Source organism: Vicia villosa, unplaced genomic scaffold (assembly GCF_029867415.1).
Source record: "Vicia villosa cultivar HV-30 ecotype Madison, WI unplaced genomic scaffold, Vvil1.0 ctg.001098F_1_1, whole genome shotgun sequence".
Lineage (NCBI taxonomy): Eukaryota > Viridiplantae > Streptophyta > Magnoliopsida > Fabales > Fabaceae > Vicia > Vicia villosa.
In genome coordinates this window covers 591940-653532 of record NW_026705478.1, presented here as the reverse complement: position 1 = coordinate 653532, position 61593 = coordinate 591940, and the positions used below count along the sequence as shown (strand labels likewise).

Genomic DNA, 61593 nt, shown 5'->3' with positions numbered 1-61593 from the left:
TTTGTTGCTGAAGTATGCTACTCCTTTTATAGCCCAAAGGCTGCTTGGAAGTGAAGCAAGAAGCTATAGTTGCCTTTGTTGAAAGTTTGGTTCTTTAATATTAAAAAACTTTGAATTTTTGACCAAGCCTTGACTCCATTCAATGCTCTTGCCTTGGGCATCAATCTTCTGCAGAAAATTGAAGATTTTGGAGGTGAGTCATACTTGGAGACCAAGTCACCAATTATCCATGCAATTTTCCTTTGATTTTAATCTTAAAATAAGATAAAATCATGTCAAAAATGGATAATATAGATGTGGGCTTTGTCTTGGTCGTGGGAGGCCCATAGTATCATGGCAAAGATGTTTGGACCATAAAAACTTGGCATCTTTTGGAAAAAAAACATTTTTGAGCAATGTTGATTTCATGCATTTTCCCAAAATTTAGCCAACTTCAACAAGGTGTAAATCCTTCAATTTTTGTCATATGAAGGAGATCTTGCACTTTTTGGAAACCTCAAAGAGTCCTCTAACCAATGTCTTTGGTCTCATATCAAAATGATTTTTGGTTCTCCTTGTGTGTCCATTTGAAAAAAGTGTCTTTTTGTTGACTTTGAAAATGACCTGTAATGTCTTTGGCCATATTTTTCAAATGGTGAATGCTATGACCATGGGATCAATTGCATTTGAAAGATAATTGAATTTCCTTCAAAATGAGCTTTGGTTGACATTTTTTGGATGAAGGATGAGAGAGTTATGATCAGTCAAAGTTGAGTTGACTTTTCAGGCAAAAACCCTAATTTTGAATCTTAGGGTTTTGTTGATTTTTGATCTTTCCTTGATGAATTGTGATCATCCAATGATCAAATGTTGAATCCTTTGACAAAATATGGACTTTGACAAAAAATTTCATTTTTGACTGTCAGTTGACTTTTTTGGTCAAACGGGTCGTCTGTTGACTGTTTGAGCTGCTGACGGTGCGTCTGAGTGAATTGAAGTTTGAAAATTTGTATGATGGTACTTTGAGATGTATGGATGTATATGAAATCCATTTGAGCTCTCAAAACTTGCTGCTCCTGTTAAAACAAGAAAAACCCTGATTAGGGACTGTCTGTATAGGAGGCAGTTAAGCGTACCTGATTTTTGTGCAGTGTTGAGTTTCTGCTAATCATGTGATATTCAGAAGACTTCTAACACAAAAATCTTGGAAATTTGAATTGTGAATGATTGATTTGATTGATTGTACAAATCACTGTGAATTGTACTGTCTGCAGTTTGTCTGTCAACCGACTGTTCGTGTACTGAAGCAGCAGTTAAAGTGAAAAAGTCAATTGTCAAAGTTAATTTTCTTTTCTTTTTTTTGTTGTTATTTTTGTCTTTGTTTTGTGTGAAGCATGAAAATTTATTTACATGACTTGTTAGAAAACAGAAACATAATAAATAACTGATATTTACGGTATGCGGGCAAAATTACCGATAATAACCTGAAAATTGTTAAATGCACAGAAATAGAAATATTTGACTGGGCAGAAACACACAAAATATTATCTTAGTAATTAAGCAATATTATGACAAATAGCACAACATTTAATACTGACAGTACAAATATCACATACTATATTGAACAGTACGACGAATAAACGGTACATTTAAGAAATAAGAAATACGGCAAATTTTAAGAATGACGATTAATGACCCATGCTATGAACAATAACATGTAGATGATTGGGAGCATAACCATTGCAGGTCCACACTCCTCAGGACTGTGCAGGCAGAAGAAAGTTGCGATCACCGTAGCAATGGTGATGACTGTAAGAAACAGTGTCTCTATCCATTTTGCCATTCTTGCTAGGAAAGAAGAAAGAAAATGGATGATGAAGTAGAAATTTGAAAGATGATTTAGAATTTGATGTGAGATTTGTGAAAAGGATGAGAGGTATTTATAGAAGGGAAAGATGATAGAGACGTTGGGGAATGATGTGATTCCGTACAAATGGAAATTTGAGTGGAAGTGAGATTTGAAAGAAAGTGTAAGGTATTGTTGGAAAAAGAGAGATGGAGAATAAAGTTGAGATTTGAATTTGAAAGGAGAGATTTGAAAAGATTTTGAAAATAATGGAATATAGTACAAAAGTTAGTGGGAAACCAAAAACAATTGTTACCAGTACAGTGTGAGTTTCCTGCTTTTGCGCCTGCAAAAAAGATTTAACCCTGCATGAACTGTGTTAGTACTATTTATCTGTAAAATAAATAAATAGTATTTGTGGTGTAATGAACAGCATTTGGCGTTTGCGTAAGAATAAATTCCACTGTTAGCCAAGTTACTGTGTAAGAGAAATTCTGAAATTTAAGCACTTCATATGTTTAGGATATTTGAAATAAAAATCCATGTTTATATGAAACTCTTAATTTTCAGATTGAAGTTTTCTTAAAAAAGATGTGGGCAAATTTTGGGGTATAACAGTAGTCATTGACTAGCATAATGTCTTCGTCTGGGAAGTCAAAGTTCAATGCCTGATAATCATCTACTGCTTGATGAGCTAAATGATCAGCTACCACACTTCCTTTGATTGCTTTTTGCGAAGTGTATTGAATGTCATATTCTGTTAGGATCATTTGCCATCTTGCAATCCTTCCAGAGAGAGCAGGTTTTTCGAACACGTATTTGATTGGATCCATCTTGGAGATCAGGAAAGTGGTGTGATTTAGCATATACTGTCTTAGTCGGCGAGCCGCCCATGCTAAGGCACAGCAAGTTTTTTCGAGTAGTGAGTATCTTGTTTCACAATCGGTAAACTTTTTGCTAAGATAGTAGATTGCGTGCTCCTTTCGACCGGAATCGTCATGTTGTCCGAGTACACACCCTATTGAATCTTCTAACACAGTTAGGTACATTATCAGAGGTCTGCCTTCCACAGGAGGTAACAAGATTGGCGGTTTTTGAAGGTATTCTTTGATTTTATCAAAGGCTAACTGGCATTTGTCATTCCATCTTTCCACTTGATCTTTCTTCAGTAATTTGAAGATTGGCACACAAGTAGGAGTCATATGGGCAATGAATCTGGCTATGTAGTTTAGACGTCCCAAGAATCCTCTGACTTGTTTCTCGGTACGGGGTATAGGCATTTCTCGAATGGCTTTGACCTTGGCAGGATCAACCTCAATACCTTTACTGCTGACGATGAAACCTAAGAGTTTACCGGATCTTACTCCAAAGGTACACTTGTTCGGGTTCAGTCGCAATCTGTATTTCTTGAGTCTGTCAAACAGCTTGTGTAAATGACTCAAATGTTCTTCTTCGGTGTTGGATTTTGCGATCATGTCATCGACATACACCTCTATTTCCTGATGAATCATATCATGAAATAGTGTTACCATTGCTCGTTGGTAGGTAGCTCCAGCATTTTTTAGACCAAAGGGCATTACTTTGTAACAAAAGGTTCCCCAGGGAGTTGTGAAGGTTGTTTTTTCCATGTCTTCGGGTGCCATCTTGATTTGATTGTACCCTGAGAATCCGTCCATAAAGGAGAATACCTTGCATTGTGCGGTATTGTCAACTAGTACATCGATGTGCGGTAAAGGGAAATCATCTTTAGGGCTTGCCCGGTTCAGATCTCTGTAGTCTACACACATTCTGACTTTCCCGTCTTTTTTGGGTACAGGCACGATGTTAGCTATCCAAGGAGGATAACTTACAACTTTTAGGAATCCGGCATTGAATTGTTTTTCAACCTCGTCTTTGATCTTTTTTGACATATCAGGCTTACTCCTTCGCAGTCTCTGTTTGACCGGAGTGCTTCCTTCTTTGATTGGCAGGCGATGAACTACAATGTCCGTGTCAAGGCCAGGCATATCTTGATAAGACCAGGCGAATATCTCGGCGTAGTCTTGCAACAATTGAATCAGTCTTTGCTTGACACTGTTTTCTAAGTCAGCCCCAATTCTGACCTCTTTCTTTTCTTCGTCACTGCCCAAGTTGATGACCTCAATCGGCTCCTCATGAGGCTGTATGGCTTTTTCTTCTTGTTCTAGAAGTCTTGCAATTTCTCTTGGCACTTCACAATCTTCCTCACTTTCGTCCTCAGTTTGGTAGATCGGATTTTCAAAGTCATGACGGGCAATAGCAGAGTCGTTATTGACTGGATCCAGCGTGTATGTGAATCTGCATGGTAGATATGTGAGTGTGTATGAAGAGAAAAACATAGCTATTTGAAAGCGAATAAAGAAAGAAAAAGGATCACAAAATTTTGAACATGCAAGCATCCCATGATTTCATTGAATGCACATAATCATGATATGACAAACCCTTTTTATAGAAGGACCGTTGTGCTAAGGCACACGGCTTTCAAGCTCATGGTTCGATTGTTCAGGAACCACTTTTATCTTTGCACAATATACACAAAGAAAACAGGAAATGGCATTTACTCCTGATCAAAGGAGATCACATCCTCTGCTTTCCAGTTGTTCAATCCACCGTTGTTAGCAGGGAGCACCCAGCTGTTCCAGTTGCAGTTGTTCTTTTCGTCTTCCGTAGCATTGATTCCGCTAGTGGGAAAATGCGTAGGTAATTCCTCAGGATAAGTTGGATGATTTGTTGGATATGAGAATCCAGGTGGAGGTCCCTTTATTGGCTGAGCGAGATGCTCGATAAGGCCGTCCCATGCAGTAGGAATGATGTTTTGAATAGAGACTTGTGCATCCTGATAAGGAGTGTACTGTGACAGAAAATAACCTTCGTTGTTTGGCATCTTCCTGGCTTCTTCAAGAGCGAAGTTGTCGTCGTACTGTTCGTCCCATCCAGTCGGGACAATGTCTTTGATGGGAGTTGAAAAGCTCGGAGGAGCGGAATATTTCACCATATAGTCGTATTTGCCGCTGGGTTCTCCTAGCGTGTCCCATACTTCTTTGGGTGGATTTTGATATTGCTGAGTGACGGGACTTGTGATACTTCCGTCATTTTGATTACCCTCTTCTGTTGGAGTAAGATCTTCCAGAGCAATGTAAGAATTCTGAGGTGTGATATACTGGTAGTTGTAACCGTCATTTGGTCCTCCCACAGCATCCCACATTCCCATGGTAATGGGTGGAATTTCGTCTGGATATGGCTGAATGATGTGGTTCAAGTATGTCCCTTCATCATCAATGGCGTTTACTTCTTGGCTGGCGAAGTGTGATATTAACCCTTCAGAGCGAGGATTTTGATCATTCTTTTGATTTTCACCATTATAGCCCAGACCTAGCTTGTCGGACTTGTAGGGTATATCAGGGAGTTGTCCCCATACTGTGCGATCACCCTGTTCAATCATGGCTTTGGCATCTTTGAGAGAAGCCATAGTTGTAGCTGGAGTAGCAGGAATATGCTTGGTGGTAGAGATATCTGGAGATACAACCTCAAAAGCTTGATACGGAGTTTCGATGGATTCGCCCTCCATCTCAACATACTTGTCGTTGCTCAAGTGACTGACCATATATTCTTCTTCGCCATAGACTGTGACAACCTTTCCTTTTACTGGGTATTTTAACTTCTGATGCAGGGTAGAAGTTACAGCGTTTGCCCCATGTATCCAAGGGCGTCCTAGTAAACAGGAGTATGTTGGAAGAACGTCTATTACGGAAAAGATAACATCGAAAGTTTGAGAGCCCACTCTGATTGGGAGCTTAACTTCTCCGTACACCGTTCTTGTTGACCCATCGAAGGCTCTTACAACCACATCACTTGGTTGTAGCACAACTCCTTTGAAGTCAAGTTTTTCCAGTATTACCTTTGGTAACACGTTTAGAGAGGAACCATTGTCTATTAGCACATGAGACAGAGTGGTGCCGTTGCATTCGATAGAGATGTGCAGGGCCTTGTTGTGATTTCTTCCAGCAGGAGTTAGATCCACATCAGAGAAACCAAGACCATTGGGCACTGTAAGACTGGCGACACAATTCTCAAATTGGTCGATTGGGATTTCTTGAGGCACATGCGCAGCTTGAAGGAACTTCATCAGAGCTTTAGCATGAGCTTCTGAATACTTTAGCAGAGATAGCATTGAGATTTTTGAAGCAGTATGCCCCAGTTGTTCGACGATATTGTAATCACTTTTGCAGATGATTTTCAATATTTCGTCCATTTCTTGCTTTGATGGATCCTCAGCAGTGATCTCTACCGGATTTTGAACTGGTTCGATCAGTGGCTCTTTGCCTCGAGTGTTGATATCTGGAATAGGAATTGGAACCTGGATTGGACTAGCAGCAATATTTGGAGAAATTTCTGGTGAAAAGATTCTTCCACTTCTCGTGATCTTGCTAGTGCCTGCAATGTTACTTACAGCTGAAGTAGTTAGTGTTGCGTCCTCTTTAGTCGAGGGATCCTGCTTAACTCCATGAATGTAAACATTAGTGTCATATCCCCATGGGACAGCTTTGTCTGAGGAGTATGGAAATGGAGTTGGTCTAGCAATGACTACTGATGCCACTTTGAGTGTAGCAGAAAGTTTGAATGGAGCCTTGGTAGAGATTCTGAATGGTAAGCTGGAGATCACTGAGACGTCTTCCATTCTTATCCCGTTGGCAAAGACTTTGCCCAACATGTCCATAGAAGGGAGCCTCTCAAACATAATGATACGGCGATCCATGTATTTTTGAATTCCCATTGGGTTGGCGTGAGCAATAAAAGCAGTCAGGATCACAACCTGGAAAGTAACCAGCTTGGATGAACTTCCTTTTGACTTCGAGGAGCGGAATTGATACTTCGTTCACATCATAAATGTAAACTGTGTCTATGATAGCATTAACGGTTTTGTCATGCTTTGGCATAGGTGCTGTGATGACATTTGGAGTTTCTGGAGGATCGAACTCAATTTCTCCAGCATCTATCATGTCTTGGATTTTATTTTTCAGGGCCCAGCAGTGATCTGCGTCATGTCCTGGACAGTTTGAATGATAGGCACATGTTGCATCAGGGCGATAATTCAGAGAAGAAGTATTGACATTCTTCGGAGGACCCCTTAATGTGATCAGATCCGCTTTAAGCAAGTGCTGCAATGCCTGAGAGATTGGCATGTTGATTTTGGTGAAAGTTCTTCTTGGTGCATCTGGTCGATGCGTATATTTTGGCTGTTGATCTTTTTGAGGTGCAGATGCGGAGATCATAACTGCCCCTACAGATTGATGCTGATCACTTTTGTGACTTGTTTGAATTTGCGTTGTATTGACCTCATTTCTGATGGGCCTTTTTGTAGTACCAGAGGAGGATCCTACTTGAATTTTTCCATTTCGAATGCCACTTTCGACACGTTCTCCGGTCAGTATTAGGTCAGTGAAACCTGATGATGAACTTCCCAGCAAATGGCTATAGAATGGGCCAGTTAAAGTGCCCATGAACATGTCGACTAGTTCGCGATCAGATAAGGGTGGTTGAACCCTTCCAGCCATATCTCTCCACTTTTGTGCATACTCTTTGAAACTTTCTTTTGGTCCCATAGACATGCCTCGCAATTGAGTACGAGTGGGTGTAAGATCAGCATTGTATTGGTACTGTTTGTAAAAAGCAGCAGCTAATTCTTCCCAAGTATGAACCTTGGTATTTTCTAGCTGGTAGTACCATTCGAGTTGTGTACCTGACAGACTTTCTTGGAAAAAGTGAATCCACAATTTGTTATCTGTTGTATGAGGTTGTATCTTCCTCACATAAGATCTCAAATGTAGTTTTGGACAAGAAACTCCATCATACTTTGCAAAGGTTGGAACTTTGAATTTTGGAGGGATGACAACATCCGACACGAGTCCCAGATCATTGAAATCTAAGCCAGGTATTTTTTGTATTTCCATAGCTTTCATACGATCCTCCAACTGTTGGTATTTGTCATCATCCTGTTCGTCTCCAGAATGACCTTCTTCTTCATTTGAAGAGAGAGAGGGTTTAGCAGAACCCTGGTTGCTTTGATTATCTTCTTGTTCACCATCACCGACTATTTCAGGGATTGGTGGCTTTTTGATCTTTTTGACAGGGATCTTGATCTTCCTTCTCAGGTAACTCAAGCCTGCAGATTCTTTGGGCTTCTTCTTCTTGAGTATCAGGGCTTTCAGCTCTTGTTGCCCCTTTGCCAGTTCCAGAATTGCCACTTGAACTTGGGCATTCTGTACTTCGAGATTCTTGATGCTTGCCTCAGATTCCATCTCTTCTGACTGAAATAAACAGCGAAGAGATGAGAAACCCGTCATGAGAACCTGTTATGAAATGTGTATGACTGGATGCCATGTATGCAATGTGTATGCAATGTATATGAATGCAATGTATGAAATGCAATGTATGAAATGCAATGTGTATGCAATGCATGTGAATGCATGTGTGCAATGTTTTCAAGGATCATAGAGTCTAGATTTGTTAAAGAAGCAACAAACGTTAGTTAATCAATTTATTCTTTTTTCTTTGCCTCATTTGGGCTTACAAGACAGAAAATAAAATAAATGATCTTTCAGGTCTCCCGTGGGCGCTTTTTCTTTGTCCCCAGGAATGCGTTGATTCTTTGTTCTTCTTGAAGCTGTCTGGTGAGCTCGAATAGCCTTCTCTCATAGTCCTGACAGTGTTCTTTGAAGGTGTCTCTTTCCTCTTTGAGTTGAACCCAGGATTTTTGCAACTCTTCCAAGTCAGTTGGCATATCCGGGTGTAGAATAATTTGAGGTTCGTAACCTTCGACTTCTGATTCGATAGTCATAGGTAGAACAGCGGGATAGGGCATCATGAGTTTTTGAGCATGAGTACGCACCCATCTGAGGTAAAGTTCCATAGGAATAGAATTCCATTGCCCCCGAGTTTTGCTTTCTATTCTATAGACACTGTCCCAAGCCTGTATGAATCTTCGTCGGTGTCTGTGAGAATCATTCTCGTAATCAAACACAATGCCACGGATAATCATGTCATGAGGACCGTTGCTTCTTGCATATCCGAATTGGCGTAGAGCTAGAGAGGGATTGTAAGTGATACCTCCTTTAATGCCAAGGAGTGGCACGTTAGGGTATTCTCCACAATGATCAATGATAGTAATGTCTCTTTGAAAGAAGTTGTTCCATCGGATATCTGAATGAGATAAAGACATGATTCTGTAAGACCATTGTGCTCTTTGTTCATTTCTCAGTACTGATCGGGGAAGATGACATGTAAACCACCTAGCCAGCAGTGGTATACAGCACATGAGAGTTCCTCGCTTCTTCGTGGTACGAGTGTGTAGAGAGTGTAGGATGTCTCCCAGCAATGTTGGTACCGGGTTGCGAATTAGGAAAAGGTTGATGATGTGTACACTTATGAACTGGTCGGAATTAGGGAACAAAACCAACCCATAGATCAAAAGAGCCATAACTTCTTCAAAAGCTGGATAACTTTTGTTTTCTAGCAGTAGTCGAGCCTTTTCCAGTAAGAATTTGGCAAGCAAACCCTCAACTCCACTCTTTGTTTCCCAATTGGATTTGATTTCTGACTTTTGCAAATGTAAAGCAGCAGCAATGACTTCAGGTTTTGGTTTTCTTTCTAAACCAGTGAAAGGTAATTGATCTCGGATTGGTAATCCAATTAATTCAGAGAATTCTTCCAAAGTGGGTACCAACTGGTAATCAGGAAATGTGAAGCAATGATGTTCAGGGTCGAAGAACTGGAACAGGACCCATATCATGTCTTCTTCAAACTTTGAGGTAACCAAATGGAGTAGGTGACCATGCTTTTCAGTGAATTGAGCATTCCTGGGGAATTCTGCTACCAAGACTTTGAGTTCAGATGGCACCGTTGAGATATTGATTCGGATGTAATCTCTGGTGGCGGGAGCCATTACCTGCAAAAACAAAAGTAAACTCTTTGATCCTTGAAATGTGTAGTGAAAAATGATGTGTTTATGATGCAAACATGTGGCACACAAAAACAAATCAAACAATAGCCTTAGGTTTAAAGGCTTGCATGAGGTTGATAGGTGATACCCTCCCCTCTGAAGTTGAGTTGGTTGAAAACCTGTCCTAGAATAGTATTCGGGTTCTATGATCCTTGGAGACAACATCTCAATACGGCGCTCGGACGGCCGATCAAGAATATTCCTCGAGGATAACTAGCTTCGATCAATTTCAAAGCTAGCCACTTAATAGGCCACAAGTCAAGTTCAACTAAAAGGTTCTAAGACAAATTAGTGTTAATGACACTTCGGAAGCCTAATATACTCCTTGATCGCTTTCAAGGGACATCAGTATAAACCAAAGTATCACACTAACGATGACTACCAGATCAACCGTATCGGTACATGCCGTACAGTTTCCTTGGTCTATTGTCATATACTTAAGGTATCTCGAGATTCGGGTTAGAATCTTTCACACAAGCAAAGTACCCAAGCAAACCTGCGAAAAGTAAAGCAATCAGATCAAACAATTGAAAACATCGAAATGATCTATACTCTAAAGGTAACCCCTTTTGAAAACATTTTGAATTTGTATTCCCCAGCAGAGTCGCCAGTTCTGTGGACCGTCCTTTCGGGCCATACCCCTCCGTGGGTGGGATACGTGAACCGACTCTTTTTTTTTTTGTCGATCGGACGCTTTCGCGTCACTTTTGAAAAAGTTTACAGAGTCGCCACCGACCTTTTATTTTATCCAATGAAGGAAAGGTTTATAAAAGAAACAGAAAAAAGACCTTTGAGAGATTCTGGGTAAGGGGGTAGGTTATACAAAGGGAAGGTGTTAGCACCCTTTGTATCCATGGTTATCCATGGGCTCTTTAGTTTGCTTAGCTCATTTGCTTTACTTTTCAATTGATTCGGAATGCTTTACCTGTGTTTTTGAAATACCTTTGCAAATAGAATTTGTAATGATCCTTGTGCGGATATATACAAATGTTTGTTTATCTTTCGAAAGATGTTTTGAAAAGATCGTTAATTTTGTAATGATCCGTGTTTGGATGTATACAAAATATTGTCTTTTGGAAAATTCGTTTTAAAAAAACAACAGTGTATGAGAATTTTGTTTGTTTTGATTTTGAGCAAGCAAACTAGGAGGTCTACCCTGAGTTAGGAGGTCTTTATCCTTGTTCCCTTTAAAAATCTATCCATTCGTCGGATATAAACAAAAGGTTCGATTTTGTACTCGAAACAGTAGAAATGTAACTTTGATTTTGAAAAGAGTGAAAAGGGGTTACCCTAGGAGGTGCAAATGTGATTGTGATTGAATTCAGATATTTATCTTTGAAGTTAGTGATCTGACGGTTCAGTTTTATCTTTGACATACACGCAGTTTATATGGGTGCTGGAAATTAAAATGCGGAAATGTAAAGTGCAGAAAGTAAATCTACGCTATTACATCGATTGTGCGGGAAATGTAAACTAGCCTATTTACATGAATTTGACATCCTATACATTTATCTAGGAATTTTAAATTGCAAGAAATAAAAGGCATATTTTTGTATTTTTGTGATTTATTTTAAATATAATTAATGCATTATTAATTAATTTAAAATAAAGAAAAGATGGAAATATGATTAAACCTAGCAAATAAGTTTAAAAATATGTACAAAATGTTTTTTAATTGATTTTAGAACAAAACTAATTTTTTTTGGAATTTTTGAAATTTGTTTTTGGATATTTTAAGTTAATCAAAACATAATTATGCAAATAATTACACAAATAATTAAAACTTAAAGAGAAAATTATCCTAAATATGTACAAAATTAGTTTATGATATATAAACAATATTTAACACAAAGAACAATTTTTTTTTTTATGATTTTTTGACTAATTAAAATAATTAATAAGCAAATATACAAATACATACTAATTAATTATGAAAAATATTGAAATTTTGAAGAAAAATAAAATATTTTTGTTTCATAAAATAATATATTATTTTAGAAGTTTAAAATATTTTTTGTGGAATTTTTGGAAGTTTTTAACTATTTTTAATTAATTTATCAAAGAAACTAAAATAAAAATAGAAAATAAAATTAAAAATGTAAGGATACTGATCTGGTGTGGCAATTAATGAAGGAGCATGGTGAGCTTGCATGTGTGAGGCGTTGGATTGGCTTTGAGATTGATCCAAGGGCACAGATTTGTAGGTGCATGGTATGATGGTGTACACTGAATCCAAGGGGATTCAAAGTCTTTGCAGGGGCCCACGCTGGATTTGACCAGCGAATAAGATTTGAGGGAAGGGCCACCTTGGCGCGCTGAAAAGTCAGACGAACCACGCTTGGACGCGTGGTCGTCTTCAACCTCCAGAAGTGAGGTTTTCAGCTTCAAATAGCGGGGGTTTTTAACCTCCCCTATTTGGACGTTAAAATTCCAGTTTTTTAACAACCTATGAACCTGCAAAAAATACGAGTTAGAAATAGAAACAAGTGACCCAGATCCACTAATTAGAGTGTCCTGAATCCAAATATGTCATTTGTTTTAAGGTTTGAAGCTCCTAGCTATGGATACGAAGAAGATGAAGCTTAAACACTCATGGACTCGTTTTAATGGTGGAGCCTGATCCTCACGTTGGAACACTCATGCTAAGGCCCAGATCACACATATAGGTCCCCATAATGATGTTAGGGTGGTTAGTTTGCAGTGAAATTAGTTGCATATACAAAAACGAAAATAAAACTCATATGTACATGAAGAGCTTTAAGTGCTTTATACGACTCTCATATGTCTATATTTAGAGCTCAATCTTACTCTATAATGTTTGAGGAGATGATTAGAAGTGTTTATTGGTATTGATATTGATTGGAAATTTGAATTTGAAAATTACAAAGTATATGCAAATTTTGAGAATTTTTGTGATATTTCTTGCTATACTCTTGCCCTATTTCGTGTGTCCCTCTTTTGCTGAAGTATGATGCTTCTTTTATAGCCCAAAGTTGCTTGGAACTCAAGCTAAGAAGCTTTGTTGTCTTTGTTGAAAGTTTGATTTTTTAAAATATTAAAAATCTTTGAATTGTTGACCAAGCTTGACTCCATTCAATGCTCTTGTCTTGCTCTTCAATTCTTGCAGAAAAAATGAAGATTCCTTGAAGTGAGTCATACTTGGAGGCCAAGCAACCATTATCCATGCATTTTCCTTTTAATTTTAATCTTAAAGTAAGATAAAATTATGCAAAAAATGGCCAATAAAGATGTGGGCTTTGTCTTGGTCGTGGGAGGCCCATAGTAACATGGCAAAGATGTTTGGACCATAAAAACTTGGACTCATTTGGAAAAAAAACATTTTTGAGCAATGTTGATTTCATGCATTTTCCCAAAATTTAGCCAACTTCAACAAGGTGTAAATCCTTCAATTTTTGTCATATGAAGGAGATCTTGCACTTTTTGGAAACCTCAAAGAGTCCTCTAACCAATGTCTTTGGTCTCATATCAAAATGATTTTTGGTTCTCCTTGTGTGTCCATTTGAAAAAAGTGTCTTTTTGTTGACTTTGAAAATGACCTGTAATGTCTTTGGCCATATTTTTCAAATGGTGAATGCTATGACCATGGGATCAATTGCATTTGAAAGATAATTGAATTTCCTTCAAAATGAGCTTTGGTTGACATTTTTTGGATGAAGGATGAGAGAGTTATGATCAGTCAAAGTTGAGTTGACTTTTCAGGCAAAAACCCTAATTTTGAATCTTAGGGTTTTGTTGATTTTTGATCTTTCCTTGATGAATTGTGATCATCCAATGATCAAATGTTGAATCCTTTGACAAAATATGGACTTTGACAAAAAATTTCATTTTTGACTGTCAGTTGACTTTTTTGGTCAAACGGGTCGTCTGTTGACTGTTTGAGCTGCTGACGGTGCGTCTGAGTGAATTGAAGTTTGAAAATTTGTATGATGGTACTTTGAGATGTATGGATGTATATGAAATCCATTTGAGCTCTCAAAACTTGTTGCTCCTGTTAAAACAAGAAAAACCCTGATTAGGGACTGTCTGTATAGGAGGCAGTTAAGCGTACCTGATTTTTGTGCAGTGTTGAGTCTCTGCTAATCGCGTGATATTCAGAAGACTTCTAACACAAAAATCTTGGAAATTTGAATTGTGAAAGATTGATTTGATTGATGGTACAAAACACTGAGAATTGTACTGCCAGCAGTTTGGCTGTCAACTGACTGTCCAGGTATTGATGCAGCAGTTAGAGTGAAAAATCAACAGTCAAAGTTAATTTTCTTTTTTTTGTTGTTTTTTTGTTTTTGTTTTATGTGAAAAATGAAAGTTTATTTACATGACTTGTTAGAAAAACACAGACATAATAAATAACTAATATTTACGGTATGCGGGCAAAATTACCGATAATAACCCTGAAAATCATTTAATGCACAGAAATAGGAATATTTGACTGGCAGAAAACACACAAAATATTATCTTAGTAACTAAGCAATATTATGACAAATAGTACAACATTTAATACTGACAGTACAAATATCACATACTATATTGAACAGTACGACGAATAAACGGTACATTTAAGAAATAAGAAATACGGCAAATTTTAAGAATGACGATTAATGACCCATGCTATGAACAATAACATGTAGATGATTGGGAGCATAACCATTGCAGGTCCACACTCCTCAGGACTGTGCAGGCAGAAGAAAGTTGTGATCACCGTAGCAATGGTGACGACTGTAAGAAGCAGTGTTTCTATCCATTTTGCCATTTTTGCTAGGGAAGAAGAAATGATGGATTATGAGGTAGGAATTTGAAAGATGATTTAGAATTTGATGTGAGATTTGTGGGAAGAATGAGAGGTATTTATAGAATGGAAAGATGATAGAGACGTTGGGGAATGATGTGATTCCGTACAAAAGGAAATTTGAGTGGTAGTGAGATTTGAAAGAAAGTGTAAGGTATTGTTGGGAAAAGAGAGATGGATAGAATAAAGTTGAGATTTGAATTTGAAAGGATAGATTTGAAAAGATTTTGAAAATAATGGAATATAGCACAAAAGTTAGTGGGAAAACAAAAACAATTGTTACCAGTACAGTGTGAGTTTCCTGCTTTTGCGCCTGCAAAAAGATTTAACCCTGCATGAACTGTGTTAGTACTATTTATCTGTAAAATAAATAAATAGTATTTGTGAAGTAAAGAACAGTATTTGGCGTTTGCGTAAGAATAAATTCCACTGTAAGCCAAGTTACTGTGTAAGAAAAATTCTGAAAACCAAGTTCTTCATATGTCAGGATATTTTGAAAAAATCCATGTTTATATGAGACTCTTAATTTTCATATTGAAACTTTCCTGAAAAAAGAAGTGGGCAAATTTTGGGGTATAACAAGAATACCAGAACGGGTCATACATTAAACCATATCTGATGAATAATGCCAGAACGAGTCATACATTAGACCATATCTGACTGAAGATACCGGAATGGATCATACATTAGACCATATCTGATTGAGAAATACCGGAACGGGTCATATATTAGACCATATCTGATAGAGAATGCTTGTTCGTTAGAGTCGATGAATTATTTGACGAAGTTTTGGAATGTAAAGGCTTGTCAGAATGAATCTCTAGCTCGATTATGTCTGAGAGGAATGATTGCCGAGGCGGAACCTGAAAACAAAGTTAGAAATATGCAATGTCATGAATGCAAATGAAATGTTTTCAAGGATCTCTGGAAATTTAGTTAGCAACGTCAAAAAATGATTTGGTCGCTTCTTTGTTTGGAGAGCTCTGATTTTTGGATGGGAATCAAGCTCACCATATCCAGTGGGTCATAGCCTCCGATTCGGGATACTTCTTAGTTTGAAGGTACATGGCTAGAGGAAAATAAATCCTCTTACCCCTTGATAGGCACTTGTGTCTTTGAATTGGAATGTATGTGGCTAGAGGAAAATAAATCCTCTTGCCCCTTGATAGGAATTTAGTCCTTGATAAGAGTACCTGAAATCGTGCGCCCTAAATTCCTAGGATCCTTGAAAGGGTTAGTTAAATCATGTTATGCTTATGATGTCATGATGTCATGCACATGTGATGCATTAAGTAAGGCATAAGGTAATAAGGACTAAAAGTCCTACAAGCAAATCCTGCAAGGAAATAGAAGGGTTAGTAGCACACACAAGTAAGTCACACAAGTCACACATTTTTGCCTTAAGGTTAGGCTTGCACGTGGTCCAGAGGTATGTACCCTCCCCCTGAAGTTTAGTTGGTTCAAACCTGTCCTATATAAAGATCGGGTTCTAGGGAGCTCATATCATTGACCTTTCTCGAAGGCGCTTATCTCAGTTCGGCAATCGAATTGCCAACCGAAAAGGTCCTGAAAGTCCAGTCCATATGAGTGTAGCTTCGAGTATCAACCAACTTCAGTCGGAACCAAAGCCAGCTATCTCGCTACTTTCTATAGGCCAAGGCCGAGTTCAACTATGGTTCTAAGGGCGAATTAGTGCTTAATGACACCACGCGGCAGCCAAGCATTTCCTCAGGTCGGATCCCAAGGAACACCAGGACAAACCAATGTGTCACACTAACGATGGCCATCAGATCAACCACATCAGTATACGCTGTGCAGTCTCCTTGATCTCATGCCATATACCTAGGGTACTCAGATCCGAGTTAGGATCTTTCACACAGCAAAATACCCAAAACAGCCCTGCAAAATTAAAGCAAACAAAGCAAACAATAGAAAACATTTAAGGTGAATCCTAAACTTTTAAGGTAACCCCTCTTTTATCGAAATTTATCCCCAGCAGAGTCGCCAGTTCTGTAATACGGTGAACTGACTTTTATAATCGAAAAATGTACGGTTAAGCATGAGTCGCCACCGACTTTTATTTTATCCAAATATCAGAAAGGCTAAAAGAACAGAAAAAAACCTTTTTAAGAAATTTTGAGTTCGGGGGGTAATTATGTAAAGGGAAGGTGTAAGGCACCCTTTGCATCCATGGTTTTCCATGGGCTCTTAATTGCTTTGCTCGTTTTCGAAACCAAAAGTTTAGAAATGTATAGAAGAAGAAGAAACAAGGACTTTAGCTCGTAAATGAGCGTAGCCTTGAAAGTGTTTAGAAAAGAAAAATTTGATAAAAGACATTTTAGCCAGAGCAAGGCAATTAGGGGCAATTACCTTATAATTTGAAAAAAGAGTTCTTTTAGCCTTTCAGGGTGAAAGGGTCTATCCATGCCATAGAGGGCATGAAGCCTTTCATTTGGAGGTTGAAGGGTCATCGAGTTATCATTCGCCTTAAGACTGACCCATGCCATAGAGAAGGCAGGTAGTCTAAAGGGAAGGATCAGAATAGCCTTTTTCGTAGGCAACTAGAGAATACCTCAGCCTTTTCGTAGGCAACTTCCGAGGGTCAAGATCATGCTTATCGAAGGCAGCATCATTAGGGACCACGAAGGTAGCATCATTAGGGACCATGATCTTTAATCGAGGCAACATGGCTGAGGTATCCTCATATTCGAGGGACTGGCTATTCTGCAAAAAACACAAGGCAACAGACAACAAGGCAACAGGCAACAGAGAGGGTTACCCAAAAGTGTGCGTGGGTGCACCAATCACGTGATTATGTTCAGTTATATTATCTTGTAATTAGTGATGCTAGATTCAATTCAAAGTTGTCACTCCCTAGAATTACTAACCACAGCAATATAAACAAATAATTAAAACAATACGGGGAAGGGAAATTGTAACCAGCGGAGGAAGGGGGAATTGAAACCAGCGGGATATAATTAAAAAATAAAACAGAAAATATTAAAGTTAGGGTTTAGGGTTACCAATACTGTAGCTTCGACAATTGACAAACCCTGAAGATTTGGAAAAAAAAAAGAATAAACAAAGAAGGGTGAGTGCATTATCGGTTCAAATGATAATTAGGGTTAACTCTAATTAAATAAAAAAAGGCAAAAGGAAATAATAAATAAAATAAACATGAAAAGGACTTAACTTTTTGATTTGATCTGATATGGTTCGTAGTCAATAATAGGTTAACCCTGAAAAGGTGGGAAAAATAGAAAACAAAAATAAAGGGGTGTTAGATCTGGCTTGCTGGAGTGAGTGAGGATGAATTTGCGAATATCCACGAGAATGGTTAAACAGCTCGAATGTACCTCGCAATAAACAAGAAAATGTTAGAAAAAAAATGGAATAATGAAGTAAAAATGTGAACTTAAAATTGATTAAAATAGAAATTATAAAAAGAAATCATTTTTTTAGTATATATAAAATAAAATAAAATCTAATTCTAACTTCTTTTTGAATTTTTGATAAGAAACATCTAATTCTAAAAATCTACTTCTACGAGCTAATTCTAACGTTTTTTATTCTTATTGTTCTTCTTAATAACTAAATTATTTTAAAAGCCTAACTAAAAAACTAATCAACCAACTAATTAAATAAAAATCTAACACACTTAAAATAACTTTGTAAAAAGCTTATTTAAATTAAAGGAATGAGTTTTATTTTATTTTATTTTTCTTCTGAGTAGAAACAGAAACGTGAACCACCCATTACTCCCATCTTTTCTTAGACACAAACAAAACACAAAAAGACTTTACAGAAAGTGAAATCAACAGTAATCCCTCGTCTCAAATTCTCCATGAATGATACAAACAAAACGCAACATCAAAGCAACACCACTCAATACTCCAATAACCCGCATCAATTTGAAAACAAATGAAAACAAAAGGAAATAGAATGAAACCTAACCTCCATGGCCAAGACGTTGGCCGGAATTTACGATGATTTGTAGAGGAGCTAATGATGACGGCGGGTGCGATTCACATGAGAGCGGGATCCGGTGTTAGCGTGAAGGACGAATGCTTCAGCGGTTAGATCGGAGGTCAGTGGTATTGGAGCGCCGCTTCGTGTCGGAGCTTTGTTCTCCGCCTATGATGATGGTTGGTAGAGAATCGCATCTGATGCGTAGCTTCGATGGACATTCGTTGTGTCGGTGTTGCGTGATGAGGTGATTCGATGAGGATTGTGAGTTTGAGTATTTGGTTGCCGCGTCTGTTTGTGCGCTGAGATGTAGATGTTGTTGCAGTGAACGGCCATGAAGTTGTTGCAATTCAGAATCGTGGCTGAGTTCATTGAATCGTTGGCGGATTGTTGTGATGCCGTATTGAAGCGAGGTATTAATTTATGAGGTTTCTGCGATTGTGTTTTGACCGATCCATTCATGAATTATTCCTCTGGTTTCTTCCTCTTGATTTTTCAATGACTCTCAATTATCGTTGTACCTGACTCGAAACCGATGAGCGTCTTGCAGTGTAGGTGATGGCGTTGATGAGTTATTGGAGTTGTTGTCGGTGCGCGTCGCGAGAAGGTTGCTGCGGCGTGACAAGGATTTATACTGAGTTCTCTTTACCTTCCTATGAACCACTTGTTTTTTGCTTCTGCAAAACAACACACACAAAAATTGCACAAGAAACTGATATTGTATGGTTGCATTTGAGCGTATGGTTATGGATTGAATTTGATGACATTGATGCTTATGTTAAAAATTCATAGAACAATACAATCAATCATCATGCTAAAATTTATAAACAAGAGACAACACATAAAAAGCTAATGAAATTGAAAGAGTTTTTATGCATGAGTGTTAATCGATAGGAATTATAGTTTCTCCTATTTTCCTTCCTGCAAAAACAAAAACTGAGAAAAGGTTGTGTAAGGGTTTTCTGTTTGTGAATGAGGAGGATTAGGATGTGTGAATTGTGTAGTTACAAGGTTTCTATTGTACGTGACGAAAAAAAAAAAAGGTTCCTTTTTTAAGTGTTAGAATGAGGACCTATTTATACACACAAAAATTAGGTCAAGTAAATAAAGTAATTAATCAAATATAATCAAAAATTAAATCAAATATAATTTGATTTTGATTTCTTACCATATTTGATTAATCACAATAAAATTGCTTGATTGTCTAAAAAGATGCTTGGAATAACAAATCAAATTTTAAAATTTTCTTTTTTTAGGACTTTTGGACTAAAAAGGCATAAAATGAAGAAAAGTAAAAAATAAATATTTTTAAAAAATACCTAAATATTAAATACGAAAATTAATAATAAAATGATAAAAATATTATTTTTGTGATTTTAATTTTTAATAAAAGATTAATAAAATAAAGTTAGAAATAAGTAAAAAAAGTTAGGACTAAGTAAAAGGGAAAAATGTTAGAACTGGGCTTCAGACCCGGGACCCCGTATTTGCAAACCTTACTTCCTTACTGACCGGGCTATGTCAACCATTCAAAATGAAATGACATACACAAATATATGCGGGCAAATTTTAGGGTATGACACCCTTGTATAAAAAATTTATGAAGGAGGTGTTGGCGAAAAAGAGATCACTGGGAGGAGAATCAAAAATTGAAACTGAGAAGTGTGGAATAGTCTCGTCAGCAAGAAAGATCCCAATAAAGAGGAAAGATCCTGGAGCGGTGGCGATACCATGCACTATCAAGAATATAACATTTAAAAAGGTACTCCTCGATTCTGGTTCTAGTGTGAGTTTAATGCCGTTGTCCATTTTCAAAAAGCTTGAATTGGAAAAGATTAGTGAAAGTAAGACACAATTAAGGTTCGCCGATCACACCGTTAAGAAATCATATGGGGTAGCTGAAGATGTACTAGTGGAAGTTGATAAGTTTGTATTCCCTGTTGACTTCCACATCATGGACATTCCGGAAGACGAAGAAACTCCTATCCTTCTTGGGAGACCATTTTTGTCGACAGGCCGCTGCAACCTCGACATTGAAAAAGGGACACTAACACTGAGATCTTTTGATGAAGAAGTAACCTTGAAGATGTTAGGAGTTAAGAAACATAAGGCGGTTGTAAATGATCAAACTTCTGGTGGTATGACAGAAAGTGAGGAAAAATACAAAAAGCCTAAACAGCTCCAAGAAAACGTTTCAAGCATAGCCTCTCGGGTGGAACCAACTTATGTAGCTGTCAAAAGTCCTAAGAAAGCTAAGGAAGTCAAGAAGAATTCGGGAAGTAAATTGAAGAGAAAATTTATCCATGCTTTTCATCTTCATGAGTTCGTGGTTGCGGAAGTGAAAAGCAACAAGGTTTGGAAAAGGAAATACCCTCCATAATAAAGGGTAATGGACCGTCGAGCCATGCGACGTTAAATGAAGCGCTTCGTGGGAGGCAACCCACGGTTTTAATAAATAATTTGTTTGTTTGTTTTATTTTCAGGAAATAAAAGAGAGCATCTCTAGTGGAAGCTAGGAAGTGATCATTGGAATGCAATACCTCTATAAGCAACCTCTCCAAGGCTGGTTCTAAAACATTGAGGACAATGTTTAGTTCAAGTGTGGGAGGGGTTCTTTTCATTTTCTTTTAGTTCTTTTCCATTTTTTGTTTTTGTTTGTGTGTTATGTTGACATTGTGTTATAGATTGACTTATGGATGCCGAATGAATGATGAATGGTATTTAGTGGATGAAAGGTGCAACCTGAACCTATTCCCCCGAGGCACCCTGGAAGTTGATGCAGCCGAAAGAAAAGTAATTGTTGGACGCGACTTGCTGATACTGGACTAAGAGGATTGTATGGTATACCTGCGCCAGAAAAGAGCCACATGACACGAGGAGTGCTATGGAACCTGTAAGCTTACCCAACATTGTGAGGTTATAAAAAGCCAAACACAACAGTTTATCGTCATGAGAGTTCATTCAGGTATGACTTTATCATTCTGATTTTGCGTATGTTCTACTGACACAGCATAATATGAGGACACACTCTGAGGCATTTGTTTGTTTTACCACATGAGCCTTTCTAGCCATCCTAAATTATATGTTTATCCGTTGTTACCCTAGTTGAGCCATATCCTTTTGTTTGTTATAACCATATCTGTAACCCGCAGCCAAACACTTCCAACCCTTGCTCGGCATAAATGTTGTGGTTTTCAGAGTTGTGCTAAAATCTAAGTTTGGGGTAGTAATCATCAAAGAAGAGAGCAAGTAAAAAAAATGAAAATAAATTTTTTGGACATATGAATGTATGTCCCACAAAAAAAAAGAGAAAAACTTGCCCGAATGAAAAACTCAGTTCCATTAAGCACTCACAGAAGAATTGAATGAAGCAAAAGAGTCTAAGTTGAATAAATTCCCAGTGTAACAAGTTGAGCACAATTACGAGAAACACAACATAAATGTCGAACCCAAAACCATTTGTTTATCCATTTCCTTGTGTATCCCACCGTACCTAAACCCCATTACAACCCAGAAGACCTCGAAAAGTGTGTGAACTTTGTTAGTGTAGTGAAGGTAGAATTTATTCAAAATTAAGAGTTGATATTGCATACCTTTATTTTGTGAGTGCAAAACACTTTAACCCTGAGAGATTTGGTGAGAAGTGTGAAAAAGCTTGCAGGTAAAAAGGTACTCTGATGTGGAAGTGTGGTAGAAAGTTTGGTTCGGCAAGCCAGAGATTCTATTAGAAAGGTAGACGCAAGTTGCGAATAACATCGGCAGTGTTGTGGAAAGAAAAATCAAGGGTGACCTCTGTTTGGTCTCTTGCATCACTTGAGGACAAGCAATGAGATAAGTTTGGGGTTGTGATCGGTCACCATTTCTACCTAATTCCTGTCATGTATTTGGTCTAAATTTGACGATTCGGTAACACTTTGATCAATGTTTTATTGCTTTTGTTTAAGTATTTCATGTTTCATCGTTTTTATGTTTACTTTGAATTATGTTTTAATTTAAGTTATTTAGATGCTTTTGATGCCGTTTGGTTAGTTGTGTACAAGTTTCAGCTTTGAACAAGTCATCTTAAATGTCGAAGCAACCATGAAGGAAGGAGAAGCAAGAGAAAGCTGAAAATTCAAGGTTCTGGGGTCAAACACGGCCGCCCGTGCTTCCACGCACGGCCCGTGTCAGATGATCAACTCTCCTCCATACAAAATCCAGGGGCGACACACGGCCGCCCGTGCTTCCACGCACGGCCCGTGTCAGGATGGCTGGGAGCAAAAATAAAAATAAAGAGCAGCACGGCCGCCCGTGCGTCCAAGCACGGCCAGTGCTGCTGAGAGCGTGAAAACTTCCAATTTTAGGGCTTTTCATTAAATCTCCACCTTGAGGGCACTTTAGACATTTCATTTGGCTGAGATTTGTACCTAGACTATTTATTTGAGTTTGAGAGAATTATTTTGGGACTTTTGCATCATACGATAGAAAATCACAGAGGAGAGAAGATAGCTTCATCAAGAGTTTTGGAGACGGAGAGATTCAAGGGTTTCCACCATTGAAGATCAAAGTCACCATTACTTTTTAGTAATGTCTACATTCTTTATTATGTCTTTCTTGAATATTATGAGAGGCTAAACCCCCCAATGCTAGGGGGGTGGTCCTGATTTGGTTTTTGTAATAACGATGAATTTGTGATTTCGTCAATACATTGGTTTATATTATTCAGTTAAGTTATGCAATGTTCTTCTTGTTTTCTTTATCGGTCAAATAAGGATTAATCTATGGCTAACAAATACAGGACTGTAGTTGTTAGGGTTTGTGCATAATTTGATTATAGTAGATATCACCTAGGACTAGGGATATCCTATAATTACCACATAATCTTGATTATATAAAAGCTTGGTTTCAATTTAGGTTCCTAAGGACTTAGGATTTAGGTTGGAAGATCAAAGGTTTTCTCACTAAGGACTTAGGAGGAAACACCCTAAGGATGTGGTAACTGAATGTTATGAACTTGTTGAAGAGATCTTAATTCTGAAGTGTTACATGCCAAATCAACCACTCACCCTAGCATCTCATATATTTAATAACAAAAATCAATTTATTTTCTCATCATTTTTTCTTTGCAAGGATTTCATCCACCAAAACCAAAACATTAATCTTTTGTTCAATTGAATCATATTTTACGAATCTGTATTTCCTACGCAGTCCTTGAGATCGACATTCGGGGAATTTCCCCTATTATTACTACAGAGGCAAAAATAGTACACTTGCTATTTTTCCGATCAGTGTGCGTGGGTATATTTGTTATGGTGCGCTCTCAAGCTCTCACTCGTTGGATCTTGCGCATTGATATGTAAAGGCCTACATGTGTTTGGTATGAGGGTGCACACTAAGGGATCTGCATTGGATCAAGTCCATTATGCAAACCATGTGGCTATCGTGAAGCCACATGGCGGAGATCCAGCGCTCCGGGGAGGATTATCCCCTCATTCTCTCCACTCTCCCCTTCATTTTGTTTTCTTCTTTCTCTCTCTAAACTCTCTCTATCTCTTAACCTCTTTCTTCTCTATTCTGTTCTTGACACAAACCCAGAAACCACCACCGAACACCCTAACCCACCCTCAAGACCACCGTGAATCACCCCAAACCCAGAACCCCGATGAAGATTCCGATGAATCTTCATCGTCCCCACCCCAAACCTTCATATGCGAACCCAGTACCCTTCATATCCTACCTAGAAATCTTCAACCTCAACCCAGAAACCCAACAACATATGAGCCCTAATTCTAAATTACGAACCCTAATCCCAAATTAAAAAACCAGATTCATACAATAACCCACAAATTCAACATGCAATCGATGCAATCAAGAAAAACAACACACAAGCATGCAAATCACGAGGAATCTTAATCTAAGTGACGAATTCGGTTACCTTTTGTCTTGTATTCTGGAACGTGTATGCTCCCGCTCCTGATCTCTCTTTCCTTATGTTTGATTGCAGGTACGAAAACGCAAGCGGCGGCGCAAGAGTTCTTCCTCGCAACAATTTTTTTTCCCGACCCTTTTTCTGTCTTCTTCTATTTCTTTTATAGACTTAGGGTTTTTAATTTTTAGGAAGATTAGATTTTAGGATTCAATTAGTTTTTAGGACTTGATTCGATTCCGATTTGTAATTGATATTTGATTCAATAAAATCTTTTATTAAGTTATGATTTTGTTTTTTTGTTAATATTAGATTCATTTGCGTTTTGATTTCAGATTTGATTTTGTTGTGATTGATTGTCATTCTTTGATTGAGCTTGGGCCTGGGAGAATTCAGATCTAGGGTTTGAGTATGGTGTTGCAGTGGTTGCGCAAAGGTGGGTGAGGGGGATGATGAATAGTGGCCGGGTCGGTTTGACCCGGTCCACTTCCTGGTCCAAACATAATCCAGCAAGATAGGCCCATTGACTTTTTTTCTGCTATTGCTTTGTGGCCCAAAAGACAACAAAAACGACAACATCAAAAATCACAATTAACTTCCATTGATTTGCTTAATTTAATTAATTAATTAATCAGTAAAAATAAACTAATTAACTAATAATACTCTTCTAATAATAACCCAATAAAATGCTAACTAATGATATAATTGACACCCATTAACAACACTAATAATATTAAAATCAACAAAAACCCTAATAAAAATGATTAATCTTAATAGTGATATTAAATATAATTTAACTCCTGTTTATTTAGAAACAACATTATATAATAATCCTACCAGTAATAATCAAAGTAGCAATTAATAATAATAATGTTATTTAGTAAAAATGAAAAATGATAATAAAAGTGAGTAAATGACGAGAAACAAATGGGCCCAAAATAAATTGGACCTTAAACATTTGCTATTCACACCTCTACTTATTTTAAACCAATTTATACGGGAATTTTATAGGAGAGCGAGTTTAATAATAGGTATATTAAACCCTATGGCTCCTAATTTTTAACGCCCTTAATAAATTAACAGATGCACATTATGTCGGGTAAATTTTGGGGTATGACACTATCATCATAACATCATCAAGTCATGCAAAATTTATCAAATCATACTATTTTCATGAAACCATTCCCCCAAACCCCTAGCTAACCTATTATCCAATTGACCTAAACAATACATCTAATCAGTCCTATCATCTATAACATGATAAGAGATGCTAACCGGAAGAATCCCCCTTACCTCTCTTCCTCTTCTGTCGCTCTTTCACGTTCCTTGAGTTCCTAACTTCTGAGCTCTTCTTTCACTTTTTGAACTTCCTTCTCTAATTCCTTATTATTTTATTAAAAATAACATTATAATTAGTAATGGGCTTCCTAACATAACACCCCCTTCTTACTAACACCACATTTGGCCCAATGCCATAATCCATCATTTTCCAATTATTTCATAAAACCAAAATAATTCTATTTATTATTTCAATTTCCAATTAAATTAAAAATTAAAATATACGGGTGTTACAAATTACAATAGAAAAAGGGAGAAAAGATAGAAAGAAGCTAGAGAAGAGCAAAAGAGGGGATTTGTAGATTTTCTTGAAGAGGGTGGATTGAAGCTAAATGTAAGAGTTAGAATACAAGTTAATATAGATTATATGATTTGGTAATATTTGTTGTGTATGTATTCTCTTCATCTTTGCAATTCCATGAAAATGTGAAAACCCTAACTTTTGTGCTAATTTCTATGGATTCACATGATTAAACATGATTTTGATGAGTGTTATGGATTAATAATGATTAATACTTGTTGTAATCGCTGTCTATTTATGACTGGAAGTGATTTTGAGTGGTGGGTGTGATTTCGCAGTGTTGTGTTCTCTGGATTTATTTTTGCAAAATCGCATGTCCGCTAAGCGAACACAGCCCGCTAAGCGGATACTGTTTGTTTTTCAAAAATAAAGGAAGCTTGCTAAGCGGACCCAGCCCACTAAGTGGAGCCTCTTTTGTAATTCGCTTCTGGAATGGACCGCTTGAATCGGGGTTATTGAATTTTAATTGCATAAGTGCGCTTGGCGGTCGCTGAGCGGACCTTGCTGTCTGCAATTTTTCCAAACTTTGAAATGATGTATCTTTTGATTCGTAACTCCTTTTTATGCGTCGTTTGAAGTGTTAGGAAGCTATTTTAATGTTCTATATGAGAGTGTAGGATTGATTTGCACTTGATTGAATAATTATGATGTTGTTATGTGAAATAACATGTAAGTGTCTTATGTGCTTATGTTCTAGATATATGATGAATAATAATTGTTGAAATACTTTGGTGAGATATATTCATGATGTTTGTGATTGGATATGTGATGGATGTTATAATTTGATGCAATTGTTATTTTGGTATGTGAATCTTGTACAATTGGTGGATAATTCTATGTGTGAATTATTAAGGTATGCAATATATTGAGATTCGTGTAGATAATCTTAATTGCATATATGTTGAGATAATTGTACATGCATTGAGTCACATTTGTTACCTTCGAGTCACATTGTGTGCTATGTGATTGTCTTGTATACTTGTGATTTATTTTGGTGTGATGATTGGTATATGAGATGTGAATTGCCTAATTGAGAAGTGTGATGAATTGTGAAATGTATGCTTGTTTATGTTGCATTTCCCATTATTATGTTTTCTACAATAATTTGAATTCTCGCTCTTCTGTTTGAATGTTACCCTTGGTTAGTAACGTGCAGGTTCAGACGAGTAGTTGCTTGTTCGTGGCTTAGCCGAAGAGCTCTGTGTTTTGTTGATTGATTAGGTAGCGAGTCATATGCTCTGATCATGTAACACTTTGGGGGTTTATTATTTTAGACTTGTGCAAATTTTGGATATTGCTATTTCCTATGCCTTATTGGATATTCGGATGTATTGGTTTGAGATTTTGGATATGTTGTTTTAAGGCTATGTAGCCTAGATTGTGGATCCTCAATTTAGCATATTTGGATATTAATGTCAATTTGAATTCGATAGATGAATATAGTATGGGATATATTTATTGAAACTTTTAATAGCAGTTCAATTGTTTTTCCACAAGCATATTATGTATAAGAGCATTGCTATATGTAGCGACAATTTATTCTTGAAATTTCACGAAATCTTTCCCTTCTATAATAATTACACATAACCAAAACAAGAAAATACAGGTGCCGCCAACTTGCCAATTTACCGCGCAAATGTTCAGTTGCGCACCAATAATTATTAACCTAAAACAATTCTTTCTTAACCCCTATATCGTACAGTGCCGTAGACAAATACTATTTCTTAACCTTTTTTTATTCATAGCACTCATAAGTCATAGGAATAACTATGGAATTTAGCCTCTAGATAGAAACAAAGCAACACTGATTTTAAGGGAGTCAACAGCTGCTTCAGAAAACAGTTATCAAGTAAGATTCTTATCTCTTAAATTTGTTCTTCACTCATACATAATCACTCACTATTCATTTTCATCAAATTAAATTTATTCAATGGACTAATACTATTTTAATTTTTATTTAAAGGTTATTGATATTCAAGTGTAGTTTTAAACTTTGGTATTCAAACTTGTATCAATTAGACTAGTTTTTAATTTAAAACGAATTTCTTCATCCTATATCACTTTCATTAATATATGTTTTTAATTTATTTTATTAGTGGAAGAAATATGTGTGTCCTCCGACAAAGAGGAAGTCAATGAAGCAAATGATAAATGCGGTGATAGTTTAGAAGCAAATATTTTTCATGATGATGAAAAACCTCGTGTTGGAATGATATTTAAATCTAAAGATGAACTTATAGACTATTACAAGAGTTATGGTCAGTTTATGGGTTTTGGAATTACTAAACTTAGTAGTAAAAATGGAAATGATGGGAAAAAATATTTTACTCTAGCATGTAGTCGTGGAACAAAGTATGTGAGCAAATCAAAGAATATTTTAAAGCCAAACCCTATAACAAAATCACAATGCAAGGCTAGATTGAATGCATGTATTTGCTTAGATGGAACTGTTACTATTTCAAGAATTGTTCTTGAACATAATCATGATATAAGTCCTACTAAAGCACGTTATTTTAGAAGTAGTAAGAATTTGGAACCTCATTTAAAAAGGAGGTTAGAACTCAATGATCAAGCTTGAATTAACGTAAGTAGAAATTTTCGATCTTTGGTTGTTGAAGCGAATGGGTATGAGAATCTAACATTTGGTGAAAAAGATTGTAGAAACTATATTGATAAAGTAAGGAGACTACGACTTGGGGTAGGAGATGCTGAGGCAATTCAAAACTATTTTGTTAAAATGCAAAAGAAAAATAGTCAATTCTATCATGTGATAGATATTGATGATAAAAGTCGTTTACGAAATGTATTTTGGGCAGATGTAAGAAGTAGGGCTGCATATGAATATTTTGGCGAAGCTGTAACATTTGACACCACTTACTTAACAAATAAATATGACATGCCTTTTGCCCCTTTTGTTGGAGTAAATCATCATGGTCAATCTATGTTGTTGGGTTGTGCTTTATTATCGAACGAGGATACTAAGACCTTTATTTGGTTGTTCACAACTTGGTTAGAATGCATGCATGGACGTACTCCAAATGCCATAATTACTGATCAAGACAAAGCCATGAAAAATGCAATTGAGGTTGTTTTTCCAAACGCTCGTCATCGGTGGTGCTTGTGGCATTTAATGAAAAAAGTTCCAGAAAAGTTAGGTAGGCACTATGATTATGAATCTATCAAAGCACTCTTGCATGATGCTGTATATGATTCTTTGAGTAAAAGTGATTTCATGCAAAGGTGGGAAAAAATGATTGAAGATTTTGGACTTCAAAATAATGAATGGCTGAAAGGGATATTTAATGAGAGAAATCGTTGGGTTCCTGCATATGTAAGAGAAACATTTTGGGCAGGAATGTCAACGACACAAAGAAGTGAAAGTATGAATTCGTTTTTTGATGGCTATGTAAATGCAAAGACAACATTGAAGCAATTTGTCGAACAATATGACAATGCATTGAGAGATAAAATTGAAAAGGAAAGCATGGCTGATTTTGGTTCATTTAATACAGTTATAGCTTGTGTAAGTCTTTTTGGATTTGAGTCCCAATTTCGAAAAGCATTCACTAATGCAAAATTCAAAGAGTTTCAAGTGGAGGTTGCATCAATGATGTATTGTCATACTTGCTTTGAAAGATTGGAGGGAATGAACTCCATATATTCTGTTATAGAAACTGTGAAAAAATTTGACAAAATTAAGGACGTAATGTTAAAGGTATCCTACAATGAAAAAAGACTTTGAATTGCAATGTACATGTTGTTTATTTCAATTCAAAGGTATTTTATGTAGACACATCCTTTGTGTTCTTAAGCTAGTAGGAAAAACTGAGTCATTGCCGTCTTATTATATTTTTTCACAATGGAGGAAGGATATAAGACGAAGACATACACTTATTAAATGTGGTTTTGATCATTTAGTTGGAAATGTTGAATTACAAAGAGTTGATAAAGCTTGTGCTGCCTTTTATGAAATGGCTTCTATGGTGATAAATAGTGATCATGATTTACTAAAAGTGATGAGCTGGATTAAGGAGATAAAAAATGAGTTTACATCAACAGAAACACCTGCTAGAATTATAGAAGAAAATGATCCCGTGAGAAATCAAGTGATTAAAATTAATGATCCTATAGTGGCTCGAAGTAAAGGACGCCCTCCTTCCAAAAGAAAATCATCAAAAGCTGATCAAATTATGGATAAACTTGCAAAAAAGAAGACTCAAAAAAGAAAGGGTTAATGAACTTTTTGGTCCCTCTAAATATTACAGATTTCGTTTTTAGTCCCTCTAAAATTTTCCTTTAAGAAATCGTCCCTTCAAAATTTTTTGTCTAAACTATTGGTCCCTACCGTCAAATTTGCTAGAGATTAGCTACGAATTTAGCCACCGATTAGCTACGAAATTTGACGTTAAGGACCAATAGTTCAGAAGAAAATTTTTGAAGGGACGATTTCTTGAAGCAAAATTTTGGAGGGACTAAAAACAAAATTTGAAATATTTAAAGGGACGAAAAAGTTCATTAACCCAAAAAGAAATCAGAAGTGTGATAGTTATCAAGTTCAAAAAGAGGTAATTTTAAGATCTATATTCATCTAGAATAATAGTTTTGAAAATGTATAATTTTCCTTATTTTGTGACAGAACTTGTGTGCATCTACAATGCAAGAGAGTGTTCAATTAATTGATCAAATTGGAGCACAAGAGCACATTCATGTAAGTAAAATACATAGCTTTCATTATCATCTTTTGTTTTAAACAATTAATATGACATTAGACACTTATTTTTCACGTTGACACATATGTTTTTAGTGCAAACAAAATAGTTTTGGGATGAATAGACAAGGCACTATGAATGTATCAGTTCCCTTCAATCCAAACCCAGTATTTGTGGGCAAAGTCAACCAGGTGCAAACATAAAATCAAGTTCTACTTAATTAGTTTCTTTGTATATTTATAATGTGGAACCTAACAAGTATGTTTCATATTATTTAGGTTCCATTTTATTCTCAAGTCATGAATCAGAATGCTACCTATTTCAAAGTATTACAGGTACTAGATATTTTTAGTAACAATTTTTTTAAAAATAAAATTATCAATTTTATTACATAAAGTCATCAATTTTGTCACTGTTCTTTTTTCAGGCACAACACAATGTGAATGATCTATCTTCATCAATAACAAGTGAATCATGTAGACATGAAGCAAATGATTAGTCATTTTGATACTATCTAGATGAAGATGATTTCTTTTAAACTAATAACTTCATGCTTTTTAAAGTATAATTGCTTTTAAATTTAATACTTTTATATTTATCTACTACTTGTTAAAAGTAAGAGATGCTGATATGAAGAACATAAATAAATAACTCTTGCTATTTATCAGTGTAGATGTTTCTACTTGTTGAATGTAGAAAATTTCAAATTTAGATGAAAAAAATAGAAGTATTATATCAAGATGTCTTATATTTAAAGGCAAGGAAAAAGTCTTTGACAAATAAAGTGCCTAACCATATGATTAACATTTCTAATCACATGAAGAACATTAGTTTTTAAGAACAAAGTTATAAGATATGCAGTCCTAAAAGTAACTTATCCAACAGAACATGCTTTCATGTACATTATGTGTAGTTTCAACTTTTCAATTATTTAAGAACTAATACTATAAATATTGCTATAACTTTCACAATTGTTTGAATATAAAAAATGTGATTGGATTTCAAATCCATTTGTTTTACCATGCATTTTATCAAAAGCTACTCTCTAGTCTTTATTCATTTGGCTAGACACAAGTAAATCCATTTTATACTTCTATTGTCAAACATGTTCAACATACTCTCAACTAAGTAAGAAGACACATGCTTAGATAATGACTAAACTTGATAATGCAGATTTCAATATGAAAATGTAATAAGGGTGGGTTTCATTATCTTTAAATCATTTCATCAAACACCTTTAATGCTTCACTCCATTTGTAGCCAATGCATCATTTTCAATTGAGTTGACTCCAACTTAAAAAAAAAGAAGAGAAAACACATGTCTGATTTTGAGTAACTGTAAGAATATATTCATTTTTGGAGCAGTGCCCATAGATTCATCGCAAGGGGTAGCTATATGGATGGAAGCGACAAGCGTAGCCATAGACGTTACAAAGATATCGCAATTTGAAATATTTCCAGCCCAGACTGTAAATTATTGTTGACATTCAAGAGCATTAAGCTATTCAATGAATGAGAAAAGTGGTGTGAAGGATGGAATAAAAGAGATTCCGAAAAAATTGACGGGATTAAAAATGAAATAGAGATCCATAAAAGCAAAATTTTGGATTCGTTTACACTGAGGTAGTCATGGAACTCCTAGACAGAAGATGACATGGCTTGTTTTCATTTTCAATGGAGAGAGAAACTAAAAATATGGTACACGTCATTCACTAGATTCGTTGATGTTTTTTTCGCTGTATTTAGCATTATTCTATGTATAATGTATGAAAGCATGAGATTTACATTTGTGTTACAATATGATCATTGCATATTATGGACGTTGTATGTAAGTTAATTTGGATTTTCATTTTGTGGAAATCAACATGTGGCACCCTTTTTCCTTATGCATGATTACTCTGTGAGATTACGCCGGTGAATTTTTCAACCTCATACTTTGATGACGACATCTTCTCCATTATCACTACACCAATTTGTTGTGAAAAATGATGTCAAGAACAGAGTATAATCGATTTTTTTTTCTTGGCAAGAAACCCACAAGGGTAGGAAAAATGGAAGCAAGAGGAACACAATGAAATTAGTTATAAACTGCTATTCTTTACTTTCTCTTTGAAACAATCTTACAAGTGTTACATAATAACAAATAACGTCTCTCACCCTAATTAGGATTTGCAATGTGCAATGATGAGAGACTAGTATGCTATTTATAATAAAAATACAACATTAAACTAATCGGCTTTTTTTACACACCGACCCATTACACAAGCTAACTTAGGGAACAAGCTAACTTAAACAATTGAACTTAACAAGCAGTCCCAATTCGACATGCTAACAATCCTAGCATTTCGGCTATTGCATACTTGAGCATACTTCGACTACAACATATGAACAGACTTCAATGGCATGCTAAGATCCTGTCAAATTGTCGAACCAAGAAGTTACCCTTCGACCATACTAGAGTTCGATCTAATATCTCACAACATGAGTATGGAAGACTTGCAAGACTTGAATTAAGGTGGTGTGTTGAGAAAATAGTAATTCAAGTGGTCATGTGGTTATTGATAGTTCAATAAGTTGTTACTGGACATTTAGCATGTGGTTTTTGATTGTTCAATAAGTGGTTATGGATAGTTCATCATTTGGTTACTGATAGTTTAGCATGTGGTTACTGATAGTTCAGTAAGTGGTTATTGATAGCTCAACATGTGATTACTGATAGTTCATCATATGGTTAATGTTGATTAGCATGTGATTACTAACTAAAAGTAACTTAGTTAGTAGTAAGATCCTATATAAAGGATGTAACACATGTTTGTAAAGTTTTTTATCCATCAATATACTATATTTTCATCCTAATTCTCTCATTCTCTCCATCTCTCCATTATTCACCATTGTTCTTGTGATCGAAGTTTTTACCCAACAAGTGCAACAACATTAATTCGTCATGGAGTTAAAGTGGTAATGAAATGTTTTATTCGTCTCTCATATACATAAAGTTGCACACAATCCTTCACGTGGTTATTTACCACTATAATTAGATCATGATGAACAATCATTCAATTCTACTGACTCTTGTCTATAAGTGGGAACATAAAAATAGATATATTGGCAATATAAATTATCTATCTACTTAATCTAAATTCAAGATTGTCATGATAACAACCTTGGACACAACCCAAGCCCTAATATTATTATACCACTCTTATAAATTTCATATCATTCCATTAATAATATTTATTGATATTTTATTATTTGAGTCAGAAAGTAACAGTTACTTTCTCCAAATTCAAAACTCAAAAAAATAGTCATAGAAATATATACTCATAGAAATATAAATAAAAATAAAATTAACTTCAAAATTAAGTGGTTCAAATTCTAATGCAGTTTCTAATTTACTTTAAAATATATATCATATTATACTATAAATACGTATGAGTTTTTATTAGATACTCTTTATATAAAAAAAAATTAAAAACATCATAATGTAACAATTACATTTTCAATAATTTTAATGAATTAAACTTTAAAATACATAATTAATTCTAACGCATTAAAGGTTCAAAAAGTCAAAAGTAACCACTATTTATATTAATTCCCATATTTATATTAATTAATATAGTCTAACTCTCATAATACATATTTGAGTCTTTATTAGATACTCTTTATATAATTTTTTTTAATAAAAAGATATTCATTCATTCAAATTGAAAAATACATCGATCATTACAAATTTAAGATCGCTAAAAACTGAAAAAGATGAATCTGCAAACAATCTTGCAGCACCTAGGTTAATAGCATACAACGGCAACATGAAAATGCCTACAAATATGACAAAATAAAAGTCACCAGAATATTCATACTTCTGGATATGCAACATTGACCCCTTAAGTCTTCCTCAGATTTGCAATGATTTGAAGTAAATGTGTCAATCTGAACCAACAAACACCGTACTAAGACGGGAAAACCAACAAACATCGTACTAAGACGGAAAAACTAACAAACACGGCACAAGACGTTGAAAACTAAAAAACACACAAAAGAAGAAGCAAACTTATATGGATAACCGCTTATTTAAATAAAAAGAAAAATAAAAACGGTGTTGAGGGGTGATTTTTAGCCAAAAATGGCCAAAAACCACCCCCTACAATGGAAGAATGAAAAGAGAGAAAAGTTAAAACGTTTATATGTTGTGATCTGAGTATTCTAAATGCGTCTTTATATAAATTTTTAAAAATTTTAAAAATATGATAATGTAACAATTATGCTTTCAATAATTTTAATAGATTAAACTTTAAAATACACAGTTAATTCTAACACATTAAAGGTTCAAAAACATCAAAAGTAACCGTTATTTATATTAATTTTCCTTTATAGTAATATTTTTGTTATTATTTATAAATACTTTCTTCATTATCAGTATTTAGTCATCTCGTCACACAGATTATTTTATAAACAATTAAATTACTTGAATTAGCTAAAAATGCCTAACAATGGTTAGTAACGAAAACATATCAATATACAATATCTTATATTTTTAGTATTAAAATTATGATATGATGTTATTTTGTTGTTTTTAGGTATCCCTTCCAAGACAACTCCAGAGTATCTGAGGTTTTGAGTGGCTTGTAATTAACTTGAAGGTTAGAGTCGCATAAATCTAGAAGAGGATGGAAGTCTCCATTTGTTGTTGTTTCATGAAAATTGAGATTTTAGTATAAGATATAAGATGCCGAATGAGATGTCACAACACAATATCTGAGCACTATAACAATTATCAACAAGTATATGACAGTGATCCGGTGTCGCGCGCGGATCAAAAACGAGTAGTTTTGCAAAAACGTAGTACAGCGATAATTTAACTCGAATATCGTCTCTCAAGGATTCTTATTTATTACTAACTAAAATCGAATTAGGGGGGTTTGTTTGGTTTCTGATTAACAAAAAGTGCTTAAAATAAGTGATTCTAAAAATAAGCTGTTTATGAAAATAAGTCGAACTACTGTTCCACGTTTCGGCTAATCATTGGGTTCTACCTCACCAATTCCCTAAGCGGCTTCGTTCTCTATTCGATCACTATATTGATCAACAAGCACAAAATATATAATATAGATTAATACACCTAATATCCGAATAAAGCAAACGGATTATAAACAATCATGAATTAAGCAGACACGATTTTGCATACGCGATATAACGAAAAAGCTACGTCAAAAGCGATCAAAGATTAGGATGTAATCAACGAATTTAATCAAAACTGTTACAATGAATATTAGATTAAGAAAGTAAAATTCAAGCAACATGATTGAAAGAGAAACAAATTTAATTGGTAAAGGAAAAACCTCAAAGCATTAGAAACGCGATTACAATAGAACGACCTTGGATGTTTAGTTCTCCATGAATTCGTACAAGCTCTCCAATTCGTGAATAGTGAAAAAAACATGAATACTAAAAATGATGAAAAGTGTTTTCGGATGCTAGGGTCTAAAGTAAAAACAACCCAACCGGTTTACAACCCAACTAGGTCAAAAACAAAACCCAGACCCACTACTAGCGACCCGAAACTGAAAATATAAAGTGCTGCAGCTTCAAACGCAAATCTGGGAATTATAGGCTCCGAATATGACTTCAAATCCAACATGAAAGTCGTAGCTCTCTCTCTTAGCTTTCCGGAGATTATTAGAACGCCTCAATCGGACTCCCAGAACTCCAGTTATGATTGTTTCCGTGCAGACTGCTAAAGCTGAAAAATAAAGTGCGAAAATTAAACAAGTGCAAAAATAAAATAAATTATAAAAACATATTAAAACATAAAACTAATTAAAACAAACCAATGAAATTCTTGATTACAAAGCCAAGGAAAGTAAAGAACACGGCGATATGTTGACCTAGTTCGGAAACAACCTTCCTACTATGGGGGCTACCAAGCCAAGGATGAAACAAATATTCGATAGTATCAATTCGAAGTCAAACTCCTCATTTACACTTCTCACTTAATCACTACCCTTCCTATGACTTCTACCTAAGACCCCTAGGTATGAGGCCCTCCTCAAATCCCTTTAATCACAAAACCCCTGTGACAAACTGCACAATAAACAAAACACGGAAGACACTCTTCCAAGCCACACAACTCTCAATACTTCACAGCTTATGAGAATTAGCACATACTCCCCTTGCTTAAAAGCTTCGGAGATCAAACATTCAACACCTACATGTTTGTGAATGAAAAACGAAACTTAGAACCAAAATAAGGATTCCTAGAACCCTAAAAATACAAATACTAGTTCCAAATAAAACTAGGTTACAACCCTTCTATTTATAGGATTAAACTCGACTGGACTGGGCTTCAAAAACGCAGCAAAGAGGCTGCCTAAAATCTGCTACTTATTCTCCAAGAAACTAGGTCTTCAATCCAAACTTTCCTAAATTATCTCCAATTATAGAAAGTGTGGAAATCTTGATTTGAGTCAATCTTGGATAACACATCAGCTAATTGATTATTCCAGAATATTTTGTAGTTGAACATAAGATACTGTAGCAATTAGAACACGATCCACTTGAAATATCAGCTCCTGCAGTTAAGATGTCAAACCAGACATGTTGAGACATCTTGTTCGACATGATGAAATCAATAAACTCCATTCTCTTCAACATGATCCTGCTGAGTTTGTTTTAACAAAATGCATGCCAACTTTAGAGAAACAACAATCTCCCCCTTTGGCAGATTTTGGCTAAAACAACCAATAAACCTATCATCAGAAATACAACAGAGGAAAACCAAGCACTAGGGGTTAGCATAGAAAGTACTTTTAGAATAGCTCCCCCTCAAAAGTTGCCAACACACGCACACTAGAAAGAGAGAACAATTCCCCCTCAACACGACACGACACGACACACAAGGACACAGAAGAGAGAACAACAAGGACTTCTCCCCCTTGACACGACACTAACTTAAACTATGCAACTAACTACCCAACCCATAAAAGAAATGATGACTCTAGCAATCCAAAAACTACCTAAAAGAAAGACACAGTCCAAAAACTACCTAAAAGAAAGACACAACCCAAAACCAAACACCTAAGGCCACGACCATACAATAAAAAAATGAACTGAAACTAACTACTACTACTACTCCCCCTTTTTAGCCACAAAGTGACAAAGGAATAAAGGAATAGGGACCTAAGACCCAAAGCAACAAAAAATAAAATGTCTTAGGCATTTAACCCTTATAAAATCGTAAACACAAATAAAAAGGATCATAGAGTCGATCCAAACAAAATTACACGACCATCAGTCATGTACCAGCACCAACAAAAAACACTCCATCTTCTTGAACGGTACCAGCAGAGACTGTACCCTGTTGAGCAACATCTTTAGCTTCTTCAGTAGTATATGCATATCCCGGAGTAATTGATATAATTCTTCGGGGATGCAGACCCCAGGTTCTCCCTTGAGATGAGCATTAGGAAGACCATCAGCAAGCTCTCTTGCAGTATTACCCTCTGTTAAAGTATCATCTTCCAGTGTTTCCAGCCTGACCTTCTCAGTTCCAATGATGAGTTGATGTCCTTTATTCATGTGCTTGATCACCCTAGATTGAATAGGATTCTTGGAATTATTAAAATAACTTGAGTTGTCAAATGGCAATGTCACAATATTTGATGGGACATTCTTACTAGACACCACCTGTTGAATACAAGCACCTTTATTCATGGAGTCACAGTCTAGCTCTTCACTGAACCAGGAGGTGTGACTTATATCAGCAGCACTTCCAGTCTAATTTTCACCATGAAATTCTACCAGAGTTGACCCTGAACATAGTACTTTTTCTAAACTTAGTACTGTCTTCAGACCGCCTTTAACTTGATTCAGGTGATACATCTGCTTTTCTTCTGGACTTTTAACACAGCCACATATTGTTGAGAACATATTTGATCTGTTTACAGAGAGATATGGATACCTTTTAGACATACTGTGGCAGAGACTCTAATAGACACTTCTTCCTTCTTCATCTTTAGGGAACTTCCGGAAAATGAGGATATAAATTTCTTGATGGCTCTTGTTTTCCATACATAGTCTCCACACAACATCTTTTGCATATCTCCTTTGGCAAAAAGGAGTTGAGTTTTCTATCTGTTCATCTTGCTCTTCTGGAGAGTGAGCTACTCCTTTCACAAAACTCATATCATAACCTATCTGCACTTGTTTCACAAGATGTTGGATCATTCCTTCTAACATCTTTTCGACTCCCTTCTCTCTATGTTCATGATTGACTTGCGGTTCAGTCAACATTATATCACAGACCATCAGACCTTGGTTCTCACCAAAATCAAGTCCTTCTTCATGAGGATTCTCCACTACAACAAGACTTCCCTTATTCTTTGATGAAATTTCTTGGTTGCTTATGACATGCATCTCATCATACTCTGGAGTCTGATTCCAGCCTCAACCCTCTCGTGCTGACTCAATTCAGCTTCCAGATCATTAATCTTGAGTTTACCAGTCACAACTTTATCCACATGATTTGTAACGTAACTTTGGTTGACAAAGTTTTCCTTGATTTGGTGATAGCTTCTTGACTAAGATCTTCTATCCTTTCTTCTAGAGAGTTATCATCTGATTCTTCGACAACTAACGGAGTTTCTTCGACTTCAGCATTTGCACTTGAGTCTTCAATGTCCAACTTTGCTGTTGAGTCATATTCAACATCATTCACAACAACTGGGGCTGCAGTTGTTTCAACAGTGTTTTCTTTGCTGGTAGAGTCACTGCTAACCATATCTGTGGAGATTATCATCCCCTTTGACATGGTTGAGTCACAGATCTCTTCTGCTCGGCCCCTGCAACATTTGGTTTTGGACTTCTCAGAATTCTTTCTTCCAGAATTCACACCCTTGATCCTGGAAAGATTATCATTTGCTTTACCTGAATGTTTCTTTCCTCTAGAAACTGCAGCCTTCAAAATCTTGGATTTTTTCTCATGCTTGGTATGACTTATGTCACAATCCACAACTTTTACCCCCATCCCATGAAGAGGAACTTTCTTTGTCTTCGCATTAGGAATTTTTTCCCGGTTGGGAAATCTAATCAACATATAACAGGAAGAATTTAGATGACCAAACTTGTCACAAAAATCACATCTCAGAGGTTTATCATATCCTCTCGAATGTTGAGACATAAGTATTGACATCTTGTGATTTTGCCTTTGAGAAGTCTTCTTGGTTCTTGAGAGTTTCTTTGTCACAGTTTGCTACCAGACCCTCTGGTTTTCTTGGTGACTTCTTCATGTTGAGATGTCTTATTTGTCATATTGGCTCCAGCACTTGACCTCCTCATCAATAGAACCATATTTTGAAGTTTTAAGTTAAACCTGACAATCTCTCCTTCAAGCCTATCAATAGTAGACATAAGTTTCTCTTTCTCTTCCTGCTGCAGAGCAGCAATATTTCTGTGCTCTATCACTCTCTTGAGGAGTTTTTCATTCTCCAAACATGTCTCTGAGAACCCTACTGCAAGTTCACATACAGTGAGTTCTCCAACATATGAATCTGTATTAGACTCATTTGTTTCCTCATCAGATTTACTAGCCTTAGACATGATGTTCTAGTGACTGACTGATCTCTCTCTGTTTCTTCTTTTGAACTCTTCCCCTGACCATGACGTAGATGAGTCCTGAAAATGCTTCCTGAGATATATGATCCGTTTGGATTGTTTATCTCTACCATGTCTCAATCTAAGCTCTCTCGATATTTTATTGAACTGCTTTCTCAACAGAGCTAAATCATTGGAAAGACTTTCACAACATATATCTTCTCTGATCTTACAGTTTTTAGAGATTGAGGCATAGATCTTACCTTCATTCTGGCCAGCTCTTTCATAGGTTTCTCTTAGAATTTCCCATGCGGATTTGGCCTGCTCACATCGACAGATCAACTTGAAGGTATCCTCATCGACCTTTCTGAATATAGAATCTAGTGCCTTGTAGTTTGCTTGAGCTAATAGAATTTCCTCATCATCCCAATCTCCTTCGTCCTTGAGAGCATCAGTAGCAGTGCCATCGGTAGCTATGATTCTAGGAGGATCCCATCCATTGATAATATTCCTCCAGACTTGGTGACCCAACACTTTGAGTTAGATCTCCATGCGAGCCCTCCATCACTTGTAGTTGGTTTTGTTCAGGAGAGGTGCTGAACAAATTATGCTTTCAACTTTGTTCATCTTACCAGAAAGTATCTTCCCTAGATCTCACCCAGATATAGAACATGATGCCTGCTCTGATACCAATTGAAATTCTAGTATCAGATATAAGATGTCGAATGAGATGTCATGACATAATATCTAAGCACTATAACAGTTATGAACAAGTATATGACAGCATTTAAAATAGTGCAAAAAGTAAAGAACACCGCGATATGTTGACCCAGTTTGGAAACAACCTTCCTACTCTGGGGGCTACCAAGCCAGGGATGAAACCAATATTCGATAGTATCAATTCGAAGTCAAACTCCCTGTTTACACTTATCATTTAATCACTACCCTTCCTATGACTTCTACCTAAGAGCCCCCTAGGTATGAGGCCCTCCTCAAATCCCTTTAATCACAAAACCCGTGTGACAAACTACACAATAAACAAAACACGGAAGATACTCTTCCAAGACACACAACTCTCAATACTTCACAGCTTATGAGAATTGGCACATACTCCCCTTGCTTAAAAGCTTCGGAGATCAAACATTCAACACCTATAGGTTTGTGAATGAAAAACAGAACTTACAACCCAAACAAGGATTCCTAGAACCCTAAAAATACAAAATAGGAAAATACCCTTTTTCGTCCTTTAACTTTGCCTCGGGGTCCATTATGGTCCCTTAACTTTTAAAAAGTTCGAATCAATCCCTTAATTCTTAAAAACAGAGCATGTTAGTCCTTTCCGTCTATTTACTGCAAGCGGACTTTTAGGTCTACAGACGTGGCAGATGACATGGCTTTTTCCCATTGTTTTAAATCTAAAATTCAGAAAAATCCCATTAACACATGATTAAATTCAGAAAAATCTTCCCATAAAAAAATCAGAAAAATCCCATTAACAATATCAATTAAAAGAAAAGAATAACATAAAAGGAATTAGGGGATTATGGTTTTACTTTGTGGCTATTGAAATCTGAACATCTTCTTCCCTCTTATGAACAACAAAATAGCGTCTTCCCTATCATCTCCTCCGCCGAGCTCGAGTACGCCACCACCGCGAAACACCGTCCCCTATCCCAATCCCTCTCATCTCCCCCTTATCATGTGAACAATAAAACAACTTCAACATCACCTATCACCTCTCACGTCTTCACGAATGGTGCGGCGAAATTCCTCAACTTGTCTTCAGGTAATGTTGAACTTAAGGGAAAGGACTAATGTGCTCCGTTTTTAAAACTTAAGGGATTGATTCGAACTTTTTAAAAGTTAAGGGACCATAATGGACTCTGAAGCAAAGTTAAGGGACGAAAAAGGGTATTTTCCCAATACAAATACCAGTTCCAAATAAAAATAGGTTACAACCCTTCTATTTATAAGATTAAACTCGACTGGACTGGGATTCAAAAATGCAGCAAGAGGCTGCCTAAAATTTGCTACTTGTTCTCCAAGAAACTAGGTCTTCAATCCAAACTTTCCTAAATTATCTCCAATTATAGAAAGTGTGGAAATCTCTTGATTTGAGGTAATCTTGGATAACACATCAGCTAATTGATTATCCCAGAATATTTTGTAGCTGAACATAAGATACTGTAGCAATTAAAACGCGGTCCACTTGAAATATCAGCTCCTGCAGTTAAGATGTCAAACCAGACATGTTGAGACATCTTGTTCGACATGTTGAAATTAGTAAACTGCATTCTCTTCAACATGATCCTGCTGAGTTTGTTTTAACAAAATGCATGTCAACTTTAGAGAAACAGCAAAAATGTGTTATTTTTATTAGAGTATATGATTTAAAATTTTATGTTTTTCATTAAATATATATACTAATATACTAATATGACTAATTTTAATGGATTTTATGTATTATTTTATTATATAATAAAAATTAACAAAATGACGATATAAAATCTTATCTACTAAGATTGTGATTATAAAAAATATCTACTTTTTGAAAACATTTTTTATTAACTTTTATAACTTTTAATTATTAATTTTTTTAATGAAATATTTAATTCTCATCTTAATAGTTCTTATTTTAATTTATAAAAAAATTGTGCCTTCATTTATTTACTTGATTTTAAAATTTAATTTTAACCTTTAAATTTTCACTTTTTATAATCTCATTTTTCTATAATTCTCACTTTTATTTATCATTTAAATAGGTCAATATTTTAATGTCTTTTAACATAAAACATATTAATTTTTTTCTCTTTCATTATCAGTTATGTTATAATTACATCAAATACCCTTATAAACTTATAATACACCAAATACTCTTATAAACTTATAATACATTTATGTTATAATTTTTATATTTAAATTTAAATATTATAATATAAAATTTATATTTCTTTATACCTCATCAAAAAACATCTCTCAAATAAAAAGTAAAATACAATATATCATGTGAGAGAATAATATCTCTTCTATTTCTTAATTGACTATAAAGTATTGAATTTTTTACTTAACTATAAATTGAACTGTTCATTTCATAAATTTCCTTATTCTTTAAAATTTAATTCTTACCATTTAAAAATTTTATTTTCTTTCATTAACATTTTAATAGTCATTGAAATTATAACTAATACACATTATAATGATTATAATGATGACGATACATAATACAATGTTAATGAATAAAAAAGTATTTTAAAATATTTTTATCTTATTGGCATTCATTTAACGAATTACCTTTGAAAAATGTTTTTAAATCAAATTATTAATTAAAGTTTAAAATTAAATAGTTATAAAATAAATAAAATAGTAGTTAAAAAATTGCTGTGATACAAATTTATAAATATGGATTCAATAGATAAATAGTTGAAGTGCATATCTACACATATTAGTATTAAGCCCATAATTGTAATTTTCTTTTTTTTTTTGTTAATTTATATTGGATTTATAATTAAATAATATTATATATTTTGTTGATAATATGTGATTGAATTTATTATTAATTTAAATTCAATTGAAAAAATGACAACGACTCATGAAAATGTTGATATGATGTAAATCAATTTAATGAATAAAAAGTTATATTACCATATTAAATTCATAGTATTAAATATGTTTATAATATATTATATTATATTAAAGATTTTTACTCACTTTTTTAAATTGATTGTATTGAACATGATTAAAAAATAAACTCAAAATAAAATATCAATACAAATATATTTATCGATAACAATTTAATAAAACTAATTCAGACATCGCGCGGATAGCGGTCTAGTTTTCAAAGAAATGAAGAAGGTGACCGTTTACTAATTACTGATGCATGTGCCCTTTGTGTTCGGAGTTGTGTGAAACTAGAGTATTCAGATGTAAGCATGTTGAATGTTTGATTGAACAATTGAAACTTGAGTTCTTCCACTGCTCCTTTAGTAAAGAGAGTTAACATGGTGAAAATAATATGTAAGAAGGTGGGGATGGAAGATCAATACATTAACAATCAAAGGTAAAAACTTCAAACTTGGCAAAACACTCCCAAAGCAATAATCTCACTATTAAATTTGAAATTTAACAGTAGTCTAATAATCTGAAGAAATGATATATAAAACAATACAAATAAAGACACATTCAAACATCATTAGTGTTCTAATAAAAGAAAGAAAAAAAAAAGAAAGTAAATTGATAAATATAGCCATATCCTCTGCCCTGCATAACAACTTATTCCTAGAGCCTCATATCAAGAATCTACTTTTCCAATCCATTAGGCAATGCAAGAGTTTTTTCCTCAGAAGAGTTAAGCTCGTCCCAGACTTCAATCCAAGTAACCATAGCATCAGCAAGCTTGTTAAAATAGTCATCAACCAATCCGAGTTTCGCCTTAACTTTTTTGGAGAGTTCAATGTAGCATTTCTGAGGAGTTGTGCATTCCTTTGGAAGAGAAACAGATTGGAAAAATGGTATCAGTTCTTCCTGCCAGTATATTCCTTTGTACTCTTTCTTAAGATTCACAAATGGGTTGCTAGCTTTGCTGTGCCACAGATATGGCAAACCTGTCTTCACTCCTAGTCCCAAATGGTCACTTATCACCTACAAAGGGTCTAGTGGTGAGCACAAAGTCTAATACAATGTATAACATGATTGATTTACAAGAATAGAAATTTGGAATACCTTGGCGCACCAGCCAGCCCACATGTCATCGTAGCGACCGATAGGTTGGCCATCACCCATGAGTCCAAAGTACAATGCAGGGCCGATCAAATCACGGTTGAATGCCAAATTCATACCACACATGGGAAAGAGAGTTCCCTTTGGTATTGTCAAAACAGCATCTACATACCTAAGAAGAAAAACAATAATGTAAAATAACCTATCAGTATATCACCTATGAAGCAATTGCCCAATCATAGACACCAAACACAATACAGACACGTAGACTCAGAGATACCAAAACAAATACCTAGTGTTTCTTTCTAGAGGCTTGACAAGCTGAGTAGGAGCATCATAATCAGGAACATTAAGCCAGAGTCCATGAGAGACTGCTGTTGGAACACCTTCACGGAGACTGAACGGATATCCGCGGACAAAGTCTGCACCTTCTCTATATGGATCATACAGAGTGTTGAAGAAAAACGGGGTTGATGGAGTCAGCAAGTTCTTAATGTGCTGCTGCAAAGCATTAATTTCTTTGCCAGATGGATCTTTGGCAACCTGAAGAAAAAACAAAGTAAAGCTGACAAAAGACAAACATAGAAATCAAAGATTTAAGAAAGTGAGGTGAAGAAGACATACAAAGCAGTCATCGTCAATAGTAAAGATGTATTTCTTTTTGGAGATGGCGAAACCGAAGCAACGACAAGCCGAGTCTTTGAATGAAATACATGAAGCCTTAGGACCCAAAATACGGTTAATATCGTTACGGTTATAGAGTTCATAATCAAAGCCTTGAGGGACTTTGATGACTTTAGAAGGGTCACCATCTTGTATGATGATGAGATGATATGGTTGGAAGAATGGTCTCCACTGTTCCAAGAAATCGAGGTTCCTTATTGTTGGAATCACTATGTCCAGTTCATCTTTCAAAATCGGTGTTACGGATGATGAAGATGACATGGTTAAGAGAGAGAAGAAAGACAAGGTTTATTGTTGTTGGAATGTGTTGTTGTGTTGGGGGTTTTGTAGAAGGAAGATTATGTGAACTTTGAAGTCATCGCCAAAGGTTAGTTGTATATAGTAGCGTCAACGTTTATGAGGAATGGTGCCAAACATTTATCATCTGTCATTTTCTGTTTGTTAGTTCGCTCCAAATGCACACAGAATAGTCATTCATTGGAGGTTTGGGAATATTGTTGTTTTGTCCGAACACAACCAATACTAAGGAGAACATTTCAGGCAATACGTCACGCACAGTACTTTGCATAAACATCAATGTTACTTTGTTAGGCATGATTCCAGTCAAGGAATTTTGTCTTGTTTTGATTGGTTAAATAGGACTGCTGCAAGTTCTACATGGTTTTTTAACCGTTTGTGGGGGAATATTCATGACACTGCAGTTTCCATTCCAACACTCGATCACAGAATGTGGTCCTAAGAAGTTGTTAACAATGCACACATATACGTGCAAGGATTGTGAACAAAATCAGTTTTTGGTTTTTTTCCAAAGCAACTTACTTTCGTAATTTTAAATTGCGGTTGCGATTGTTGTTCAGCTATGGACTGTGGTGAATTTTAATTAAAAGATTCTCGACTCAAAATACACCGATAAGAAATATTAAAATTATAATTTTTTAGTTTTGATAAAATAATTTAAAAGACATAAAAAATTGTTTTATTTTAATTCAGTCGCCGTGAACGCTACAAGTTTTTTGTACAACAAAAGTAACTAGTTAAAATTGTAATAAATTGTGGTATATGTCTTTCATTCTCAATATAATTTATTGCATTTATATAGTTTGTTGGTTAAACAATGAGTCTAACTAACTAAGTATATGTTAGTTAGTTTAAACTACTAAAAAAGACTTAGTTACAAACTAGCTAAGAAAACTCTAAACTTACACGGGTGTATACAACTCCTTCCCTTAACTATATATCAACACAAGTGTATAGTATAATCACTTCAATGAACTATATATTTGCACAGGTGTATAGTGTGAATGGGTTGAACAATATACCCACACGAATGTGAATAAGAATTAGTTTAAATGTATTTATTTAGTGTAATTACCGATATAACCCTGTAACCTTTATATATACGAGAAATAATAATGAGAAAAGTATCAAGCCAAGAATTCTTGACATGGTATCAGTAGGTTTTCGATCAAACTTGTGAGTTTTAAGTTAATCTTGGCTTTATTCAGCGACACCCCACTGGGTCGCTCTTGAAATCGTCTCGGTAGATCTCGTTTCTCGGTAATTGAAATCATCTCGGTTCTCGGTAATCTCTTCCAAGATTGTGATTCTAATCTCGGATGCTTACAATCATGTTTCTGGTAGTGCTCATAAGTTACAATTTTGTTATTCCTCCTTGTTTGCAAATCGTGTTTGCTTTGATCGTGTTATCGTATCGGTGTCGACAAGTATTCTGAATTAGGGTTTTGATTTGGTGTCGGCAAGTATCCTGAATTGGGGTGTTGATTTGGTGTCGGCAAGTATTTTCTTCAGTGTTCTGTTGGTGTTTCTTGTTTCACGTTAACAAAATTGTTACGTTAACAAAATTGTTCTTAAGTCATCTCTGACATTATGGCTTCCGAAGAAGAGATAGATCATTTTTGTGTTCGTTTTACAGGAAAGAATTATCTTGTTTGAGAATTTCAGTTTCGGATGTATGTCAAAGGGAAAGGATTATGGAGTCACTTGGACGATGTCTCTTTGGCACCGTTAGAGACAACTGACTTAGATGCATGGGAAATAGAAGATGCTCAGATTATCACTTGGATTCTCGGTACTATTGATCCTCACATGATTAATAATTTGCGATCTTTTTCCACTGCCAAAGAAATGTGGAACTACTTGAAGCATATCTATAACCTAGACAATGCAGCCAAACGTTTTCAGTTGGAGCTAGACATTGCCAATTACAAATAAGGCAATCTGTCTGTTCAAGAATATTATTCTGGTTTTTTGAATTTATGGACAGAACACTCTGCGATTATACATGTTGAGGTTCCCAAGAGTTCTCTCGCGGATGTCCAAGAGGTCTACAATACTAGTATGCGAGATCAATTTCTCATGAAGCTTCGTGCAGAATTTGAGGTTGTCAGAGGTGCTTTGCTGAATAGGAATCCTGTTCCTTCTTCAGATACATTTGTTGGTGAACTTCTCAGAGAGGAACAACGTCTTGCTACTCAAGGATCCATGTCTCATGATGTTGTCATTTCTGAGTCTGCTATGTTTGCATATGCTCCTCAGAGAAGAGGTAAAGGTCGTGATATTGGACATGTCCAATGTTTCTCTTGCAAACAATTTGGACATTTTGCTCAGAGTTGCAGTAAGAAGTTTTGTAATTATTGCAAGCAGCGGGGCCATATTATCTCTGATTGTCCCACCCGTCCTCCACGATCAGCACAACGTTCGGTGCAAGCATTTCCTACTAGTACAAGCTCTGCAGTTGGTCCTTCCATCACCAATCCATCTAATGGTGGTGCTCTCCAACCTGAAATAATCCAACAGATGGTACTTTCCGCTCTTTCAACCTTGGGAATTCAGGGTAAGTCTTCGAATGTTTCCTGCCCGTGGTTTCTTGATTCTGGTGCATCCAATCACATGACAGCCTCTTCTGAATACTTGCACAATTTACATTCTTACCATGGTAATCAGAAAATTCAAATTGTGGATGGTAATGCTCTCTCTATCACTAATGTTGGTGACCTCAACTCTGATTTTCGGGATGTCTTTGTATCACCTGGACTTGCTTCCAATTTATTATTTGTTGGTCAATTGGTTGATAATAATTGTAATGTAAATTTTTTTCGTGATGGTTGCCTTGTGCAGGAACAGGTGTCGGGGAAGGTGGTTGCGAAAGGGCCTAAAGTGGGAAGACTGTTTCCACTTCAGTTTATTTCTAGGCATTTATCTCTTGCTTGTAATAGTGTCTTGAATTCTTATGAGGATTGGCATAGAAAATTGGGTCATCCTAACTCTGCTGTTTTATCTCATTTATTTAAAAATGGTTTGTTGGGAAATAGAAATGTTGTTTCTAATGCCTCTATTTCATGTTCTGTTTGCAAATTAGCTAAAAGTAAAATACTTCCTTTTCCGTCTGGTGCTTATCGGGCTTCCTCTTGTTTTGAAATGATTCATAGTGATGTATGGGGTATGTCTCCTGTAGTTTCTCATGCTCGCTATAAATATTTTGTCACATTTATTGAGGATTATAGTCGTTTTACTTGGATATATTTTCTTCGGTCTAAATCTGAAGTGTTTTCTATGTTTAAGAAATTTCTGACATATGTTGAAACTCAATTTCATGAAAGTGTTAAAATTTTTCGCTCTGATTCTGGTGGTGAGTACATGTCTCGTGAGTTTCAAGAATTTCTTCAACAAAAAGGCATTTTGTCTCAACGATCTTGTCCCAATACCCTCCAACAAAATGGGATGGCAGAACGCAAGAATCGTCATTTGCTTGATGTGACACGCACTTTACTTCTTCAAGCTTCTGTACCACCCCGATTTTGGGTGGAGGCGCTTTCCACAGCTGTCTTCTTGATCAATCATCTTCCTTCTACGGTTATTGATCTCGATTCTCCTTTTTTTCGTCTTTTTAAAGTTCAGCCTAATTATAATGATTTACATACTTTTGGATGTGTTTGTTTTGTTCACTTACCTCCATTTGAAAGGCATAAGCTTGGACTGCAGTCTGTTCAATGTGCGTTTATGGGGTATAATCACTCTCATAAGGGATTTGTGTGTTATGATGTCACTAACCATCGTTTTCGTATTTCTAGGAATGTGACATTTTTTGATAATCAGTTTATGTTTCCATGTGTTTCTCCTGTCATGAATGATATTGTTACTCTTCCTAAGTTTTCTACTATGACTCAATCTATAGAACGCTATAAACCAGGTCATGTATATGTCAGAAAACACAAACAGCAGGTTCCCACACCCCTTCCCGACGTTGAACTGTCACCTGATCCTGTAACGGTTGAACCACGACGTTCTGGTCGAATATCTCGAGCACCAGATAGATATTCACCAGACAGGTATGATTCCTCACATACTTCTCTGACTGCCACACTCTCTAGCATATCTATTCCTACTTGCTATTCATAGGTTGTTAAAGATGTACGTTGGATAAAAGCAATGAATGAGGAACTTCAAGCTCTTCAAGAGAATTTCACATGGGATATTGTCTCTTGTCATCCTGATGTTAAACCCATTGGCTGCAAATGGGTGTATTCTGTGAAATTGAATTCTGATGGGTCCCTCAACCGTTTCAAGGCTCGCTTGGTTGCCTTAGGAAATAAGCAGGAATATGGAATTGATTATGATGAGACATTTGCACCGGTTGCCAAAATGACATATGTTCGTACGGTACTCTCTATAGCTGCTTCTAACGGGTGGGCTCTTCATCAATTAGATGTGAAAAATGCTTTTCTTCATGGTGACCTGGCGGAAGATATTTAAATGACTCCTCCTCAAGGTTTATTTCCGTCATCTAAGGGTGTGTGCAAGCTCAAACGCTCCTTATACGGTTTGAAACAAGCGCCTAGAGCATGGTATGAAAAATTTCGCTCCACTCTACTTGGGTTTTCCTTTACTCAGAGTCAGTATGATTCTTCTCTATTTATTCATAGAACATCTACTGGAATTGTCCTACTTCTTCTGTATGTTGATGATATGATTATTACTGGTTCTGATCATGCTTCCATTCAAAGCCTTAAACAGCAGTTACAAGCAGCGTTTCATATGAAAGATCTTGGTAATTTGCATTATTTTCTTGGTCTTGAGGTTCATTCTACATCCAAGGGCATATTCCTCCATCGACACAAGTATGCCACAGATTTAATTTCTATGGCTGGTCTACAATCGGTTAATCCAGTAGATACTCCTCTTGAGGTTAATGTTAAATATCATTGTGATGATGGTGATCTGTTGCATGATCCCTTATTGTATCGTCAACTCGTGGGTAACCTTAATTACTTGACTATTACTCGCCCTGACATATCATTTGCTGTTCAAAAAGTAAGTCAATTCATGCACTCTCCTCGCCACCTTCACTTGGCAGCAGTTCGACGTATAATTCGTTACTTGAAGGGAAGCTCTCATCGTGGTTTATTCTTTCCTACTGGAGTTCCTCCTAAATTGAGTGCTTATAGTGATGCCGATTGGGCAGGGTGCCCTGATACTCGACGATCTGTCACTGGTTGGTGCATGTTTCTTGGCTCTTCATTGATCTCATGGAAAAGTAAGAAACAAGCGAGAGTCTCTAAATCTTCTACTGAATCTGAGTATCGTGCCATGTCTGTTGCTTGTTCTGAAATAATTTGGCTTCGTGGTCTTTTGGCTGAACTTGGATTTCCTCAAATAGAGCCAACTTCACTTTATGCTGACAATACAAGTGCCATCCAAATTGTTGTGAATCCTATTTTTCATGAACGCACCAAACATATTGAAGTTGATTGTCACTCAATCCGCGACGCTTATGATGACAGAATAATATCACTTCCTCATGTCAGTACTCAGTTGCAGATTACAGATATTCTTACCAAGGTTGTTCCGCGTCCACGTCATCAGTTTCTTGTTAGCAAATTGATGCTCATTGACAAGCAGCATCAATTTGAGGGGGGTGTGAATAGGAATTAGTTTAAATGTATTTATTTAGTGTAATTACCAATATATCCCTGTAACCTTTCTATATACGAGAAATAATAATGAGAAAAGTATCAAGCCAAGAATTCTTGACAACGAATTTATAGGGTGAATGAAAATGCTATGTTTATGAATTATCAAACAACATTTTTTCATAAGACTAAATATACATCAATCCTAGTTGTTCGTTCAAATACACATAGTAATACAAAACATGTATTTTTCATTTTCTCTTCAAGCATCTCATTTTAAATCCAATCATCATGATCATTACCAGCAACTATTGTTTCTTGTACGCCAAAAAATCATTGTCTCATTGAACATGAAAACATAGATTGGGTCGTTTCTTCTATGAGCTCTGTCACCACACCAATCAGAATCTGAATAACTTATCAATCATGTATTCTTCTTTTTCACAACAATTAAAAATAACATGTCAAATCTCACGATTCCCTTTAGGTACCTGGGTATTTTTTTTGCATCTTGTAGATGTGACTCCATATGCTCACCTATGAATTTGCTGATCATACTTACAACATAGCTAATGTAAGCATTACTATTACATAAGGACCTCAATGATCCATCAATCTTCTTGTACATGCTTGCTTTTACCTTTTCTTCATCAATGAATTCATCAGAAGTTTATGCCTTGATTAAATATGCTAAATCTTTTCTTTGAAGAACCACTTGAGGTTCTCATATCTCAACAATCATCATCAATTCACCGATATATTCGGAAATCACATTCCCCTCAGTGCATTCGCTTACCTCAACCACAGTAAAACAATTTTCAACAACAGTATCAGAGATAGACTCAATTGATACCTTCTCTAAATTATTTTTACTATCTTAAATGACACATTCCTCGACAATGATATTATCACTGACTCTATTATCATTGACATGAATTTTGTTTTTCTTAACTGATTCACCCACTTCATCATTAACAACACCTTCCAAATCAACGTCAGTGCCTTCATCATCAATTTTTTCATCTAATCCTTCACTTCTAACAAGTTTTGCAAAAAACATGATTCGTATCACTTCCTTTATCTAGTGTGCCATGTCATTTCCATGCCTCTGATTCATTAAAAATCACATCTCAAACTCCTTTATCTACGGGAATGTACAACTTATAGGCACTTGTAAAATGATATCATATGAATATCATGCTTTCACTTTTGTCATAAATCTTACTTCTTCATTGATCACGTATATTCTTGAAACACTTTGATTCAAATGCTTTAAGAAGCTTCACACTTGGATTTCTTCCACTTCAAGCTTAGTTAGACACTTTCATCTTCAGCTTCTTGGTGGAGCATTTATTTAGTATATATGTGGTTGTGTTGCTAGCTTCTTCCCAAAACATATGAGGCATGTTCTTGTGCTTTAGTATACTTTTGTCAATATCTATGAGGCTCGACTTTCTTCTCTCTACTAGACCATTATACTGAGGAGTATAGGTTAGTTAAACTCATGTCTTATGCATTCACCGATGCAAAATGAATCAATCTCCTTTGCAATTTACTTTCCACTACCATTTTTCCTTAAAACCTTTATTTCTTTCACACTCTACTTCTCAATCAATATTTTGAAAGAATTAAACACTTCAAGTGTTTCACTTTTGAATTTAATGGTATATGGCCACAACATTCCTGAATATTCATCAACAAAGTGATGAAATACTTGCTTCCACCTAGTGATGATAATTCAAATGGGCCACAAATATCAGAATATCTAACCTCTAGTACATCATTTGATCTCTTGAGTATGGATGATGCAAAAGTAAATCTGCTTCGTTTTTCTCTTAAAGAGGTTTCACATGTCATTGTGTTTAAACTCAGTTTAAACAACCATACACTAAATTATTATATCTTAATTCACTTAGGCATCTAAATTTCATATGACCATACCTCATATTCCATAACCACTCATGTCCCTAAATGCTTTACATGCCCACCTCCTTTTCATTTTGAAGTCATCTAAAATTTTGACTTTAATATCAACCTCTTATGTGAATCAAACAATTGGAGTGTGTCGCCGCTCATGGTTACTTAAAAACACTTTTATACTAGCTGTCATATACTCAATAGGTTTTACATTATCCAAATTACATAGATTACCTTCTCAATAAGTGCATTATTCTCATCCTTTATATTGATCACAATTTCACACATGGCTTATGTAACACCCTTCTAATTCCACAACTATTTCGCATATCATTTACGAAAATAAATCAAATAAAAATCACCACTCAAGGGTGTCACACTTCATATAAAACATAATAGTAACAATTCTTGCTCCATAACAAAAATTATATCCTTATAAAACATCAGATAATAATTCAACAAAGACATTGGAGCGGGTTCACAATCATAACATCATAATTAAGTTCACAAGAACTCATACGTTGGTCTCCTCAATTATTAACACCAATCAATCAAAACCGTCATAAATTATAACAACGCCAAAAGGATATAATCGTTCGCAAAACTTAGCGTTCCCAACCCGATGTTACATATCAGAGAAAGACACCTTCTAATAACGAAACTAAATAAAATACTCCGAAGCTATCTTCAAAGTCTCTAAGAAACTACTCCTCATCACCTGTGTGTTACCCACGTGGAGGTAACTTTCAAACATAAAGGGTGAGCAATCACAATTCATTATAAAAGATATAAGGAAAAGAAGAGTATACAAACAACATCATATAACACATCGCATTTGTCAATGCATCATACTCACTAATACTTCATAATAATATACAAACATCTTTTATCATCAGAACGCCATATATTCACATACTTCACAGTTATCAACACCTCACAAGTCATCAACAAAATTCATGCAATGTCACATAGAATGTTAATGCAACAACTGACTCTATGCATGTGGTACCAAAATCTTTGATGAACACCTGATCATCACCATCCAAAGATCCCCACCATAGGATCGATCTCCTCTTGGAATCGGAGCACTTCATAAAACACACTCAATCCACACAATGAGATTGAGGCACATCACAGGCAGACCATCATCCAAAATAATACTATGAATGCATGGTACACAATAACGTCATATAAAACTCTGACCACAGCTAGTCAAGTGCATCATCATTCACAAAATCATCACATGGCATATATATACCTCACATACACATCACTAAAACATCATCACAATACCATTATTAACGTCACGACAACATCATAGTAAAATAACATTCATTAAAATTAAAACATCATGGCATCACAATATACAACAATTAAATCATACAAACACATAGGTACTAGAATCATGCATCAAATAATTCATATGACTCAATTATATTGAAGGACTACGCATCAGCTTCCAAACACTTTGAACATCGCATCAAATAGAGTTCTGAAACTCAAGTTACGACATTTTAAAGAAAATGATGCAAGTTGCTCGTCTCAAGCTCGCCCGGCGCCCTATGAGCGCTCTGCTCGCTTCCTGGTCGCCTGGTGCTCACTTGGAGAAATGAGCGATTTTGGGGTCTCGATGCTTCATTTGCCCTTCCCCCATACATTTTCTAGGGGATCTTCTCGCCTCGAGCTCGCCCGACAAAGCTACAGCACTCTGCTCGCCACGAGCTCGCGGCTAGCTTTCTCGGCAAAATTGCGAATTCTGCAACTTTGCAATCGCGTTTTAGCTTCTATCCAGCCCCATTCCACTTGCGATTTCAATCTCAGTTCGGTCCAAAAACACATAGTAATTCACATATATATCACATCATAACATCAAAACGTATTATAGCATTCATCATAGGCATTAATTCATGATATTTTAACATCAATTGACATCATCACATCATATTGAACACAGTCGTAGCATACAAATATCTCCATTAATAATTTCATCATGTAAGATAAACACCTACATCTACCTTAATCCTCTATCAATCATAATAAGCCAGAATTACCCCTTCCCTCGAATCTCCTAGAAAATTGATCTCTTCCTTCGCGTTCTAGCGAAATCCTCTTTGGTTCTCTGTGCCCTAGCTCTCACTTCACAATTTCTCCAACTTTCACGATCGTACAAAATGATCTCTTTCTCTTTTCTCCTTTTTACTTAGTTACCCTAAGGACTCTTTTTATGTTCTTCCTATTATGCCCTTACTCAACTCCCCTTTATTATTTTATTATTATTATTAATCTAAATAATGCCACTCAATTATTTAAATCAAGATAATTCTAACTCACCTTATCCCACTACTATCCCACACACGTCATACATCATACTTCACCCAAATTCACCAATAATTCACGAATAACCGAATAATTAAATAATTCTAAAATTTGGGGAGTTACACCTTCTGCTACAAGGTCATTGTTATTTGCAAGTATAACATTGGTTTTCTTACTTGAGTCAAAACTTGTGGGCCATTTATTGTGTTCAATCATTTGATTTAAACACCTTGAGCAAGATACCATAACTCACACATTTGGTTTCATTCACAACTTATGGCCATTAACATAAAAATTTCTAAATCATTGTCATCATCATGAGCTATACGAGGCATCTTCATCACTTATTTGATTCTTCTTCAAACCCTTTTTGTGCCAATACCCATCATTAAAGTGGCCAAACTTTTCATAATTGTAGCATTTCACCTTACTTTTATAAAATTATTTACTCTTTGATTGGTTGGAGACAAAGCCTTATCTTTTCTTGAAGGATTCAGCTTTGTCATCAATCTTTGATCTTTCATTGTTAGACTAGTTTGCATTTCGAAGCTTTATTTTCCTTTCTTCCTAAACTTCTTTTCATGACCATATTTCTTAATCACTTGAGCTTGCAAGGCTTCTTGAATTGAACTCTCAATTCCTCTATCAATCACCATGAGTTCATGATCCTCCAATGAACTTTGCGTTTCTTCTATCTTCATGGTTTTAAAATCTTTGAATTGTTGAATTTCCACCATTATGAAATCAAATTTTCATGTTAGAGACATCATCACTTTCTCGGCCACTTGTTGATCAATGATAGCCTTACTACAGGTCTTCATTTGATTCAAGGTTGCAAGCAATTTAGAAAAGTAATCAACTATCTTTTAATTATCTTCCTCCTTAAAGATTGAAGCTTCACTTGCTTCACTTTTTCTCCACCACCATTTTACTTCTATGGGATATCTCATTCCTTGTTTTATTTTGACACCTTTGAAATATTTTCAAAATTATGAGAATCCATATTCTGTTGAATATAGAACAGAGTCGTGCAATCTTTCTTCTTCGAATCCTTGAATGAGAGTCTTTATATATTTTTAGGTCTTACTCCTAGTTATTCATAGTTGTTTTTCATAATCTCAAGCACACCTTGAGCTTCAAACAATGAATTCATTAAGGTATTCCATCTTTTCCAATTACATCCATAAAGAAAGAAGATGTTATAAGGAAATCCGTCATTTGTATTCATGATTGCTGAAATAAAACTTGAAAAAAATCACACACCTCACTAAGTGTTTCCCAATTCAATGGTACCCTCACAATTCTCTCATGTTTCCCTTTAACAGAACTAGAGTATCGATGTAAACTAGAAGTGTAGTGAGGTTTCTTGTGCAGCAAAAGTAATTAATTACAGTTGAAACAAATGAAGGTATATATTTAATTCATTCTCAAATTAGAATCTAGAACATTTATATAGCTTGTTGGTTAAGCAATCAACCTAACTAAGTAACTAACGAAACTATATTCCCATTCAAGTGTATAGTATGACTCTTTCAATGAATTATGTATACCTGCACGAGTGTATAGTATAACTTTATTGTTGAAATATATACTCGCATGGGTCTATAGTATAACTAATACCTGTGGACATGTGACTCCACACACAATAGGGTGTGAATTATGTGTTTCAGAAAAGTGGTAGTTTGAAACTTTTACAATTATTTTCAGAGTTTAAAAAATTTTTGAAAACCTTTTAAGAAATTAGAAGCGGAAAAATAAATAATCAAAAAACTAAGAGCATATCTTGAGAATATCCAATAATTCTTAAGAGCTTTTAGTAGGTTGAACTCTCGACCCCCCTTATACAAGGAAAATTGAAGTTTCAGGATAACTTCCAACCAAACAGCGAACACTTAAAAGAAGCGATTAGTTTTCCTTTTAAACAGCAGATTGAAGAGATTAGTCTTCTTTTCAAATAGCAACTTGAAGCGGGTAGTTCCAAGCTAAACCGAGATTTTCCACTAGATTATCTCAAACCAAGGTGAGCTTTCGAACCGGGCTGAACTCATGAACCAAAGTGAGGTTTTGACCAGACTGACCATGAACCACTAAGATTTTAAACCAGGTTTATCTCATACCAAAGTAAGCTTTTCATTGGGCTAGGCTTACAAATCAAACAAAGGTTTTTACCAGGATAACCACAAACCAAGTAGATACTTTTAACCGGACTAGTCTCAAACCAATGTAAGCTTTTGAACAGTATAATTGACTCAATGACCTCAAAATAAACGTTTAGGATGTTTAAAAAGGAAGGAAGAGATATATAGTCTTTATTATTCATTAAGACATCGTCTGAAACGTTTAGGGGCAGTTTTTGCATTAACCTAATCGATTCGGTATGAATGCTAATCGATTGGATAATACAAATTTCATCCAAAATCATTTCGACAATTGCTGCTTCAACTGGAACGACTTTAAAACATTTTTATGAATAATTCTTTAAGAATAATAGGCTTAAAAACATATTTGTGTGTGTGTGTGTGTGATTTAGCCGTATAACTTTACGAATAAGTCCTTGTGCTTTTTCAACATAATGTTCACTCTGGTGCGACGGGGCAAGCTTTCACACTTCCTCTCTTTAATAATTTGAAGCTTCAAGACTCGACAGGTAAACCAGTCATATAGACAATTTCTTGAATTTTTCTTGAAGATGATGCTTGATATTCTAATTGAGTATCATCATCAGAGGATGTTTACAATGATCATCAAACCCTAACTTGTATTCTTGGATCTTTGATCATTTTCTATGCTTGAATCCTCACAGGTTTCATTATCAATGACTCTTATTAGTTTCCATCATCAAAAGTACATCCATCATTAAGATCATGTTATCGAGAGCTTCCTTGATTACTTATTATGTAAAACATGGTTCCATATTCTCCCACTTTTTGATAATGACAACACATATCTCAGGGAGGTGATAAAAGAAATAAATAGATATATTTGGAGTGGTTAAACTTCACCTCAATTAAGTAGAGAGCATACTCTAGTCCCTCTGAGAGTATATTTTTCCCTCTTTGTCAAAATAAAAAAGATGGGTAAAAGAATGTATTGCAAAAATTTTAAATATGAAAACATAAGCACAATAGCATTTAGGAAAAGGAAAGATCACACTTTTATTAATTCAAATATGCTGAATTTCAAAGTACCTAAAGCGGGAAATTGCATAATTTAAAGAGTAATGCATAGAATAGGAAATTTTGGAAAAAGAAGTAACAAGAAAGCAAACACACTTAGACACACAAGTAAGAATATTCATTTCCAGAAGAATCATCACCCCTTAAGATAATTTTCTTGATCTCTTTCATATTTTAGGCTAAATTTTGACATCTCCCCAAGACTTAATTAATTCTTGTGTCTTCCGATTCTTCTATATCTTCTTCTTTGACTATTGGGTCGTCCTTCAATTCTCCATGCTTGATGAAAACCTTCATCTCTTTGAGGGCAGTGTAGTTGATCCAGTTGTTAGAAGAGTCTCTGGTTTCTCCCATGGTATCCACATTAATTGAATGTTCCTAGAAGTTTGGTTATCATTCACTATTACAAATAATATATTTCATGACAAAGCTTTCACCTCATCCAAAAACAAAAATGAGGTATAATGCCAAGGCACGTCATATTTTTCTTTAAAAATAAAAACAACATATTCCCTTGGTTTTTAAAATAACCGAGAGGAAAAACAATTCAGGACACGCTTCAAATTCTAGCTATTGCAGTTTATATTTTTATTTCTTTATAAGTGTAAACTAAATGATATATCCCTTCGGTTTCCTAAATAACTGAAGGATAAAATAAATCAGATTTTCCTATAAAAACACCTGTTACATATATTTTACCCTAAAGCTAACTTATATGTAGCTGCCCTAAACTCGTATGCATCATTCTTTTGGGGTAGATTGCAAGATGGAAAAAACTTCAATATTCTTATATTCTTGAATAAAACATATTTTGGTAACCTAACAGATAAGAACTTCATGGTTAAGTGTGCTTGACTTGGAGTAGTATTTGGATGTGTGACCTTCTAGGAAGTTTCTCAGAAAACGTGTGAGTGAGGACAAATCATGCTGAAAATCTGTGTTGGTTTGTGAGGTCAGTTGGTAATTCTGAAAGCAGTATGGGGTGTTACATTAGGCGCCTCAATAATTGTCTCTGGAATAACCTCTATTGTAGTTGTTGCATTTTCCTTAGAAAGATGGGGCACCTCTACCATCTCAGAAGTATGAGGAACTTATATTTCTGTCGGATATGGCACATCTGCCTCTGCCACCATTTGTACGTCATCCTGAACTAGTGGCTGGACATCAACTGGCTCATCTTCATCATATTCATCCATCCAAAAGCAAATAAAACAAGTTTTTTTAACCTACCAGTTTTTTCAAAAAATCTGAAATTATTAACTTTTTGAATTTTTCAAAATATGGGGTAACGAAGCATACTTTTTCTAGATTTTTTAAAAGATACGGTAAAAATGCATACCTTTTTCAGATTTTTTGAAATATTCGGTTGAACGTATGCAATTTTACTATATTTTTTTGAAAAATACGAAAACATTTATGCAGATTTACCGTATTTTTCAAAATATCTGATAAAAGGTCTGCATTTTTATCGGATATTTTGAAAAATCCAATTGAATGTATGAATTTTTAAAAAAGCATTTTTATCGAATTTTTTCAAAGATGTGGTAAAAAATCATTAAAAATGCTGTAAAAATCTTTAAAATGCGGTAAAAATCATACTTGTCATCAATAGCAAATATCCGGTAGTGTCTATGAAAAGTCCAAAAAATTACAAAACTTTAGTAAAAATTCGAATTTCTCCAGTACATTTTGTGAAATAAAATTTAATAGTAAAAACATGGGGGTGTCGGGGTGTCAAATAAAATTTGGGGTAGCAGGAAGAAACCTCAAAATCTCAAGATGAAGGTCCAACAACATTAAAGCCCATTACTTAAACCGAGACTTAAGACCCATCATCAATTGAATTTGTTCAATGAATGAGTTAGTTTTAAATGCGTTGCAACATTACACTACTAGTTTCCAATCCATCCCAAGATAGCAACTCTACACCACTTCATGGCTTGATTGCCATATCAAATAACACATGATTTATCTATTTTCTCTGTAAATCTAAACATTCATATTCATAGATGTTGATGTATTCAGTATAACCCCACACACAAAAACTAAATCTAGATATACAACTATTTTATAGGTAGTAACAGATTAACACTTGATGTGTCCTGAAACAAACAGAAGATTTCATATGAATGTGATATCATGATATCAAAGTGACTTTTCAACTACTAAATGATAACATACTTCAATCACATTGTCATAACTTTTTTGTTATAAAACACACTAGCTCATTTGCATATCTACACACTCTCAAACTGTGTTAACACATTATAGAACTTGTGATTTTTTGAACTTCAACTTCAAACATGGAATTTGATAATGGTAAACAGCGTCAAAGCGGAAAATTTCGAGACCTGAAGTTGGTTGCATTTGTTGCTCTATGCCTCGTTCTAATCTCTCC

The 61593-nt window shown here is 35.4% G+C and overlaps 2 protein-coding genes and 1 pseudogene across 2 annotated transcripts in view; 2 read left to right on the top strand and 1 right to left on the bottom strand.

Moving 5' to 3' along the window:
• The first annotated feature begins 18949 nt into the window (after positions 1 to 18949).
• LOC131633221 (protein FAR-RED IMPAIRED RESPONSE 1-like) lies at positions 18950 to 30394 on the top strand (annotated as a pseudogene).
• A 14101-nt stretch (positions 30395 to 44495) lies between these two features.
• LOC131633224 (UDP-arabinopyranose mutase 3-like) lies at positions 44496 to 46319 on the bottom strand. Its single transcript, XM_058903933.1, has 4 exons — positions 45797 to 46319; positions 45465 to 45715; positions 45176 to 45344; positions 44496 to 45094 (listed from the first exon to the last, which is right to left on the bottom strand). The coding sequence occupies exons 1-4, from the start codon at positions 46115 to 46117 to the stop codon at positions 44753 to 44755; spliced, it is 1083 nt and encodes a 360-aa protein (XP_058759916.1). The 5' UTR covers positions 46118 to 46319; the 3' UTR covers positions 44496 to 44752.
• A 15132-nt stretch (positions 46320 to 61451) lies between these two features.
• LOC131633232 (COBRA-like protein 4) overlaps positions 61452 to 61593 on the top strand; it is a 2048-nt gene continuing 1906 nt past the window's right edge. The window contains exon 1 of the mRNA XM_058903942.1: positions 61452 to 61593. This exon is cut by the window's right edge and continues 5 nt beyond it. Coding sequence (XP_058759925.1) covers positions 61499 to 61593 — 95 coding nt within the window. The 5' untranslated portion in view covers positions 61452 to 61498.

What these genes read in the sequence shown, in the direction of transcription:
- LOC131633224 (XM_058903933.1), bottom strand. Translation starts at nt 46,117, where the DNA reads ATGTCATCTTCATCATCCGTAACACCGATTTTGAAAGATGAACTGGAC. An exon ending in CTATTGACGATGACTGCTTT is followed by an intron (nt 45,716 to 45,796) that starts GTATGTCTTCTT and finishes TTTTTTCTTCAG; the next exon opens with GTTGCCAAAGATCCATCTGG. An exon ending in GGGCTGGCTGGTGCGCCAAG is followed by an intron (nt 45,095 to 45,175) that starts GTATTCCAAATT and finishes GACCCTTTGTAG; the next exon opens with GTGATAAGTGACCATTTGGG.